The sequence below is a fragment of the Empidonax traillii genome, unplaced genomic scaffold (assembly GCF_003031625.1).
Source record: "Empidonax traillii isolate 1590-97213 ecotype Southwest subspecies unplaced genomic scaffold, ASM303162v1 scaffold335:size599443, whole genome shotgun sequence".
Classification (NCBI taxonomy): domain Eukaryota; kingdom Metazoa; phylum Chordata; class Aves; order Passeriformes; family Tyrannidae; genus Empidonax; species Empidonax traillii.
This window is the reverse complement of record NW_020955528.1, coordinates 222,575-293,487: the sequence shown is the minus strand read 5'-3', so window position 1 is coordinate 293,487 and position 70,913 is coordinate 222,575. Positions and strand designations below refer to the sequence as shown.

The 70,913-nt window shown below is 52.1% G+C and overlaps 1 protein-coding gene and 1 long non-coding RNA gene across 2 annotated transcripts; one reads left to right on the top strand and one right to left on the bottom strand.

Moving 5' to 3' along the window:
• Positions 1 to 11,885: 11,885 nt before the first annotated feature.
• Positions 11,886 to 66,056, bottom strand: HS3ST4 (heparan sulfate-glucosamine 3-sulfotransferase 4). Its single transcript, XM_027891956.1, has 2 exons — positions 65,196 to 66,056; positions 11,886 to 13,875 (listed from the first exon to the last, which is right to left on the bottom strand). Exons 1-2 carry the CDS (start codon positions 65,906 to 65,908, stop codon positions 13,239 to 13,241), a joined length of 1,350 nt encoding a protein of 449 aa, XP_027747757.1. The 5' UTR covers positions 65,909 to 66,056; the 3' UTR covers positions 11,886 to 13,238.
• Positions 19,355 to 21,678, top strand: LOC114061453. Its single transcript, XR_003572124.1, has 4 exons — positions 19,355 to 19,500; positions 20,578 to 20,667; positions 21,160 to 21,268; positions 21,369 to 21,678. It is a non-coding gene; the product is annotated as an uncharacterized LOC114061453 (long non-coding RNA).
• Positions 66,057 to 70,913: the final 4,857 nt, after the last annotated feature.

Below are 70,913 nucleotides of genomic sequence, written 5' to 3'. Positions count from 1 at the left end.
TGGGAGCATGCTGGCAAACCCTGACAGTGGAGCATAATGTCACATCATCATGCTGAAGTTTGGGAAGTAATTGAAATCTATGTTAAAGCACAGTATATCCCTGTGCAGATTTGCAGGCACAGAACCCAATTCCAGCTCTAATGTCTGAGCAATTCATTTGGTTTAAGCAGATCCAGGCTCGGGGGGTTCTCATTAGGTGCCAGTGGAGAGCTCTGTGTAGGGTCTGTGCTGCTGCCCATGGTGCCCCCGCACTGTGCCCTCTCTCCTGGGAACCTGCAGGAAGCCAAAGCCCTTCACCAAGGGAGTGGGGGGGTTGGGGGACAGGATGATTGCCTTTAATACAAATGAACCATCTTGGCATTTCTGTTTGTGTGGGTCTGGTAGGAAGATGTTTTCAGCTCTGCAGCTGTGCCCATGGGCAGCACCGGGGCAGGTGCTGGGATCAGTGGTGCTGCTGATCCCGCAGCCGGTGGAGTGCCTTGCTCTGGGTAGTGCCCTATGCCGGGGGTCGTGCCCTGCCCTGGGATGGTGTCCTGCCCTGGCAGAGGATCTGCTGCCTCAAGAGTTTGAGTTGACTGAGGAGCAGCAGGAGGCACTAAGGGTGCTGGGTCCTGACTGCTGGCCCTGTCTGGGAGTGTGGATGTCACTGCTGCACTGGAGTTGTCCGTTTGTCCCATGGGATGCTGTGCCCTGTGGGACACTGTGCACGGGGGACTCCTTCATCACGAGCACCCTTCCTGGTGCCCCAGCTGCCTGCAGAGCCCTGGCAGATCCTCTCCAGGCAGCTGCAGCTCCAGTGTGTTTGCGGTTTCCATTGTCATTCTGGAGGCAGCAGCCAGCTGATTTTTCTTCTCTGTAATATATTGCCACTATAATACCAAGTCTAGCAGAACAATGAACTCTAGAGGATGGAGATACCTTCCTCCTGTTTTGCAAACTAAACATAATTTTTATTTGTGCTCAAGTTTCTGGCTGGTGCAAGGGGAGAGAGGAGGAGGATGATGCTGAGTGGGGGGAACTCTGTTCCTGGGACTCAGTGCTCCCGCTGTCCCTGCAGTCCCTGCAGCATTGGGATGCAAGGGAGGAAACCTCCTTTTGTCAAGTATCGTGCGGTTTCAGAAAAAAACTCTTCAACCCAGATTAATTACTGTTATCTGGCCTCACCGGGGCTGGTCCACCTGCTGCAGCCAGAATGGGCTGAAATTCTCATTCCCTTTCTGCCTTCCTCTCTCTCTCTCTCTCTCTCTCTTTTTTTTTCCTATTTACTTCTGCTTTAATCTGCATATTATCATCAGTGCAAAGACCTCTGAAATAACATCTGACAAATGATGCCTATTAAAAAAAACTCTGCACTGTCCTCTTTCACCGCCTTCCAATTTGGACTAGCACTATAACTATGCATCAATAGACAAGCAATATTATGTTAAGAACATGATAAAATACCAGCAGCTTCATAATGGCAGCAGCCAAATGGTAATTTCTGCTTCAGAAATTGGTCATTTATTTTGCTGGTCTGTTCTTACGTTCAAATTAGATGAAGTTTAATATACTGTAAAATTGAATGTATTCTATCCTTTTCAACAAATATGGCATGTATGAAATGATTTATGGGTCTTACAAACCTTAAAATGTTAAATAATCTCCTTTTTCCTGTGCCTTAAGTCAGTGATGCCAAATAGTTTAAATACAGAGAAGCAAAACTTTATTAGCTCCTATCCCAATCATCACTTTATTTTGCTGCATTTACAGAGATAGAAACAGTATTTAACATATTAGACCGAGTTTAAAAGCAGCCATATTAATTGGTACATTAATTTTACCCTATTAACTGTAATTGGTAGGAAAGTGATTCTTCCCCAGTAAATGTTGTAATTTGTGTTTTAAATTTTTAATAAGTCATGATGCCACTGCACATGCCTAAATGAGGGAGCTCCTCTCGTCTCAAACCTCTGGCCCTGCTGGGCTCCCTGTGGCCAGTGGGTTGTAGGACTGCCCCGCAGCTGCCAGGAATGCCAGCCTGTGGCTTTGCCTCTGCCAGCTCCCTCCCTGCCTCTGGCTCTGCCCACGGTGCCCCCAGCACACCCCTCGTATCAGCTCAGCCATGTCTGAATCAAACGTGTCTCCTCTGTCCTTCCCCCAGGTCCCAGCGCTGGTGAGAGGGGCTGGGTGTGCCTGAGGGGGCTGCAGGTGCTGCTCGTGGGTGCTCCGAGTGGGACACTGGGGGTGCTGAGGCCGTGATGACTGCCAGGCAAAGCTGGCTCAGAGCTGGCACTGCAGGGTCCCTCTGTCCCCCTGGGGCCAAAACACCCCGGGCTGTCACCCTTCCACTGCTGTGGGAGCTGCTCTGCTGGGGAGAGGCAGAGCCAGGATCAGTGTTTGGGGTGCTTAAGATTCCTGAAAATGTGCAAACCTCCCCCTGATTTGAAAATAGGTATTTTACCGTGGTCAAAAGTTTTTGAGTGTCTGGCAGCTGTAGCTTGGGCTATATTCAGCTCCCCACAAGGCTGGTGAGAGCAGCTCCTCTAAGCAGGGAGAGGGAAATTTGATGGGGCCTGCCCTGCCCCCCAGGATGCCCCCCTTCCCCAGCCTGATGGCACATTAAACCCTCTGCAGAGGTCTGGCCCCAGATCCAGGGGAATCCCTGGGGTGACTGCCCTGGCTGTGGGGTGGGGTGACACGCAATCAGCCAAGGAGCACAACGGGGGTGACTCCGTCCTAGCTTGCAGTTATTTAAAAACAAATTGTCTCCTTGCCCCTTGCCTTTCCTCTGTCTCCTGATCAGCAGCTTGTCCCTGAGGATAAGCCTCAGAGCAGCACAATCTCCTGCATCCCCTGGAGCCACAACCCTCTGCGCCAGGAGAAGTGAGAAGCCTTTTATTCTGTTTATTTGCTCTATATAATTTTTCCTGCTCTTGCTGACCCTTCTGGGAAGTGTTCCACCCTTCAGGCTCTCTGCTGGGTGCCAGAATTACTGAGCTTAGGCTATATTTGCATTTCACATCCTAGTTAAATCAACATCATCAAGGTCAGGACGCACTGTTGAGTTGGAGTAGGCTACAAGACAGCAGCCCCCGCTCAGCAGAGGGGCAGCACAGAATCCAGCCCCCTGTGCTCATCCCAGCCCTCCCCCAGCCAAAAGAAGGGGCTTCTACTGTAGGCTCTGCCCTCCATTCCCCCAAAGGAGGGGCAGAGCAGGGGCTGCTTCCCTGGGGAGATTATTCTGTGTCTGAGTGTTCTCATTGTGAACAATTTTCCTCTTGTGTCCAAAGGGACCCACCCTGTGAGGAATTGGTACCCATTTCTCCTTGGCTTTTCCGTGTGACTTCTTGTACAAAGGGATTCTTATGGTTACACCCCTCTTGAGGGGCACAACCTCCCTACCCCCAGTGCAGGGGTGCTGATGTGTGTCTGTGTGTGTGTGTGTGTCCCCTACAAACAGGCTGTAACGAGCAGCAGCTGCAGAGAACACAGAGCTGTGCTGTAATGATTTTTACATCCATGACCACTGTCTGTTTTTCCTTTCATTAAGGAACATTTCTTATGGGAAAGTAGCTGGATTTCTGATGTGAAAAAATAGTTCTGCTCAAGACTGAGAGCTGTTTAGAATAAACGCCAGACACTGTGTGATGGAGACATTGCATGGAGACTTAATGCTGGTCACATCCCTTCTCTGCCAGTAAGTCAAGGATGTGTCTTTGCTATTGTATTTGGTGACTCATCTTTCAAATAATCATCTCTGGAAGAATTCTGTGCCAAGATGAAAAAATGCCTGGATCCCAGAAGCGTGTGTGTGCCTTTCTGTGAGCACAGCCCAGGAGGGAGCTGCAGAACAGCTGTGCTTGTCCTTGCCACGGGGGTCCGGGGCAGTGGGGCATGGGCTGGCACAGTTCCTTTGCCCAGGCAGCACCTGCCCTGGGCGCAGGACAGGGAAGGGGTGAGTGCTAGTGCTGGCAGGAGGTAGCACTGTCTTGTGCAGATCCCACTGTGGTTTGGCTGGAGAACAGGGTCAGGCAGGGACCCCTCGGCCAGAGCAGATCCGTGGCATGGGACAGCCACAGAACTCTGCCCCACACCTGTCTGTCCCCACCTGCCTCGGGGCTGGAGCCATGGCCACCTGAGCTTTGGGCACCTGAAGGTTTCCGTCATCCAGAGCACAATATGCAGATTATGTGAGTAAGTGAAGTGCTGTATGCTAATGTGTTCAACAGAGCCACTGTTCCATAACATCCAACCTACATAGGGAGGATGTGCCGGAATTGGCTTCCCTGGAAAACATTTACTCACTGCTTAACAAAAAAGTTACAGGGACTCATTAAACACGTAACAAGATGGTGAAGAGCAGAGAAGCTGTAGCTGCTGTGTGGGCTGAGTCCCAGCAGCTGTGCCCACGGAGAGAGCTGGATTCCTTGTGGCACTGAGAAGGCTCTGGAAGCAGACGTGTGCCTGGTGATGGTGAAATGTGGCAACAGGGTTTTATTTGCAGCCAAAGGAGTAAATGGCCTCTAGCCAGGCTGCCAAGCTGTGAGCACCATCTCTGACCAGGCTGCACCACACTGGCCTGGCAGCAATGTGGCCGGTGCCATCAGCAGTCTGCATCTCTACGAGTAGCCTCCCCCATGAAGGAGCAGGTCAGCTCCATGCAGGTGCTCCAGGGACAGGTTTCACTCCGTGCTGCAGGAGAAGAGTCTGCTCTGGTGCAGGGTTTGGGGCACCACGGTTCCCTCTCCGTCGTGGAGTGCTGCTGTGTGCCAGCCCCCTCGAGAGTGCCCAAGCAAGGTGTGCAAGGTCAGGGCTCCAGCTCACGTTGCTGTGAGCTCTTGTGTTCTGTGTTTAAAATAAAATACAGTGAATGCTGCAGTTTTGACAGGACCGAGGGCTGACTGGCTGCTCTGAGAGCTCTGCTGCTGAGAACAGAGCAAGACAGATGGACATGCCAGTAGCATATGCCATTCCCTTTGAGTTACATGGAAAGACATTTTCCCTAATAGAATGGGGTTCAAACTCATAGTTCTCAGGACATTAGAGGATTTCTAGCATATGTCTCTGGGAGCACTGGCTTGGGTTTGTTTGGTTTTTTTACTTTCTGAGAGTAATTCTCATACCATAAATCTTAGACATCAACTTTGTCACATAAGTATTCATATCTGAAAGGAAAACATCAGACTTACAATTTTATTATTAACTCCTACTAAAAGAAGATGTTTTAGTTAAACCGTTTTTCTGTCTTACAGAGACACAGAGTGGCCCCAGACCAAATGGATAAGCCTTTCTTGCTGCTATGCCTGCTCTCCAGCTTGGGAGCTGCGGCTCTCCAGCACCTGTGAAGCCCCTCTCAGCAGGACCCTCCTCTGCTGTGAACTCTGGCAGATTGTGAGAACCAGAAAGTGGTCAAATCACAGCCTCTTAGCACAGTCACTAATGAAGTGTCTGTGCAGCCTGGCCTCATGCCAGGCAGGGCTGTGCTGGTGCCAGCGCTTGGGACTAAGACATGGCACAGTTGCCTCGAGGGTTGCAGTGGGCTTTCAAGAAAAAACAAATTTCTAAGCAGTAAACCTTTGCTAGGCAGTAAATGTCTGCTGGACAAACAGGTCAGCCCATGGGGCAGCCCAAACTGTCGGTGCTTGGACAAAACATGATAAATCATTCACCCTGCTCCGAGGAGATCATCTGCTGTAAGCAGCTCGTGTCACTGGCCAGGTCTGGAGTCGTGTTGCTCCAGCGTCTGAAACCATGGGACAGGGAGGAGCAGTCTGTCATAGTGTTGAGAAAATAGATTAAATTAGTAGGAATTAACTGTGATGAGACACTTCTCCCAGGTAAATTGGGAACACTGAGGAAATGGAGCACTTCTCCATCCTCCACGACAGCACTGGAAGGGAGAGGTTTCTGAGGCAGGCACACCATCCAGTCCTTCAGCTTCACATGTCATGTGAATGTTATGATTACCTGGAAAAAGCTGAATTTGTTAGAGGACTTGCTTTCAGCTTATTCTTCTCAGACAAAATCCTTCAAGAGGTGAGTGAGGCCACCGCCATGACTTGCTTATTCCTCACTCCTTTCATTAACTGCAACTTACCCTGCAGTAGCTTTCTTAGATCCAGGCAAAACCCAGCCATTATCTTTCCCTCATTGAACTAGGGCTGAATCCCAGCTGAGAACAGCTGGGTGCTGCACAGGGTCCCTGGGGAGGGGACAGATGGCAGTCCCTGGAGTGGGAACACTGGAGCACCTGCTTGCCAGGTCCAAGCTGGCACTGTGGCTGGGGGAGTGTGGCTGGGCCAGCACGAGACAGGGTGATGCTGCTGCATTACAGCTTCCCAACCCCTTCTCTTTTGCTGGGAAGTGTCTCCCTCTGCCACTGCCCCATTTGGTTTTAGCCCTGCTAGTGAGGGCCTGCAGGCCTGGTGGCTCTGCCATACCTGGTGGCTCTGCCTTACCTGGTGGCTCTGCCATACCTGGTGGCTCTGCCTTACCTGGTGGCTCTGCCATACCTGGTGGCTCTGCCATACCTGGTGGCTCTGCCATACCTGGTAGCTCTGCCTTACCTGGTGGCTCTGCCTTACCTGGTGGCTCTGCTTTACCTGGTGGCTCTGCTTTACCTGTGGCTCTGCTGAGCGTGCCGCTCAGGTGCCTGGCTGCAGCACCAGCCCTTGCTGCACACTGGCCCTGCAGCCTCCCCAAACAAGCTTTGAAGGATGCTTACACTATTAACGGGGTACATTTATAACTGTTCATCTCTGTCAGTTGGGTGGAAAATTGCCAGATGTGCGGTTTGCCTGCATTACACAGACATCTCCTGCATCATCTGGATCAGTGCACTGAGCAGCGACACTGCCAGGGAAAACCTCATTGCTGGTGCGTGGTGTGGATGTTTGTGGGATCTGGATGCCCTGGAGGCAAGTTTCCTGCTTACAGATCTCTGGATTTATCCTCGTGGGAGGCAAAGCGGGGAGCTCCTCACTGGGGTCAGAGCAGCCAGGGCTGCCAGGGTCAGGCACTGCAGTCCTGGAGACCTGAGCACTGCCCCTCGGCTGGCTCACACTCCTGGAGCTGACACCACCCACCACCGCTTTGGAGGCAGCAGGAAACCCCTGGACAGGGTTGTTCCCCTGCTGTCAGGGGTGCTCAGCAGCAGTGAGAGGTCCCTGCTGGCCAGGGGTTCCTGAGTAGCACAGATGCCCCACAAGCAGGAGAGGTGACTCAGAGACAGCAAATATCCCTTCTTCTGACAGAGAATGAGGCAAAAAGATAAGAATGGCTAAAATAGAAAGAAATTGCTTCCAAATAAAATGTTTTTCCTCGTTTCCCATGAGAGAGTGAAATTTTTTCATGGGCAGATAGTCAGAGTCGAGTCCATTACACTCCATGCTTTTTGCCTTGAAATATAAATAGCTGCATCTCATATAAGTGTTTGTTATGAGGAAATGTGTGTGCCAGGAAAAGTTAGACATTAAACCATTATTTCATGCAGAAAGATATTGCTAAAGGGAGAGGATTACTTACTATATTAGTTCTGTCCTTCAGCTACCAGTATGTCTCTCTGCACATAATGACTTTAGTCACAAATGTGGTGTTGCAACAATCCCAGTGAGAGCAGAAATTCCTGTTAACGTAGGTAAATCTGGCAGCCTCTCTCCTTCCACAGGGTGTATATGGGCAACTGCTGATACCCAGTATTAGACCTTGCCTTACAACTAAAAATTTCAAAATATCCCTGTTGGTGGCATAAAGTAATAGTGATGTGACCCTCAAATTATTTCTTCTGATTTCCAGTCTTGTACCTGAAGTCAGAAGAGCACCTTAAAAGGCATCGGGAATTTTCTAATCAGATTTGTTTCCCAGCAAATGACTCATAGAGGGAAAGTTTCTGAGGTCAGCAAAACCAAAAAGCCCCAAGCCCAGTGTCGCAGGAAAGCTGGGAGGTGACAGCATCAGTTTGTTTAGATGTTTCTGCCTAGAACAAGTAGGGTGTCACAGGCTGTTGGCACAGGGTGCCAAAGCCACTGTGCTGCAGAGTGTGAGGTGGTGGGCAGCAGTGCAACAACAGGGAGGCAGCACCAAGGGCAGGGTTATTCCTGCTGACAGAGCTGGAACAGGTCACTGTGGTGCTGCAACCTGCCCAGCTGACTAATCCCCACACTGCCATCCTCCTGGGCTCGAGTGTCAGAGACAAACCCCGGTTCCAGGGTACAAAAGGTGATGGTGGAGCTCTTGGCTGACACTCTGGGTCCTGTGTTTGCCGATGCAGGTGCAGAATGCTCCCTGCTGCAGAGGAATGGGAACAGCAGTGAGCAGCAGTTCTGATATCACCATGTGATCAGAACCCATCTGGGGCACAGCAAACCCAAAATGATAGCATTTGGGTTCTCGGAGGAGTAAGAGTGGTCAGTAGAACTTCCTCCTTGGACAGCTGAGGGCAGACTGCCCTGTTGAGGAGCCTGGATGACAGAGTTCCTTGGGAGGCAGTCCTGAAGGGCAGAGGATGCCTTCAGGGATCTACAAGCCTGTCAGTCCAACCTTGGTGTCAGGGAGGCTTGTGGAACAGATCCTCCTGAGTGTCAACACACAGTATGTAAAGACAACCAGGGGATCAGGCCTAGTTTAGACTGGATATTAGGAAATAATTTCACCATGGAAAAGGGTGTCCAGCCTGGCATGGGCTGCTCAGTGCAGTGATGAAGTCACCATCCCTGGAAGCATTTAGAAGCCATGTAGATGTGGCAGCTGTGGCCATGGCAGTGCTGGGGGAGCAGCTGGACTCAGTGGTCTTAGAGGGCTGTTCCAACCTAAACCATTCAAAGATTCTATGATGCTGTGTAGTAAGTTATCCTTATTCAAAGGGCTCTGTTTGAAACCTGGCATTGGCATATACAGAACATGTTGCATCTTTGCTGGTACCTCTTCAATCTGGCTTGCAAGACATCCTGGAGGACATGACCTTGGAGGCAGGCAGAATATCAAACCTGCATAATCTGAGCGTCTCCGCATTGGTGGCAGCCTGTTGGGTACAGGGCAGTTAATAAATAATGAGGATGTCAAAGATGACAGCAGGAGAAGTGTGAGCAGGTAGCAACTTTGCAGCCAGCTCTCTGACAGCCGCCTGGCAACCTCCAATTAGGAGGTGTGTGCTGGTATTCATCGCAGTGCAGAGCAGCCAGCGCCCGCTCCTGGGAGCCAGGATGCAGCACTGGGGCAGCCTTGGGCACTGCACTGGCTGAACACGCTCCCAGGGGCACTGGAAACTGGTGAACACTCTGAAGAGCAATGGGGTGTTCAGGGGGCAAGTCCTGGGAGGCAGCAGGAGGCTCCCAGCGACAGCGCTGGAGAGACACGGGGCAGCAGCTGCCACAAGAGCTGCGCTCACTGCCCTGTGACAGGCTGGGCCAAGAGGGGGTAGAACCCTGCTCGGAGCAGAGACTGAGGCATTGCAAGAGAGAGCTGGAGCAGCTGAATATGGGATTCATTTCTCGGGGCTTGGGGGAGAGGAGTACATTGGCCTCGGTGCCATGTCGAGGCACAGGAGCTGTTGGGGCACCTCCTCAGGACACCAGTCCCTGCTCACAGCTGTATCCTTCAAGGGCTGAATTACACCACACCACAACTCAAAGATTAGGAACCTGAGGTGTAATTGATCTTCTGATGGCTTTTTAAACATCTGGTGAGAAGGGGTTGCTTTCCAAACAGCAAAATCTACACCAAAATTATCTTGATTTGAATAAGTATTCCATCCCTGTTTGGTAAATATACCCAGTGTTAATGGTGCTTAATGGTGCCTGTAATTGGTGCCTAAAGTTATTTAAAAGTAAATTTACCAGAAAATAATTAGCAATTTTATAGTTCACTACTTCCTAATCTTGTTGATAAAAGTTTTTCTGTGGTTTTCATCAGATGACACAATAGGGCTGTGCTACAAAATAACCTTTTTCAAATGAGCAGGAAATTGTGCACACAAAATACGATTAAAAAAATTTCCTCCTAATTTCTTTGCCTGGCAGCCAGCCCTCTCTCTCCTTTTATTATCCACTGATTTATCCTTAATCAGCAACTGAAACTTCCCAGGCATTGCTTGGGGATTTGCTCTGTGACTTTAGGAGGTGCACCCCAAGCTGTGAGGTCAGTGAGGAAAGCTGTCCCCCACTGCAGGGACAAACCTCACCCAGGACATACAGGCTGGTCCTGCTCCTCCTCCTGGCCCTGGCTGCAGGGTGGCCCTTTTGGCAGTGCTGGGGCTGTGGCTCACGAGGCAGGAAGGGGCAGCCAGCTGGGCTGGCAGGAGGCAGATCACGGCCAGCGCTGCCCTGTCGTGGCTCCCACTCATGGCGTGTTGGTGCTGCTGGGGGGGGCAAGAGAAACAGAATCGAGAAATGCAGCTGCTACAACGATTTATTGTTTAGTGCTGTGGGTTCCAGGGTTCAGTTCCAGACGGTCATGTCATTCAGGTACAGAGACAACGACCGACAGAGACGCATTTGGGAAAAGGCGACAGCACAGCAGGTTGGGTTCAGAACAGATCAACTCTCCATTTTCAGTCTCTGAACCAGAAAGTACCAGCTTTTCCAGAACAATGAATCACCCAGTCTGTATATAAAATTAAATATAATTTATGCTTTGCTAATTGAAACCAAATACAAAATTCAATTTCCTGTGTATTCTAATGCTGACATTTGAATAGTTTAAAAAAAAGTGTTACTAACCTGACTCTGGTTTGGCACACCACTCTCCAGCCATGTAGAAAATAATTCCCCCTCCAGCCTTGGTGCCAGCATGGCAGCCACGGGGTGCATTTCAGAACAGAACAGAATAACGTCCCCCAGTCTCTGTGCCTCCAGCCTGCCCCAGAGTACGTGGTGTGTACCTTGGGAAAGGGCTGGGGGCGAGGGCGTCCTACTCCACCACGCTGAAGTGGTTGGTGTCCATGGGGCAGCCGCTCAGGGCAGGGGAGCGGGGTCTCCTCTCCCACTGGGCACCCATCAACTCCTGCCAAGCTGGAGATGACATCTGGTATAAAAAATAAAACCTCTGAATATATGGCAGAAATAATGGGAGTGGATGTGGGGTGGCAGGCAGCAGAGGTGCAGTGGGCACAGCATCTCCCTGACCCACCCAAGAACCATCATCCCCCTGAGCTGAGCCCCTCTGACGGGCAGCCAGGACCACCGGTCCACCACCTCCACTGGCCACCAGGGCCAGCCCAACACTGTGCCAGGACTGCAGCATGCTGGACACAGGCAGAGATTCTTGGATATCCCTCTGGTGACGGGAACATTGGGCCTGGAGCCCCTCATCTTCCAATTAAGTATTTTGCACCAAATCCAAATTATGCAACAACAGGTTTTAGTTCAGGACCTGTTCTGACGTTTTAATAATATGTGAAGCACTGTAAAATTATTCCTATTACATACTTCCAATTTTCCTGTAATAATTTGGAAGTTAGTGGGTTTGTGAAAACTTTGCTATGTCAGGAGCTGTTTTTAAATCTGACCAGGATGATGGGAACTGACGTGACATCAGCAGGGACCTTGCAGTGCCCCCCCAGCATGGCCCATGCGGTAAATTGTCCAAATGGCTTCAGCTTTTATCATCCAATACAAGGCACCAGCACCACTTCACGGTGTAATGAACCACATGACAAGCCCTGGAACCCCAAGTAGGTTCAGCTTGTCACCCAGTGCAACGCTGATTTCATCTGGTTAGCTGGAGCCTTAGGGAGTTCTACCTTAATCGGAGCTGATTCCTGGTCCTCCCGCAGCAATCCCGCTCTGCATGCTGTCCAACAGCATGGGACTTGCACGTCGTTACATCCCGCCCTGGAGGCATCTGCAGCCCTCGTCAGAGCAACAGAGCAGCCAGCAGCATCCCAGTGCGCTCAGAAATCACCATGTGAGGTACCATTTCAGCAGCTCTGTGTTTCTTCCCCATTGTTCTCTCTCTGCCTGTTGTCTCTCGGCATTTCCCTCAGCGATGGAGGTGGAACTGTGTAGCTGTGTCGAAGCACTGCTCCTGCTCTCTGCTGGGCCCAGCAAGCAGCTCTCACGGCGGTGGAGGATCCAGTTGGGCTGTAGGTTTAATCTACAATTTCTACCAGGATTTGCAAATTTGGCTGACTTGGCCGTTTCCATCAGAAAGCACAGATTTTGTGTGCTGAGCAGTGCTTGCCCTGGGAATTAATTGCTGTTCTGTGATTCTGAAGTATGATGAAGGCTGCTTCCCTGTTCTGCAACCCCAGCCATCCACAGCAAACAGCAGGGATTGCATTTTCAAGGTGCAAATGAACGGCAGTGCCAGGGGTCCCAGTGGTCAGACCCTGTGCTGGGGCTGTCCTCAGACCTCTGCCCTGCAGCCACCCCCTCAGTCCCCACTGGAAATGCCTGGTTCCAAACCACGGAGCAGGGCGTGGCACGGCCTCGCCAGGAGGTGCTGCACAGACGATGTGTGGCTTCACACTGTGCCTTGGCTGGGCAGGGAGAGCCTGACTTGCTCCTGCAGAACCTGGGAATGTTCTTTCAGCTTCCAGGAGGGTGAGAGTCTGGAGGGGATCCCAGTTCTGACCTCACTGAGCATCCCAGCAAAGCAGGAACAACTCTCTTCCAACAGTGGAGATGTATCAGTCGGAGGAGAATTGGGCCCAGGTGTTTGTGGCACTTGATAAATTCTAGTTTTAGTGCAACAAGTAATTGAAACATCTGGTGCAAATGAAGTTCCTGTACATAGTTCCATTGCAGCATAACTGGCTTTATTCCTTCCACACACTAAGACCAGTGTGCATATGAGTGCACACGGCCTGAATTTACCAGACCTGATGCTGCTGTTTGGGAAAAACTAAAATCCAGGGCAGGAGAAATCAAATATATGGACTTATCCCAGTGCTGGGTTTTGGGAGCCGCCCTCCCACCCAGCTCACAGGGGCAGGAAGTCTGGTCCTGCCTGCCTGGCTGCGAGGGGGACACCAGCAGCAAAATGTCAACACAAAGTACCCCATCACCCCAAGGAGCCCTGCTCCCTCTGCCTCCTCCTCCCACCTGCCCCTGACCCCCAGGGTTGTGGTGGGGAAAGCCCGAGAGCTGCCCGAGGTGACAGCCACTACAGTTTCAGAACCAGACACACGGAGCAACTCGGGCTGCAGCCAAGAGCTGGGTACGCACAGGGCTGAGCCTCTGGCCCCGAGTGAGTTTTGGGTCTCAAATGATGACTCGCATCTCAAAAAAAGAAAAAAAAGGTTTTTTCCTGATCTTGTGTTTCTACTTATCACTTTCTTCCTGCTCCCACTGGAAATCTTGGCCCGTCATTTGGTAAAACATGACATTGAAAGGTTTGTAAAATTTCCGCAGTCTGTGGATGACGTCTGGGTCTATTTTGGGGTGAGTTCGACCCTTGGACTTGCCCAAGCACCGGGGAGCACTGCTGTCCTCTGGCTTCTTTAGACAGGGAAACCCCTTGGTTTTATTAAAATAAAAATGCTTCTCTGTCACAATCCTCTTGAGGCCTAGGAAGTCCTGGACCTTGGCCATTTCCCCTGCCGGGTCAGTGATGAGCCTCTCGCCACTGACAAACAGGATCTGGGAGAGGGGGAAGTACTGGAGCCAGTTCTCCAAGTGCAGGGCATAAATCCCAATGCGGATTGCACTCCAAGAGGCATCAATCAGCCCCAGAGTCCTGTTCTTGAAGGCCAGCACCTCGAAGGTGGGGATCTCCGGCTTCTTGGAGAGTGTCTGCGTGTAGTCCGAGATGGCCCTGGTGACCGGGTTCCGCACCACCACGATCAGCTTCGTGTCCTTGGCCATGGAGTGAATGCGCCTGGGGGCCTCATTGGTCACGAAGTAGCTGGGGGTCTTCTCCATGGTGATCTGGCCATCCAGCGTCTTGGGCATCACGTTCCTGTGCAGAAGCAGAGGAGGGGGTTAATGAGGAGCCGGGCAGGGGTGGGCATCCCAGTGTCCCTCCTGCCCTGTGCAAGTGTTGGCAGGATGTTCAGGAGGAGGAATGCTGCCACTCCCACAGGTCCCACGGACCCAAACGCTTCTGGCTTTGTTTCTTCTCAGCCCCTGGCCATGGTGGGCACCTAAAATGTTAAGTCAGCCTTAGTGACACATTATACAGGCAATTTGCCATAGGCATATGTAGACCAAAGCTAATTGACACTAAACCTGCACAATACCTGCCTGTTCAGAAGCCATCTGCTCCCATTTGCTCAATTAAGCCTATTCATTCCAGAGCCGTTGTACAGAGCAGCGCAGTTCGGATTACACAGGACCTTTTTGTTATGATGACATGCTTTTAAATGTCTCAGCTAATAAAACTTAATATAGAATAAGATCCCTTGCTTCTAGTACAATAATTAAATTTATTTACTATCTTGTGTGTGAGAAAGAATGACTTTTCTTTTATCTCTAATTCACATGCTCTGTCAATAATTAATTGCTGCTGGGTTTTGAGCTTCCCATGCAAGCACTTTTATTAGCCAAAAGGAATTTGCCTACTGGATAAATTAGCATGTAGCAAGATTTTCCTGGATAGCATATTACCATATCATGAAATGAAACTGCAGTGAAATAGCAGTTATGTCTAAGAAAACGAAGAGGTAAATGCTTGCCCCAGTGCCCCCAGTTAAGGATTAGAGTAGTGAGCCAGAGGGTACTCAGTGATGTCCCTTGCAAGAGCGCCACTGCCTTGTTCACACCTCCCGTGCCGCCCAGGGCTGGAGGCTGTGCCACCAGCCAGGCCCCTGCTCACTGCCCGTGCCCACCCGTGCCGTGGCCCCAGCCGGGGGCAGCCCCAGCCCTGCCACGGTGCCAAGGAGTCACTGCTCGCAGCACCAGGCAGGTCTCCCAGGGCACCTGCAGGATTGCCATGCCCAGGATCTTGCAGGATTATCCCTTCGTAGCGCAGCTATTTTTTAGTACAAACATATGGTGAGGAAACAATGTGAATAGGCTGGAAATGGCTCTGTGAGAGCACCTGGGGCAGCAGCACCCGCAGTAATGCTGACGTCAAACTGCCGGGTGTCAGGAAGACCCATTTCAGGAATCACATGGCTGAAGCCTGGAGCAGAAGCAGTTGACAGGCACAGCCCAGCTACACGTGCCTGTCAGTGTAACCTCGTATTTGTGGCTGCTAAAGGCACTAACCTCCCCTGTAATTTGTGCATCCACTGCTGGTCGTGCCATGCTTGTTCTGCTGAGGGGCTGCTTGGGGCAGATGAAGGGCTGCCACAGGGCTCCCAGTGCCCTCAGTGTTTTGGCTGAAGAGGCCAGTAGTTCCTGTGGCTGCCCCTCTCCTGCTGCAGAACCTTTCCAGAACAGTCTCTGTCTGAGTCCCAGCAATGGGGTCTGCAGGGACACAGGGCTGCAGGGTTCCAACTCCCTGTCTCAGAGCCAGCGTGCTGGTGGCCAAGCTCTCCAGGAAGCTGCAGCATCAGACCCCACTGGAGCTGCCTTCCTGATGGCAAGGTGCCTGCAGTCCTATCCTCTGCCCAGAGCACTCTTGTGCTTCATCCCCGCCTCACATCAGCCACTTAAGTAGCAGTGACATGCAGGGAACAAGGATTAGTCAGAACAATACATCTTGAGGTATTTTTTCCTTTAAGAAAAGCCTGAACAAATTAAGAGGGATGTGAGCATTTGCAGAATTACACACCAGCTTCTGTGGGGGGATCCAGCAACTGGATTTAACAGCCCTGTGGGAAGGAAGCAGCTTTTATGGCTATGCACATCATAGCAAGCCCCACGATACAATCAGAGATGAGCCCTCAAGTGCCCACAGGGTGTCCTTGGCCAAGCACGAGGTGGTGGAAGGGACTGGTGTGACGAAAGTGAATAGAAAATGAGGCCAGGAGGCTGAGCACGTGGGCAGCAGTGCTTGCCCAGAGGACAACAGGAGCAGAGGTGCTCCCTGCTGCTCACCACAAGCCTCTGACAGATGGGGTAGAAATTAGGTCTCATTCTTGGGACACAGCAGTGACAGGAGGGAGGAGAAATGGGGGCTGAGTAGGAGGAGGCCTGTTGGCTGCCAGGGCTGCCACCAGCAGCATCGCTCCGTGCCCATTCTTGTATCCCAGGCCATTGGCCGGCAGTGGAGGATGGGGAGTGACTCACCTCCAGAAAGGACAAGGACCATGATCCCAGGGTGTTTGTTCATGATCAGGGGGTGTCTGTTCCCCACAGCAGCAGGGTGTTCGCTTTGGTTTGTATAAAAAACACACTGGGGGTTTATAAAAGAGGCACGAACAAACTATTAATTACAATGGCCCCTTCAGATGAGGCCTTCACAATAAACATGAGCCAAGAAATTGCGGAGTTAATAATCTGGAAGTGTTGCCACATTTAAAGACCACGTTTAACTCCATGCACAATACAGACAAACGGATGGATGGGCTGGTGCTGAAGAGAGAGCAGGGAAGCAGAGATCAAGGAAAAGAGAAGGGGAAGCAGAATCAGCTTTTGCTGTGCAGTTTTAAGGATAAAGCTGGGAGCCACAGTGTGTCCTCGAGACACCTTGGCCCTGCAGAGCCTGGAACAACTCCGGCTCTGGGATGTACACACAGAAAGGCTTTTCCCCAAACTCTGCCACGTTTCAGAGTCCCTTCCCAGGTGCTGCCCTGTTGGGGCAGGTGCAGGGGCAGGGGGGGCTCGGGCCCGCAGCCTCGGAGCCAGGGGCCCTGCACGCAGCCTGTGGCACTCCAAATCTGCTGCCAAACACAGAGTGGCACACGGCACCGCCGGTTCCTGCTGCTGGGAATAACAAGGGTGTTAAAGCTGGAGCAGCCCAGCCACCGGCACGGCAGGAATGCTCCTCAGAGCAGTTAACCTTCAGAGAGCTGCTGCCATGTGCTCTGCCCTAATTGCATGTGTGCTGATGGAATGCTAACCAGCTCCGTGTGCCCGGGCAGAGCGATGCTGCATCGCTCTCCTGCGGTGGCTGCTGCAGAGTAGTTTTGCAGCATGAGGCTGTGCCTTTGCTCCTGGAGGGGACACATAGCCTTTGGCACGCACTTTGGCTTTCCCTGCAGCGTTTCTGTCCCTTCTGAGGCCAGGCTGGTTGGTGAAGAGGCACAGCCATGCTGTGACCACACCCTACATGCCTCCACAGAGCAACCCAGAAAGTGAAGCGGTGGAATGGGACACGTCTGCTCATAGCCCTGTCACTGGTGTCTCCCCACCTGCCCCTCCTGTCTCTATTGCTGCCCACCCAAGAAAGGGGAGAAATAACAACAAGCCCCTGGCAGGAGCTCCACTGCCATGGACAAGCCATGGTTTTTAAGATGAGATTGGACGTGGCACTTAGTGCCATGGGCTAGTAACCACGGGGGTAGTGGACTAGATGATCCCCGAGGTCTTTTCCAACCTGGCTGATTCTATGATTCTGTGAAGCCCTCTGCTCCCTTTTGGGACAGGTGTCCCTTGTGCTTGTTGGTGCAGCACTGCTGAGCTGTGCAATGCCAAAATGAAACTCTCATATGGAATTTGGACCCAGGAATTACCTGGTCCTCCAAGCAGATGATCCAGTATGTATTATTGGGTGCTCGCTTGGGCTTTTGATGTTCCTCTCCTCTCCTGTTCGTTCCCCAGTGCCCAGAAGCTGAGGAGGGCCAGGCTGCACGGGAACTTGCTGCCACCACTCCTTCATGCTCCTGCTCTGTGCATGGAAGAGCCCCAGCCCCCGTGGGCAGCAGGCAGCACCGCTGGCTGCCACGTGCCTTAGCTTGGGGCAGAGGCCAGCTCTAAGCTCTCATTGGGAAAATGTGCTGTAGTAATTGTTCTTAACTGCTGGCTTCAGACGAGCTCTTTATTTTCAAAGGATACATTTTATAAATTTGTGAATTTGCATGTTGCCAAAATCCCCTTGTGGTTTATTTAAAACCAGATTATCTTGTTTATTCCTTCAGTCACAGCTGTCATTTATCTCTGTGTAGGCAGCTTGTTCACGACGTTGCAGGTTTCCTGCAATCGCACTCAAAAGGAGTCTTTGTTAACTGTATTTCATGTTTTCAACAAGAGAAAAAAAGTTTATAGCAACTCCTAGGGCTTGGGAAACCACAGAGGAGGACATGGATTTGCATGACTGCCATGGAAAGAGGTGATGGCCAGTTACTGCAAGTGTCACCTGCCCACAGAGCTCCTTTCTGCTGCTCCTCATGGTGGAATAAACATCTGCTTTTGTTTTCTGAAAAGACAAACATGAAGTCCTTTTCCTTTTTATTATTAACACATTCTGGTATAATTGCTTGAGCTGTCAGCTGTGACCTGCCAATAATTCAGCAGGCGTGGGACTTTCAAGGGGAGAGCGGCATTGCAACTGAGCCCGAAGTATGCATTAAAAGCAGAACCCATTTGCTGTAAGCCCCCGAGTCAAATCTCTTGTTGAATTTGTTCAAACATAAATTTACAGCTGAATTTACATAGGTTTAATGTTTTATAATCTTTTCGGTCTGTGAATCTATATTCAAGAGTGAGTGCATTAGCTCAGAAATATTGTGCTTAACGCTGAAAATAATTTTAATCTCTCCAAAGTCCAATCCTTTGCACATCACTAAACCTCAGAAGCCAATCCCTTCTAATAACAGACACAAAACTTGCATCTGTCGCTGCCTAATAGATTCACTCTGCTCTAATTCAAATGGCTCGCACATGTCTGTTAAAAACCATTAACCACAAATTGTAAAGCACTTTCAGAAAAGCGGGTGCCAGTTCAGAATGGGGCCAAAGAAACACAAATTGGCCACGGGAGACTCACTGGAAGAGTTTAATGGTTAGGAATCTGGTGGTTGGGAAAAGGAGTGATCCACCCTTCTCTGTGACTTGAGATCTGCTTTTTCAGGACTTAACATCCTCAAGCAGTGGCTGCCTATACCACTGGTTTCCCCTTGTCTCCAAGACAAGGAGCTTTCCCCCTTCCCAGAGCTTCCCACGTAGAACACTCTCACGAGGGGCAGTTTGAGACTGCAAGGACACTTCCTTGCTCCATGCCAGCCCCATTCCTGCTGAGCTTCTCCCCAGTGTCCCCAAGGCTGTGCAGGATGTGGGAACCCAGGACCCCACAGCCAGAGTGGGGGAAGCCACAGATCCCACTGCAGCCAGGCAATAAGAAGCAGTCAGGGCTTGGGAGTGTCTCAGTGCCCCTGAACAGGACCAGTCATGCCCTCATTGCTGCCGGGGGCTGCCTGGAGCCCTCTATCCATCCACAGCATCAGCTGGGACGGAGCATGGTCCTGGGTTGCCATACCAACGCAGGTGCTAACGGGTGTTGACTAACTGTGAGCTGATCAGATGAGAGAATGGCAGCACTGAGTTGCCATGGCAACTGAGATGCCAAATTGGAAATGGTGCCGGTTGCAAAGGTACCCGAGAGGTGGCAAGTGTGCGCAGCGGGCAGCGCCTGGCCGGAGGCTGCAAGCACCCCAGTGGGCATCTACCTGCCCAGGCCACCCACAGCCCCTCCTCTGGGGGTGGTGGGATGGTTCAGGGCACCGCAGCAGCTCAGCTGTGTCCCATGTGCCAGCCCCAGGTCCTCCATTTCACGGGGCACAGCTCCCCTGCTTCCTCCTCCTCCTTCTCCTCTGCTGTCCTGGCCAGGAGTCAGTGCTGCTCAATGCAGCAATCCCCAAAGGATTCGGTTCCCCAGCCCAGGAGTGCAGGGGACGTGCCTGGAGGGATGATGCCACCCACAAGCACCACTGAAGCCACCATCCCAGACACCGAGGAAAAATGCCTTTGGAGCACAGTCTATTTCTAATGTGATTTTTCATCATCTCACCCAGTCTGCAGTCCAAAAATCACAATGAAAGGGCTTCTGTGTCTCCACAAAATGCAAAATCTTTAACGGCTCATTGGCATGTGCTTAAGTTGGCCTGGATAAGAAGTTACTCCTGAGAACCTGCTATTGATTCTGTCAGGGATTCAAAGGTTTTATAGGCATCGCTCAGGATCTCTTTAGTACTTGTACCTTCTTAATGGCTCTCATCACCGCTAGAACTGGAAACATCCCCCAGCGCCCTGGGAAGCAGCTGACTCCATGCCAGGAGTTCATGCTGTGCTGCTGCCTAGGAATGTGTCTGCCTTCCAGGTCAGCCAGGTGAGCCTCCTGGGCACCCTGGGGGCACCTGGCTCCTCCAGGGTCTTTTAGGAGGTGGGGCAGACACTGGGGCTGAGGAAAGGGGTGGGCAAACTGCACCCGGGAAGGCTCCTCTCCTCCTACCACTATGCAACAAAATCAGTGGGCAGGTGGCTGAGTAGCAGACAAAAATATAAATATGCTCTGATTTCACTGGGACCATCTGGCTCAGGCATGATAGGCGGGTAGGGATGCTATAATCATGGAGCACAGAACTAAGCTGATCCATTAAAGTCTTTTAGCAGAAGCAACTATGGAACCTGTATTAATCCAGCAATGCTTTGTGAACAGGCATCACAAGGTTAGATCCCTTCAGCTGCAATTAAAACCAACCCTCACTGATCAGGCTGGTTGGGAGAGCTGTTGTGTTCCCCAAGGTTCTCATGAGTATAGACTGTTGATGCTCACACAATGCAATCTGAAATTATGATCTAAACGCTAAATCTTGCTTTCTTCTATTCTTTCCCCAAGCAGATCTCCTCTGGGACGTGGCTGTTGCCTCGTGCCAAAATCCCCTGACTATCTGACTGCACGGCTCTCACACAAATTGGACAGGCTCAGGTTAGTGCTGTGAGGTTCCACTGCCTTCCTGATGAGGAATGCCCCTTCCCCTGCCCTCCTCATCAGCAGCTGTGGGATGCACGGGGGCATCTTGGCTTCTGCACTTGAAGAGCTCCTGGCATGGCTGGGAAGCACTCAGTGTATCTGTGCCAGCACACACGGCCTTGGGTGTCATAAACAGCCCTCAGCACCACTCAGCTTTGCCTGTGCAAAGCAACCTTGGCTCTGTGGATGGTGTGCTCAGTGTGACATTGTTTGACCAGGGATAAATTTGGCCCCATCTCTCCAGTTTTAGTGCAGGATTTATTGGTGGTCAGTATTCAGACATGAAATGGGTTGTGAAAAAGGCAGAAAATGCCTATTTCTAACCCCTGTGCCGTCAAAATTGTTTTGACTAAGCCTCACTACTGTTCTCTGCAGAAGCACTGCAATCCTATTCAGTGGGAATCTCTTAGTGTCATCTACCAGATTTAATTACTACATTTGTCACAGTTAGAGCAAAGCAGCCCTAGTCTGAGCTTCTCACACAGTGCTGGAATGAGGACTCCTGGGCAGGCAGTGATGAGTCCTGCCTCCTCTCACTGAGGATGTTCAAGTCAAGGTAGTCTGCTCCCAGTCCAGCTTTCCCTTCCACACAGGGGTTCAATCCCTTCACTGACAGCTCACTCACCTTCTACTGTTTTTTGCCTTCCCTGTGCCAGTCCCCAGGCCCCTGCAGCTACAATGGGCATGAGTTACATGAAATGCCCACGCACATGCAACCTCTGCTTGCAGGACAGAAATCCTCTCTGAAACACGCAATCCAGTACACCTTGTTGGCAGCAGTCATTGCAGACCTTCCCCTCTCCCTCCCTTGGGATTTCGGATCTGAAAACTCTGCCAACACACAGCAAGATGAGCCCCTCATCGCCAGCTGTGCCCTCCTGCCCCAAGCACAGTGGCAGGAACGCCCGTGGGACAGCCGTGCAGGAGTGCTCCATCCAGCTTGGCCTCGCCCGTTGCTAAGTGATGCTGTGGTTCCTGGAACAGTCAGATGGATTTGGGAAAGCTACAGGTGAGCAGGAGAGCTGTGTGCTCAGCGTGTAGCTGATGTTAAACACTGATCAGGCTCATCTGGGCATTTCATACCACTCCAGTTTCCCAAAGATGGGCCCTTCCTGCGAGAGAAGGCCATGAAAATAGAATATTAAAATGTAGTGGTTCGGAGCTGCACATCATCAGGAGTCCTTTTTCATCTCCTGGAAAATTTACTTCTACCAGGAAAAACACCCTTACAATAATGGTTGCCTAAGTGAAAGCACTGTGGCTGTATCATGCTAAAAGCTTCTCAGGGAAAACAGTAAATAAATTCCACTCTTCAGATGTATCTGGATGTTATTCTAACACAGTGCCAGAGTAATAGGTGAGCCATCAACAGCTAAAAGGCGGAGAATTGTTATGGAGGAGTGATACTGCCGAGCAGGCTGAAAACACAGCCCATGCAGAGTTCCAGAGCTGCTGGCAGACGGGCTTCTACCCCACTGGCATGCAAAGGCTGGACACAAAACCATCAAGGCTATCACAGGAGCCCCTGGCTGGTCAGAGGTGGTGTCCAGAAGCATGACCCTCTGCAGCTTCCCACCTGCAGTTACATGTTTTTTTCTGGTTATAAACAAGGCTGGTCCATGCAGGCCACCAGTGCTGCAGGCTGAGCAGGTGAAGGGGCAGGTGGTGAGGTGACAGGCTCTCAGGGGACAGCAGATGCTGGAGGTAGCACAGCCAGTCCCAAATCCCTCCACATCATAGACACTGGGTGGCGAGATCTTCCCAACTGCATTAACCTCTCAACTGTCCAAAGCACAATACCCCACTGTTAACCCACAGCTGGCCAGAGTTTGCATCGAGCCCCTGGAGCCCAGCAGACACCCTGAGCAGAGCCCTGGTGCTCCCCTTGCCATTCCAGGCAGCAATGCACACCCCCTGCCATGCTGGCCCCCTCTCCGCCTCCTCCCCGTGCACGTGGGAACCACCTCAGTTCCAGCATCAGACAACTTCTGTGGTGACCAAGGCACATCCCACAGGGACCACAAGGACCACACAGATCCAAGACTCCTCCATTCCCTTCCTGGAGCTGCTCCTCTGCCCCTGGAGGGAGCAATGCCAGCCAAGCAGCTGCAGAGGGCACAGCTATTAATTATTTGCTTCTGTCAATTATTTTGGGGTTTAAGTTCATTTATTATGTATGCAAAAATGGTAATACATTGGCATCTGAATGTCTTTTAGGCATACAATATCCTTATTATTCAAAGTGTTTTTTCCTCCATAATTGAATGGTTTACCTTATTATCACACTATGTTAATGACCCAGCATTTCCATTTTTCTATAGGATGCTTAATTGTAAGCAAAGTGCAATCAGAATCAGAGATGCCATCTCTAATTGACAGCATCATAATAACAGCTAGCATTGCAGGAACAAAGTACCAAGATAAATGGCAGCAGGGAGAAAGTCACTCTGAAAGCCCCCAGGAAGCTGCTCTGGGCTGGGACGGAGCCCTTCCACATGGGATCCTCTCCCCAAGTGCTGACAGTTTGGGCATTAACACAGATGGAGTGCTATTGATATCAGTTTGTACATTTAATCAGGTTTTTTGCAGTTTTCAGCGAGATGTGAACTATATCCCCATCCAAGGCATTTGGTTCAAATCAGCTGAGACAGAGAATAATCAAGATTTATGATTCTCATTCTGACTCCGATCACACAGTCAGTGCAAACGGTACAAGAGAGCTTCCTCCCCGAGCCCCAGTAACATCCCTGTGCTCACATCCCTGCGCTCACATCCCTGCGCTCACCCTCACGCAGTGATTTAGCGTCGATCTCAGGAGCTGTCCCGACACTGCTGCAGCTCCTCATGACGGTGACTCTGGGCTCCCCCGCTACCCCCGAGCACTGGAGGGGCACCGCAACCCAGCTGGTGGTTGGTTGGCAGAAATCAATAAAACAGCACTTTGCAAAATAAAAGGGAATTCATCTTGCTGTGCCTCCCAGCACAGCTTACAGCAGCCTGAAGCGGGAGCAGCCTGTGGTGTGTCTGAGCTCCCTTACCCAGAACATCCTTGCTGGGGAACCACAGCACAGGTTCTCCCAGGTGATTCACACCTGTCCCCACAAGAGCAGGGGCTCAGGAGCAGAGTGAGCACTGGGACTGCAGAGGGGAGGGCTAGGGATGGCTCAGGAGGCAGCTCCCAGCAGCAGTAAGGGCTGTCAGCACATCCTGGAGGCAGTTCCATTTCCAGGGGCTCATCACCAGTCCGGGGAGCCAGAGCTCTCCAAGACCTCAGCTGGGAAGTGAATGTTTGAATAAAAACTAAATGATCCAAGACCGACTCTAATAAAAGCAGCCAGGTGATGGGAACAGAGCAGTGGCAAGGCTGTTTCCAAGCCATTTTGAAGGCAGCCGTGCTGTGTGCTCTCCCTGGCTCCCGGGATGCTCTGGTGGGCTCCTGCCCAGACATCTGCTCCCACCAGTACGAGACAGATGCAAGCCCAGGCCAGGCAGCCCAGCCACAACTGCAGGATGTTCTTGTAGATCCACAGGCCACATCCACACTGCCCGGCAGACCTGGGAAGATCCTTCCAGCAGACCTGGGAAGATCCTTCCAGCAGACCTGGGAAGATCCTTCCAGCAGACCTGGGAAGATCCTTCCCTGGGCAGCACAGCCGCAGCATCTCAGCCCATAAACCCCATCTCGCATATGTGGTTCACTGCAAGAGAGTGCTGTGACGCTGGCATCAGCAGTGGATCCGTTCAGGAATGGGGTGATGGGAGCTCCACCTTGATTGTCAAAGGCAGAGGGCTGGGACAGGGAATGTGGCCTCCTCTTTGCTCCTGCACCGCTCGGAACGAAGCTGGAGACACATGTCAGCCACGGAGGGAAAATAAACTCTGTTATTTATAGTGCTGAAGCGACACTGCCCGTGCAGGGGCCTGGTCATGTTCAATTTTGTCAGGGTTTGCTGAGCCACCTTTTCCCACACACACTGTGTGTGGCACCACTCAGGGTCAGCCAGGGCTCTCCATTAATCCACACATGCAGTGTAACATCCAAGTGAGCGAAAAAACAGCCCAATGCCACTCCAGTCAATAGAGTAAACAATTCATGGTTTGGATAAACAGAATTGCTAGTGCTGAAGAGCCCTGAGCAGCACTGCACACTCTGATTAGTGTAAATGCTAAACACAAACCAATTAACACCCTCTAAGTCTGCTTATCTCATGTCACTTAGTGCTAAAATAAAGCCTAACACTAAATACACACATTGATTTAGCCATTAACTCTAACATCACTCAAAACAGTTCATTATATCACCAAAAGAACAAATAAAGTTACCTGATTTCTCAGAACCTGCTGTATTATGAGCAATGACTCAATTGCTCCACCCAGCACCAGGGAGTCACTGTTGATACTGAGAACACACTGGTACAGCTTTGCCCAAAAATCAAACCTGGGGCCACAGGCAGAGGTGATATCCCTGCATGACCTCAGGCAGCGCTCCTGTGGGAACACCTGGGGCTCACCTGATGCTGTGCCAGCAGCTATAGCACCCAGGTACAAACATCACCACTGTGAAGAACACATTTGCTCAGCTGGTGCCAGCACGAGCCCCGGGCATCCATTAGCCCTGCTAAGGGAGAGGAAAGACTCACCAGACAGTCCCAGCAAACCCTACCAGCTGCTGGTGCCCCTTTCCAAGCATCCAACCAGCACTGACCAAACACACTCCCCTTAATCCCTGAAGAACCAAAACTACTTTGGGTTTGATTTGGGCTTTCTATGACTCTTCATCTAGAAATGACTGGTGTGTAAGAAGCAGATGATGGGAAAAGCCCATCCTGCCCTAATGAGAACCAGGAGCAGTTGGGGAATTATGGGTGGATGTTAGTAGGCAGTGTGGGATGTTTACATTCCTAATTACAAGGGCTAATTCTTCGCCTTGGCCAGGTGTCCCTTCTGCAGACAAGGTTAATGGGATGTGAGAGGCCACAGCTGCCACAGCACCAAGTGAGGAGGACAGGCAAGAGACAGCAGCATTAATCAGCCAGGAGCCATGCAAAAATGGTTATCTCAAGCTGTTTGGAGGCACGGAGTAAAAATAAATCTCCCTGAGTTTAATATTCTGCCAGTCAGCTCCTTTTTGTAGGTGGAATCTATTAAAAAATTATCTTTCTGCTAAAATGCTAAAGTATTTCTGACATTTAACAGCTTGCTTCGAGCAAAAAGGTGCAATAAATACATGGGAGAGCTAATTGGCACCAGAACACCCAACATCCAGCCCAGCATGAGCAAGCATTACTGTGCCAGCTCCTGACAGGCCTGGCAGGCCTTCCACTGAGCACAGTGCCCTGGCTCCCACTGTCCTGCTCCTCTGGGGGAACTGGGAGGTTCCCTCTGTCATCCAGCAGTTGCCAACAGAGCAGTTGGAATAGAGGGTCCAGGGAACACGTGCTGCAATCTTGTCCTACCCAAGTCTCCACTTGGAGGTACTTGGTTGCTGCAAGATGCAGAAGGAACTGCTTGGCAATGTGGTCTCAATAAAAATTAATGCTTTAACAAGAAGCCAAATAGCTACAGCTAATGCTCTTCTGAATGAGATCTAAATTTTATTCATAAGCATCAGTGTCAGGACTAAAATAACAGTTTTATAGACCCTATGAGCATAAACAGCTCCACTGATTCAAAAACAGAAACTGCACTTCTGAATGAATCAACTCATTCATTTGGAACAGAAGCACCATTCTAAATACATGCCTCAAATAAAAGAGGGAGCCAGAGACAGTGTTCTGGTAAGCCTGCTTCCAAGGAATGCACTGTGGAGAGGATGGGAGATGAGGGGACGGTGACTGCGAACACGCTGGGAAGAAGGAGCAAAGATCACTCAGGGACTGCCTGCGACGTGGCTGGAGGTGGGGTGGGATGGTGCTCCCATCTCATTTGCACGTGGAAAAGAATCCCAGATGGGAAAGAAGAGTGCTATGCTGCTACGGAAATCCCTGCTGAGCTCCAGTATTCAGCACGGGCTGGCTCTGCGCCTGTTGAAATGGTCTTCATTCATTTGGGGTCAATGCCTTGGAAAAGGGGGTGAGCTGTATGGCTAACTAACTGATAAGAGATTTTTAGACAAATAGCTCTTGGAGAGTGCCCTCAGGCAGACAGACAGAAGTCAGGTAGCCCACGGAGCGGTATGTGTGTGCGGATCATGGCGAGGCCACGCTGGCCAGAGAGGCTCCAGAGCACGGCTGAAATGGGCTTGGAAAACACACCATTATTCAGTGAGGAGTTTGTTATGCTGCTAATGGAGCCCTAACAGCCTCTGTACTGTTTGTTCACTTTACAAGGCCAATTAAGGGCTGTGCAAGAGGGCAGTGTAAGCTCCAGCACCCCTACTCTCATACCCTTTCCGCAAGCGGGAATGGCACCAAGCAGTTCCAGTCGAAAACAAAACAACCCAGATACCACAATCCTCATCCAACCCTGACAGCCCAGAATTCTGGTCAGGACGAGCCAGGCAAGCCCCTGCCCCAGGCGGCCCCAGCCTCCTAACAGCCCTGTGAGCTCAGCTGATGCACAGCCACTCTCCCTGGGAGAGCCCGACTTTGCCACTGCTGCGCTTCCCGTAACTGGGGCAATATATCTGTGGCCACAAATGAAAGATCAATATTTATTTAACAGACACACTACCCTTTAGAGCCCCTTAATTGTCAATTAATCATCATTAACTGACAGTAATTGAACGCGCTGAAAGCTGCGATCACAGCTTTCCCCCACAGCAGGGCCCTGGTGCAGGCACCAGCAGAGGTGAACAGGATGGAGGTGGGAAATGGAAGCAGGACCACAGTGGCACTGCCAGCCCTGCAGGGATGGTCAGGGACTGCCACAACCCAAGCTGTGCTCAGCCCATAGCAAGCTGGCACTGGTGGAACAGAGCTCTGTGGGCTGGGGATCCTCACAAAACAAAGGGTCAGACCCAAACAGGCAGGTGCCTCTCTCCCTGCAGCAGCCCCACAGCCCTGACATGCTGGTGGGTGCTTTGGCCTGTCAGCTCCCATGGGAAAGGCTGAGTGGAAATGAGAGGAGTGAAGGGCCCATCAAGAAGGAGGACATGGCTCTGCTCTGCCTGCCCAGGGGCTGCAGTGGGTCCTGATCAGGGTGAGCACCCGTCCGGAATCCTGATGCCACTCACCTGCTCACCACATGCTGCCTGCTGGAGGCACAGCTGGTGGCAGACTAAACCCAAGGGGTGCCTTTCCCTTGGGAGAGAAAAGCTGCAGTTTGTTTCTTTCCAGATTTTACAGGAATACCTACCAGCAGTGCAAGCACCAGCTCTTCCTCCCCTGGCTTCGGGGCTGTGGGGTGTGAGCCTGCCCACAGGGTGCTGCTGGAGGGACCCAGGGGGATCCAGGGAGGTGCACAGCCACCCACACGAGCTCTGGAGAGCACTGTTTTTCAGACACCCTTGCACATTGGATGGCTTTAGAGATAGTGGTGTGCTCTCTAGTCTGGGGCTTTGAACAGCTCTGCCCTGTGTTTCTGGTGTCACAGGGATTAAGCAACAAAATCTAATGTCGCTCTTGGTGGGAACACGGGACAGTGTGTGGGTCTCAGTGCCAGCGGGCTGTGTGGGGCGAGGTGGAAGAAGGGAATGCAAATTTCCTTCCTGTAAGGATGAGAGTGGCACAAACACTGACTTTATTAAAATGCAGAATTATTTCAGGGCCCTTTGTTTAGCTCAGAGCCTGGAGGTAATTTATGCGCAAGGATGGAGCAGCGAGGGCTGTGTTCAGCTGCCTGGCACTGCCAGCAGTTCTTGGCTTGTGCTCCTGGTGTGAAAGCTTTCCAGCTCTGGAGGGAAGGTCTGGAAACCCACCGTCTCACTGCTTGTTCTTGCTGAAGAAGTCTTCCTGTCCCCACAGCTCCTGTGTGCAGTTGCTGGGGTCGGGGCCTTCGACACAGAGGCTAATTAAGTGTTCACTGATCAAGTCAGCTGGTCTTCTGCTCCTCAGGGCCAGAGCCATTCCCTCTCTGCCCACCCTTCTCCTGCTGCCAGGGAACCTTCCTTCTCACTGTGCTGGGGCCTGGGGTCTGCTGCACTGAGATGCCATCCCTGAGTCCTGCTGATGTGCTTCCCCACAGCTTCCTGGGGAACACGGCAGGAGCACCGACACCCTGCTACCTGGCCAAGGAGCCTTCTGAGCTGCAGACCATGGAGGGGGGACCTGCTCCCTGCCCCCCCATGGCTGAGAACTGCTCTAGGGAAGTGCAGCCACCAGACATGCCATTGCCACTGTTCCACCCCAAGCACCCTCAGGCCAGGCAGTTCATGGACTTCGCAGCCCATGAATTCTCTTTGGATTTGGAGACTCAGAGCTGGCAATCCAAGCCTCTGCAGGTTCTGATCAAAACTTGGGCTTTGGTTGGCACTTCTGCAGCTTTGGCCTCTGTATTGCAGGGAAGCAGGCAGGATTTGGCAGAAGAAATCCCAGAACCTGGCACAGAGATGACAGTTTCTTATGAAGAAACATCAGAACTCAGTGGGATGAGTTTCAGGAGTCCAGGACTCAGAGTACCTGTCCTGGTCTGCACAGACAGCTGGAGGGTTCCTGCAAAGGGACGGGGAGACCACGAAATAGGGGTTTGCCACAAGCAACAGAAGGCAGACAGAAGAGAGGTTCTACTTAAGAGGCCGAAGAGCAAAAGCAAGCAAATTTGCCTAACACCACAGTCCTGGGAGAGGGTCCAGCCACCACTGGTGGGCTGGGGGAGCTGGTGGAAGGCTTGGACCATTGTATTCTGGAGGAGAAGGTTCAGCCACGTGCTGGGGTGAAGTGGCACAGCCCAGGGGCATGGAAGGGGGCCAGCATCTGTCCTGGCAGTGGCTGGGGGCTGCAGCAGCAACACAGATGCTCTTGGGTGTGGGGAGCAATGCCAGGCACTTCACCCGAGCATCACTGCGAAGGCAAACAGAGGCTCCTGGAGCTTGTTGACAAGGAGGTTCATTGAAATGAAACCTTTGCAGCAGGTTATGTGTTCCTGTTCTAGGAGCTTAAACCACGTCCAAGATCAGGCTAGATTAAATCCTTGACTTCCACTGCTGCCCAGGAAGCCCCATCTAGGCCGATTTGCATTTTCATCTGCATACTAATGCTGGGCTTTAATCAACAAGGAAACCTTCCAGCACACTGCTCCGAAGGTAAATGTCTGCAGTGGAAAGCAAACGAGGGAACAGCCCCTGTCACTGCGCTTCTCCTCCACTACTGCACCTACTGGATTTGCCATACCCCAACTGACAGGACACGGGGGCTCTGCTGCCTGATCCCGGGAGCTGCACAGCTGGCATTACGTGTTGCACTGCTGGGGCTGTGCTTGGGGAAGATTATAGTGTTTGACACAAAGTCTGGCTTCACTAGCCAGCTTTATCACCTGGTAAAGCTGCTGTGCCCAGACATCAGGGGCAGAGCAGAGGGCCTGTTATTAACAGGAGAAGGAACTGGGAAATAAATCCAGGACTTCTGCTTTTGTGGAGGTGGGATGCAGATTTAGGTTGCAGAAGATCTGTGCTCTCTGTGTGACTCTGAAATCCCACCCCACCCCTGCACACATCGATCCTAGCAGCTGGTCACAGCCCGCAGGTTGGCAGGAGGAGGGATGGGGTGCTGGGAGTGTGTGGAGCCGAGAGCCTGGAGCCAGCCACCCCTCTGAAGGGAGTGCCTATTCTTAGGCGAGTATTTGGATGCAGTTCAGAGGAACTTGCCTTGTCACACATTTAAATTCCTCTCCCCGCAGTGGCACAGTGACAGAAGCCTTCCCGTATGGCACCGTGGGAGGGAAAGCTTCCGCCCGCCATTGTCTGCAGCGGATACCAACCGGTGTGCTGGACAACTGCCATTGGCACGGGCTGGCACCCCCAAACCGTGCTGGCTGCTCGGGGCAGCGAGAACCCACAGCCAGGGCAGCACTGGAAGCAGGTGCCCCACACCTTGTGGGGCCCTGGCCAGAGAGCATCGACTCGTGGCATCTGAACACCCTGTCTCACCCACCAAGCACCCCACTTCCCTACACCTCTTCACCTCTCATTCCTCACAGGTGATCTCACCACAGAGGCTGCCAATTACTATGCAAAATAATCACGTTAATCCAGCAGTGGGGCCCCGGCACTGAGACCACGAGTGCAGTGCTGCCTGTGGGAAGGCTGGGCCAGCAGCACTGGGAGAGCATGGCTGGGAAGGAGCTGCAGAAGTCTCACCTTACGTGGAAGGAAAACGGCCACGGTCTCAGCAGTAAATGGTTCTGTAATGCAAACGGCTTTGCTCCAGCTGGCAGGGGCACGATGTGCCACCAGCCTGCTGGCCTGTGCCCTGTCCTGCCCCGGGCAGCTGTTCTGGTGCACTGCATGCCACCACCGCCCTTGCACTGCCATTACAGGGCAGCACCGCATCACCCCTGCCCCAGCCCAAGCTCCTGCCTGCCCTGGCTCCTGGCTGCCAGGGAAAATGCTGACAGATCTGGTTTCACAAGGAAGCACTGCGTTCCACAGACTTTCCTAGAGGAAATGTCTCTTCTCTGTACTTGAAAGTTTCCTGAAAGTTTCCAGCAAATGGGGGTTGCAGGGAAGCAGAGCCGGGCTCAGCCCATTCTGTGTGAGAGGCAGCCATACGGCCCTGCTGTAGCACACAGAGGTGTGAGGACATTAATCACCATGGCTGAGCTCCTTTCCTGCCACTGTGTCACAGCCCTAATTATGCTCGTTTAGTGGAATGTCTTCCTGGCACTTGCTCCGGGCCATGGCTCATTCAGATAAGAAAGAGCCGGATCAATGCAGTTTGACAGGAGATGCACTCCTAGTTCCCCCTGTCCTCAGTGCCTCGGGGCACCATCATCTTCACAGTGCCCGACCCCTGAGCAGGGAACACTGCATGGCCTGTGCCCCTCAGAGTGCTCCTGTCCAGTGAGGAGGGCATCTTCCCAGAGCCAGTGACACCCCTGTCCTGGATGCACTGCAGGGAGGGACGTCTCCAGTGTGGCTCTGTGCTGCCGTGCTGACACGATGTACCTGCACCGCTCCCCACGCAGCTCCTACCAGGAGGCACCAGCCCCCTTGGGAAGCCTTTACATTAAACCTTCACACTACCAAGAACGATAACCCCAACCCAGCCCCAGCTCTGCGGAAAAGCTGCTGTTCCTGTGTGACCCCTTGCCTTTGAGGGGCTCAGCCCCTTGGTGGCTCTGCCTTTCACAGTTGAGCACAGGACAAAGTTTCCTGCGCACTCAACACTCCTGGCATCACAGATAATCCCATTAGATGTTTTGTGTTATCTGACCGGTCACAAATGCCTCACTCCAGGGCAGAGCTGGCTCCTGCTGGTGATGCTCATTCTGAACCTGTCACCGCTGCTCACACTGCATCCCAGCAGCACGGGCTCAGAGCAGGGAGAGGATCGGGAGCCACAGCCAGTCTGGGTGCACCTGCTGGCTGGGGCCAAGTGGCCTTTCCCACTGCCACCTGGGCCTTTTCCAGACTCCCTCCCTGTATTTGCTGTTCCTTTTGCAGCTCAAAGGGACAGGCCGTGCTTGTTGGAGGCAGCAGGACAACTTCCCTGCCTGAGACAGAGCTTCGGGCAGTGCAGTGTATGTCAGCTCTCATCACCTCAACAGCCTCAGTCCACGTGCATGCATTTCAGACCAAATGCATCTCTGGCTGAGGAGTGCTTGGGGACCAGCAGTGATGGATGGAGGTGGTGGCTGCCCTGGGCAACCTCAGGCTCCTATGGAGAAACGTCTCCTTCCTGTCAGAGGAGGAAAAAGCTATAATCTGCTCTAACTGCTGCTGTGATTTTCTTATCCATCACAGTGGCAGCTTGTTTATACCTAGGACCCACTGCTGCATGGGCAGCAAAGGAGAAATGGGGCAGTTGCAGGAAAACAGCAGGAGCACCTGACGGGCTGGAGCAGCAGGACCAGTGGGATGAGTCCTGCTGACCAAAGCCAAAGGCAGGTGCCCAGGAGAAGGGGGTGCAGCACCAGCCCTGTGTACCCCCAGAGCAGTGGAAGACCCAGGTGGGTTCTGAAAGCAGGAGATGAGATTTGGGGAGTTGTCACGGCAACAGCATCACTGACTGTCAGGGCATGGCAGGGCAACACATCTCTGAATCCAAAGCCTTCCTCCAGACCAGCTCCAGAGAATCCTGTACTGCCTTTGTGAACATGCAACATTTTCCTTGTAAATCTACAAAGCCTTGTTTGTCAGCTGGCTGGTGGGTCTTCCGTGCCTGGATGCCATCACCCAGTGCAGCCCCTGGGAAGTGTCCCAGAGCTGCTCCATGCCAAGCCCCCTGTCTGGGCAGCAGCATCCATCCCCGCAATGGCAGCGCAGCTGCTGCGAGAAGCAAACCTTTCCTCTACAGAGGGTCTGCCCTGCGTAGTCCTGTTACCAGTCACGCCTCCTACACATCCCCTCACTATTTACAGACACATATCCTCAACATATCACAAGGAAAGGTTCAGCTCTGCCAGTTAGACTTGTACACCACTTTGCAGTAGCCCACGACTCTAAGACAGACATTTTAATGTGACGCTGTCATGCACCGCAGCTCTGCCTGAGTCAGCAGTTGCCAGGTGAACCCCAGTTCCAGGGTTGCAGCACGGCCACCAGCCCTGCAGCGAGGGTGTAGCTCCCAGCTCCTCACCCCACCAGCTGGACCCCTGATGAACTGGGGGCTTTCAGCCAGCCAGGCTTGGGACTCCTGGCTAAGCCTTGGCTCAGGCAGTGACAGCAGGAGCAGGTGACAGAAGTTGCAGGGGCTTTTGCCTAGCCTAGAAAGAGGAAACAGCAACTTTTTCACAAGCTCTATGATGATTAGTTTATGCTGAAGTAAGGTCATTACATTGCCACCTACAGAACTCTCACTCTCCTGGACAAGGCACACCTTCCTCCTCCCTGCCTGGCACCAACAATCCCTGCACTCATCGCCAGCCTCATGGCCTGGTGCCTGCAGGGGTGGTGGCCGTTGCTGCTGATTCCACTGCCCTGGATGCTGGCTGCCCTAGCACAGCACCAGCACTGGACAGGCTGGGCACAGGCTGTGCTGAGCCCTGGCTCCTGCACCCAGCTCTGCCCTGTGCCCGTGCTCCCTTCTCTCCTTCTTCTCTCCAGGTGCTTCTCCGGGCCCTCCCCAAAGGCTGATGGGTCAGGAGAGGGAGAGATGCACTGGGTACTCCCAGGTCCCAGCCAGATACAGATCCTTATCCTAGTCAGCAGTGCCTGATGAGCTCTCCTTTGGTGTTTGGTGAATGCCACTGTTTCCCTGGCCGTTCCCTGCAGCCACGTCTTGGCAGAGCCACCACGGTAACAGTCCCAAGTTCAGGAGCTCGACCTCCAGAGGCAGACGCTCTCCTCATGGTATGATGCCTTGCTTTGCCTTGTCTTGCCGTGTCTGCAGCCAAGCAGCAACTTGCAGGTGTGTGAGGAGAGGAAATCTCCACAAAAAAAGTCTCCATAAAAAATAAAGCAAAATAAAAAGGTTCCATTGTAATCCTATTAATGCATCTCCACACACGTTGGTATCTCCTGAAGAACACTTCCCATTAAAGAAATCAATTTAGTATTCGGCTTTCTTCCTGTGGTGCATATTGAAGTGGGATTTGACAATGATGGAAAACAGATTTGTGTTAAATACTGCCAATAATGTCTCATAGCTCAAGGTTACAGCTTCTGGTGAGCGACAGACGCTCGTAATCCAACGCGTGGAAAATACTGCACTCCACTATCAATTATCTGGAGTTATTAGGTTTTAAAATAAACTGCACATCCGGACTTCACGTTTATTTTACTTTTCTCTTGCAGCTGCTTCAGCCTGTTTGGGGCTTTCTGGTCTGTCTGAGGGCTCTGTGCTCAGCTGGCTCTGGCTCCAGCTCCAGCCTCAGCTCATCCTGGGACCCCAAATCCCCACAGGGTGCAGAGCCTGTATCCTCGGTGCTCAGGACTGCAGATGAAGTTCCAGGCTCCAGAGAGGCTTACAGCAGACAGGGAATTTCTTGAGCCTCTTCTGTTCAGCTAAATAGAAGCTGGGGGTTTCAGATTCACCAGTTTAGTTGGGAATTTCAAACAACTGTTTTCCTTCCTCAGGTTCCTCAGGAGCCCACAGCAAAGCAGTTTCTTTGTGTCCTGAATCCCCGCTTTGATGCTTGACAAAAGCTTTCTTCTCTTTGATAAACAGAAACGAAGCCAAACATTAATGGATCCTTTCCTTTAGCTCGAGAAGGCTCAGGAGCCTTGCAGGGGGGTCAGAAGACCTTATAGAGACTCTTTTTACTTTGAGGCTACAGAAGTCTCAGACAAGAGGAGCTGAGCCCCCGCCAGCTGCTCCTTGGAGGAGATGCCTGGGCAGCAGCAGGGAACCACACCAATGTCAGGGTGCCCAGCTGGTACCCTGGGCTGTGCACGGAGCTCAGTTTCAGCAGTGCCACAGGAAAACTGGGATAGACTGGGAAGTGCACATCGGGCTGGATTTCAGCTCTTGCTTGGGGTTGCACAGCATTACGTGTCTGCGGAGGAGGAACTGCCACGTGCCAGGGAGCACAATCAACAGACAGAGTCAGGGAAACAGAGAGAGAACTGGCGGATTCAGCGACAGGTGGGAAGTGCCAAGTGCACACATACCTGGGCAGTGAGTGGGGCCAAGGAACCCAGACCCCTAGCTCCAGATGCCACTGCTGGGCATCTGCCCTGTGGGTTTGTACCCTAATTTGCAAGTCAGTAAAGCCATACAGAAACCCTGTCCCATTTTTGGATTGCATTTTTGAAGCAGCATTCTCTGGGATGAGGAGTTTGCAGAAGAGGACACGAGGTCGAGCAGAAAGCTGGAGCCAGCCCAGGGGGTCATCAACTGGGACACAGCCCAGACAACAGAGACCTTTGCTGGTCCTACAGGACCCAGCAGAACAGAGCATATTCTTCATCCCTGCCTATCAGCACTTCATTAAGCAATTACAGATCTACGGACATTTCTCTTCTATAAAGTGTCCCTGCATCAATGGCAACAGCCTGCAAGTATTCTAGTGGCATAAACAGAGTAATTAATCAGGTGCTGTAATGGCAAGAAATTAACATAAGGAAAACACGGACTGAATACTGGACAAAGTTTTCTGGAAGCAAACCGTGTTATTTAGAGAATTGCCATCCCAGGGAAAGGGAAAACTCCATGGCATGAGACGGGTCACAGACTCCTGGCAAATATCCCAGAGGGAATGCACAAATGCTGGGTCGTGAGAGGGGCAGGATAATCCAATATGTGACTTGCTTTACCTGACACTCAGAAATCAGAGTGATTTCTAATGATGGTTCACTACTCTGGGTCAAGGTGCCTTCAGTCACACAGTCTCCTGCCCTGACACAGGCTGGGCTTTGCACCAGGGGAGTTATTTCTTTGCAGCAGGACGACCATGGAGGCTCTGCTGTCTTGCACCATGGTGCCCGTACAGCAGAGAGCCAGAGGTCCCCACTCCCAGCTGTGCTCTGCAATTGTGGCCACAAGAAAAGCTCTCTCTAGCTGTGGCAGAGAAATTAATCCAAAGGGCTGGGACATGTTTAGCTACTGCCGGCTGCTCCCCCCGAGCCTCCGGAAGGCTGTGCCCTGCCTGTCATCAGCAAGGAGTTCGAACACAGCAAAGACACTGGCTGCTTTCACAGCACATGCCAGGAACTGGGTGTAGTAACAAGTGTCATGAGTGTGACTTGTGCAGCTGCACAGCTGGCAAGGTTACCTGTATCTGCCATCAAGGGGAGCAGTGGCCTCGTAGGACATGTCCCCTGAACACTGACAGATCATTTGCTCTGCGTGTCCTGCTGCAAACAGATGTCTCTGTGCAGCAGAGCAGCCACCCGAATGCTAAAGCAGCTTGCTCTGGCTCTCCATAAAGATGTTCTATTTGTTCCCAGAAGTTAATCTTTAAAGATTGTTAGAGTGTTCAATAACCAGTGCCTGTGTGCAGAGCAGGCTGGAACAGTGGCTGGGGGCAGCCTCAGTGCAACAAGCACCCACGCTGAGCCCCATGCCTGAGAGGGGTGACCGTCCCCTGCAGCTCAGGACTGGGGGCACCACAGTGCTGGAGGGCTCAAGGGACTGGAACTCTGAGCCCCATGGCCCTGGGGGCTGTTGGCACCGAGGGGGCCATCAGGGAACCTGCACAGCACTAAGCCAGGTCAGCAGTGGTGGGGGTTCTCAGGGCACACTAAGTCCTGCTTGTACAGACTGCGGCTGGGGACACACCGAGCCCCACTGGCACCAGGACTCCTGCACACCTGTCCTGAGCCACAGGTAGGACAGCTGCAGGGAACAAGGGGAAGTTTAGCTTCGAACTGGCAGGCAGATTAGCAGGCAGAGGAGTGCTCAATGTCAAGAAACTGGCAAACCGTTTCATTTGTGCTGGGCAATCAGCATGATGCTGGGCTGTGCTGCTAGTGGGGATGGCTCATGCTGAATGGCACAAACCTGCTTCTGCAGAGCACAGGGTGCACCCCTGTCCCAGAGAGGCTGCTGGAAAACTGGGTGTCTGTGCACAGGCACAGGTAATATCTTGTTATGCTCACAGGGCTCCCTCAGGCCCTTCCCTGGAGCCCTCGTTCTGCACTGTGCTGGCTCCCAGAGCCAGGGCTGGTGTGAGCCCTAGGAGCTGCTTTGGACCTGAGCTGCCCATCAGCCTTGGAGAACATGGTGCTCCAAGAAAGGCAGGATAGGAGCACTTCAGGAAAGCACCCCAGGTCCCAGCAAAACCCCCTTCCTCCATCTGAGAAGAATTTCCATATTTATGAGCCTTATCTCTCCCCTCAAGCTGCTGTGTGAACGTAGCAATTCAAAAAGCAGCACCACACAAAGACAGATTTTTAGCCCTTGGGGAATCAGCAGTAGAGTTCCTCAGGCTCCCTTGCCCTGCACCTGTCCTGACAGATTTGAGCTGTGTTCCAGCACCACTGGTCCCCAGGCAGTGACTCAGTCCCAGCAAGGCCGGCGCAGGGCAGATGTCCCTCATGGCACTGTCCATCCCATGGCAGCAGCAGGGTCAGTCCTAGTCCTGCCCACGATGTGGGGTGCCCGGATATCCCCCAGGCACCACGTGTGCGAGGGCTGCTCCCACCAGTGGGAGGGTGGGAGTGGGACACGGAGTGTCAGAGTCAGCAGCTGCTGCTGGTTGAGGTGGAGCTGGGCAAGCCTCCAGGCTGCCATATCACCAGCTACAAGCCACTGCCACCAGCTGGCCTGTGGCTGGGGTGGCCATGCTCAAGGTGGCCATGAAGCCTCTGCTGCCACCTGCTCTCAGCCCTGCTGCTCTCAGACCTGCTGAGTTTGGCATTTTATTAAGGAGAGCCATTATCATTTGAAAAAACATTCAGACTTTGTCAGTGCTTATCCTTGTCTGACTCCACAAAGCTTTCTGAGCTTTTATCTCCTGCAGACTAGATTACAGTAATGCCTCAAAGCTTGGTCCCCCTTGCCAGGAGGGCTGATTACCAGCCCTCAGCCCCATGGGCAGCACAGAGCATGCCCACTGTGCCCACTGTCAGCCCAGCACCTGGCCCAGGGCTGCTCCCGTTGGGTCTTCCTCTTGGAAAGATCTGGAAAGCTGAGTGCTCTGCGTCCCCAGCACTGATGAGTGCTTGGCACAGTCAGTGCTCCACCTGCCCCCAACACCCCAGCTGCGAGGCACTGCCCCACAGGGCTGGGCAGCCATTTCTGCTTCCACACGGAGTTTGCCCCTGGTAGAGGAGCCCTGGGAGTCCCATCCCTGCCTTCACGTGGCTCCAAGGAGGGCAGCTGCTCTAATGGCATCAGTCCCTGCTCGTCCCTTGCTGCAGGTGCCATCACACCCGGGTGGAACCACTCTGGCATTGGTGGGGCCAAACACGCTCCCTGCACGGGGCAAAGCTGCCCAGACAGTGACTGCCAGAAATGTCAGTCATTGACAGGCAGTGACCCCAGCCTGGAGCAATACCCTCAGACCATCCCATGGGACTGAGCCACGGCTGGGCAGCAGCAGGGGAGCAGGGGAGTGGAGCTGTTGACGAGACTGGCACTCCCAGCAATTCAGCATGCTGTGCCATCAGCTCCCCTTTCCACCACGTGCCAGCTCCTGCTGCTCTCCCTGCACCGTTCTGCTGCAGGCTAAATTAATTATTTCTAATAAATCCACATTTAAATTACCAACCCAGGCAGGGGCCAGCTGATTTGAGGGCTTCTCTCTGCATTAGCTTTACTGCAGTCAGCACTGGGCCATGCAAAGCCCTCACCTGCACCCCATGATCAGCTGGAATGGGGTCCTGCAGCCCCCCTTTCTCTGCCAGGGGGGGACCTCAGTCATGTCCCTGGGCCTAGGGACTTGCCACACGTCCAACCACTCCTCAGCCTTGGGAAAGCAAGAGCAAATGCCTTGCCTGGTCTGTGCCAATGATGGAGAAGATGTTCCAGGCAACAGGGAGATGGGGACAAGCCAGTAGCCCCTGCTGAGGACTTGCAGATCCCATTTTGGGGTAAGAGGAATGACAATATGCACCAAGGACAGCAAATGAATTTACAGCTAGTGCTGCTTCATGAGCAGATGTCTGCAACAGGCAGGTGCAGCCAGCAGAATCTGCAGAGGCAGCTGCAGGGACAGGGAACACACCACGGGGAAGAGGTTGAAGCACCCAGGTAGGACTTACCCTGGCCCCCAGGGTGTCCCAGCTTCACTGGCTGAGCCCAGAGAGGTGAAGCACAAACCCTCACAGACAGCAGGTTCATTACAGCACTGCAGTCAGTCTGAGCTCAGCTGGCTCCCCCCACAACCTGACTCTTCCCAGATGGCTTTTATCTTTAAACTACTGTACAGCAATACAAAAAGACAACAATAATTTAAGATCCTCTTTGACTGCAGGCTAATACCAATTCACTCTGCTTGCTGAGGGATGGCACTTTCCCTTTTTTATACAGCCTGATTTTTCTAGCGTATGCAGATAATCTCAAACTCCTCATAAATGCAGCCATAAACCTTCCTCCCTCTGCCCCCTCAGAAGTGCATAAAACCAGTGGGATAACCAGCATCATCCCAGGAGGCCTCTGACGAGGCAACAGCTAAAACAGGGCAGAGCAGCCAGACAGGTCTCAGGGGGAGCTCCCAGAGCTGGCACCATTGCTCACCCCTCGCCAGCCTGGGCAGAGAGGGGAGGGCAAGCACAGAGCGAGGGAGCCTGGATCTCTGCACATTGCACATCTCTCCACATCTCTGCCTGGGAAGGTCTCACCAGGAAATGCTCCTGGCCAGGGTATGCTGGGGAGCTGGACCTCTGGGCACAAGGCATGAAATCAGCTCCTGGTGCCCCTCAAAGCCTGCCTGGCTCACACAGACACCTCTTGGGTGGAAGGCTGGAAGGAATTCCTCCTTACAGACCTGCCAGGAATGGTTTTCTTTTCCTTTTGAAAGAGGTTTTGAAATATAAAATGCTCTTCCTGTACAGATGAAAGAGCAACATCTTGGAAAACATTATACTCTCTCAGTAAGTTATTTGGAGTCTATGCAAAGGCAGCCTTCCCAGATTTCAGCCCTATTAGTTTTGGTTTTTCTTCATGCTAGGCCTGAATTAAGCCTTCATGTTCTGACTCATTTTCCAGCCTGTTCACCAGCACAGCTGAGAGAAGGTGTTCTGTCAACAATGGAACTTTTCCCCCAAAACACTTTAAAATCTGAAGGTTCATCAAAATCAACTTTAGTTTGCAAACTGTTTATGTTTTGACTTAGCAGCTTTTCTTGTGGCAAAAAGAACGGTTAAGAGAAATGCTCCCAGGCATCTCTGCTTGCAGATTCTGGGAGAGCAAAGGGGGCTGGCACACAGCTCTGATTCTCAGCCAATTTCTCCAGCACCGGATTATAAGCATCCTTCCTCCTCTTGCTGGAGTGCAGACAAAAACTGCGTGTTCCTGTGAAAGCCTCCAGCCATAAAGACGACAAGATGGTGTGATGTTGAACAGAGCACGGTCTCCTGGCCGTGGCTTTGTGTCCCTGGGGTTACACATTGTCAGCTCGGGCCCTTGCTGGGTGCCATCACGCTTGGATACCCGTGGGGTGGGGTACGTCTCTGACTGAGAAGGTGCCACCGTGGACATCAGGGTGTGTCATCCCCAGAGAGGAGGGAAACTTTCCAGGGGGGAAAATTACCAAAAGGCCCTTTGCCTGGCAGCAGAAACCTCCAGCGGCCACTGGCTGCTCCTTCTCAGCTCTTCGCTGAGAGTGAGAAGGAGAATGAGCAGTTGCATTTCCCTTTGGCCTCTGGTGGTGAAACCCTTGGAGGAACATTTCATACTGTTGCAAAGGTGCTGACACGTGCAGGGCCTGGGCTCAGTGCCCACCTGGATCCAAGATGCCTGGTCAAGTCTGATAGGGAGACTTCAGGCTCTGTAGGTTCCTTGGCCACAGCTTCCCCTCCCTGCTCTGGGGCCACCTGGAGCTGTAGGTGCAGTACTGTGTGTGCACCTCCTCCACCAAACCCTTCCCAGTCTGCTCCCCACCAAGCAGCAGCACTGAGTTTTTCTAGGAGTCATCTCATTCCAGGTGCCTCCATCCTGCAGATGACAAATCACTGCCTGAACGGACGGGTTGCACAGCGTGTCCCTGGTTGCGCTGAGATTTCACCCAGAACCACATCCCCAAGAGTTATTATCAGTTTCATTAGATTAATGATTGTGGAACCACCAGCAGCATCACAGATGAAGCCTTTGCCTTTGCATTCCTGTACAGTAGCACCAGTTGCATGGTTTTGCTTAAATCAGGACAAGAGACCGACTGGAGACTGACACAGTGAGCCGTGACTTCTTGCTGGCTCCAGCAGCAGGGAGACAGATTTATGATGCCTAAAAAACTCCAACTGGACTGGGAAATGGACAGAAATCTTCTTGGTCTGTGCATAATGACACACAGGACTTTAACCCCCTGCATCCTGTAAAGTTTTCAGTTTATTCTCAGATTAGGTTGGTGGTAGAACCCCCACTCATACAGTGGGGTGAGGAAAGCAAACTAAAAAACATCCGCTCACTGCCTAGTCTGTCATCTGTGCTGCTAATAGTCATGAGCAGAGCACATGGTGGGCCTGCTGAGATAAAAGGAAGCTAAGAGATTGTTTGTACCACTAATACATCTCATGATAAATGATGTGTAAAGTTTTACTGCAAGGTCTTAAGGAGGCTGTGAGCATGGAACACCAGCTGAGGGAATGCCAACATGGGGAAAGGATTGAGAGGCAAATCCAGGGAGGCTGGGGAAGGGCTGGGAGCAGCCTGAGCCCAGAGAACATGAGAGAAGGTTTTTTCCATCTCCTCCAGGTCTGTGTGCTATCCCAAAGGCAGATGCAAGGCACTGAGATCTTATGGATGCTGGATGAGGGGGGCTGGGGCATCCCATCCACACTGGGGAGGTGGAATTGAAGACACCTGTGACAGCTGAAATCCTGGTGGCTAAATATGCTCCTAGGGGGCTTTCTTGCTCTACCTTTCTTAATATTTCTCCTATACTATGACCCAGTGCTACACCGAATAAAGCAATTTTTCATCCTGAAAATGGTGCTTTGTCCTCAGCCCAAGGCTGCTGAGAAGCAAATGGCAGGTCACCATGACCTGGTGTCCGGTAAGCTGGAGTGAGCCAGGCTCTGTGCCTCTGGCCACAGTCCGTGTTTGAGCCTCAGCACTACTCCTGGAACAAATCCCCAGGTCCCTGAGAAGCTGCTGCCCACCCACATCTGTTCTCTGTGCTGCATCCACCAGTATCAGACCGTGCCACACAAATCCTGATGCTGAGGGCAGACCCATGACTGGGGGCACTGCAAGCCCCTCTTCCCTGCCAGGGCTTTGAGATTCCCAAAGCAGAGGATTGATGCCATGACTATCTCAGAAATATCATGTAGACATGAAAATTGGGCAAATGATAAAATGGAGATGACTTTTCAGGAGCAGAGAGATTGAATAAAAAAAACAAGGCATCAAACTACGCAGTTTATGCACAGGAAAGAAGTATCTTGACAGGAACTAATATTTTATGTGGAGCAAATAACTCAGTAGTAACAGATTTGCACATTTAAAGATGTACTATTAGGAAGAAAGTCCTGGTTTTCCCTGACATAAACAACCTCCTCACCCTGCTCTCAGTGCCACCTTGTATTCCAACACCCTCCTCTTCCTTGACCTTCTCCTTCCTCCATGTGGGAGCTGCCAGACTGGGATGGGCCTGTGGCTCCAGCTCTCTAATGTGGAGGAAAGAAGATCTTCTCCCAATATCCAGCAGACAATGCTGTGCGTGGATTTGGGTGCAGAAGAGCCCACCCTGCATGCCCCGATCCCCCTGTCACACCCTGAGCCCCACTCCCTGCACCAGGGGCTGTTCTTGGCACAGGGGGTGCCCCTCAGCATTAGTGATTGGTGTGGTTACTGTGCATAGAGACAGTTTGGAGCCCTCCCCAGGGGAAGACAACGTGTTGAGGGAGTGTGACAACAGTGATGGCAGGACCAGCTGCAGAGGGACGCGGAGTTGGGACCTCCAGGTCATCCTGGACTCTGTCACAAGGCCACCAGGACGCCTTTTACCCAGCGTGCCTCAGCAGCTCCCAGCACTGCCTGTGCCAGACCATCTGTCTGTACTCCCTGTCTCTCTCTGCCACAGCCAGAGATTTGCACAATCGAGCCCATTTAACTGGCACTGGAATCTTCCTACCTGGCGTGAGGCTCTAAGCCTTATCTGCATTTAGGAATTGCGCTAAGCCAGCAGATCTCCTGCGTATTTGCTCTTTGAAAGCCTGCTCTGAGGAGCTCTGGCAGGAGGGCCACATAAAGGGAAAGCCCCACAGCTCTAGCCCACAGATAAAGCTCTGCACCACACAAGACATTTTGATATTTTATGCCAGCATTTGGCATTGCTCCAGAAGAGCTCCGAGTTATCTTAAGCTTTACAAATGCAAAGCTAAAGCATTAGCAGGGGAATTGCTCCTAAGTCAAGGGTTAGAGACGCACAGCAAAAAGGGTTCTTAGGGGGTGGTCTCCTGCTGGCTTTGGGGGATAAATGCGTATTTACCCCCCCACCCTGGGCAAACAGCAACGCTCCCCAGCACTAAGCTGAAGGGCTTTACTGAAACACTCCAGCAAACCTCCTGGCTCCTAAGAACATAAAAGCCTCAAAAAGTAAAAATGTATTTTAAACTACGGTGATTAATTATGATGATGGATGGGGACAAAAATCTGGTTCTGTTCCCTCCTTTGCACAGATGCAGAAGCAGTTCTGAGCAGAGGAACTGGAGGGGGTCAGAACACGATGTCACTCTGGGGGGTTGCTTTGTGCAGCGCAGACAACAGCAGGACACAACTGCAGCCACCAAAAACACGCCAGAGGCTCCTGCCCACACTGGCACTGCTAGAAAGGGGCAAGGAAATCAGCTCTGCATCTGTGCCCACCCTGGGCTACCCGTTTTGCCAGAGTGGATAGTGGGAGCTGAGGAGCTAAAATAGATAGTCTTGAAATAATCTTGAATGAGAGAAGCGAGGCAGCTGCTCAAAGCCTTGTGCCAGCCTGGAGCCGAATCTCACTCCAGGAAAGGTGCTGCAGCAAAGGAGACCCCGCGTCTGATCAGGGAGCTCAGTCAAGAGCTGGAGCATTGAAACAGCGACAGCAAAGGAACTGGGAAACAGAAAACAGGAAAGAGCAAATGGCTTCTAAACAGTGGAAATGTTCCGCTATGGAGGAGGAGGAGGGCTGGAAAGGGAGGATTAGCCAGCTATAAATACAAGCAGTGCTGAGTTAAAAGGCTAATTAGAATAGCAAAAAGAAATACAGCAGTACATTTCAGAGACGGTTTAGACTAACAAAGAGTTTTTCAAATCTGTTTGCAGGAGTGAATATGAAAGAGGAAATTGGATTCCTATGAAATGATTTCAAGAATTGGAGGAGGAAAAAGGTAATGGCAGATCTCTTCAACAACTAGTCAGGCTGCCTGACATCTTCATCTGCTGCAAAGGCAGAGAGAAAGCCGACAGGTCTCAGTCTTCATCTCTTAGGAGAAAGAAAAGAGCCAGTGACAAAGGATGGTTTGTGCAGAGATGGGGCACAAAGGGAGAGAGGCCAGATATTCTTCCCCAGGCAACCTGGAGAGAATTGACCAGCCTAATTGCTCCAGGCTGAACTGGGGGGCTGGAGCTCTGTCCTCCCCTAGGGCTGTGGGCTTCGTGCCCCGTGACGTGATGCACGGAGGGGACACTGCCACCCAACACAGCCCTGGCTGCCCGCACCTGGGGAGGATGGCAGGGCCCAGGTCACCCCAGCTCCTGCTCACAGGACGGTGAAACCAGCGGGGAGCAAATCCCCTCTGTGGCAGTGAACCAGTGAGCTCTGGTGATTTAGCACCCACAGCCTCAGCGTACGCCAGAAATGGCTTTACCTTCCCCAAAAGCTGGAACAGATGGTCCTGAAGTTCTTAACCCATTAAATGTATACAGACACAGACAGACACATGTACATACATATAGATATATAAATACATCCCCCAGTTTGACACCTTGTACCTGCCTCATCCTACAGATAGTGAGGCTGGGCTGAGCCATACGCTCCCCTGCCATGCTCACCCTATCCTCCTCCTGCGACAGACGGCTTTAATGCTGCAGTTCTCACAACTCTTTGGGACACAGGAACATTCCAGCACTAAAAGACCTTGGACCTAGCCTGAGAGAGAGCTTGCCCCACATATCTGTGGGCCAGAGGCAGCATGGAAAAAGGAAGCTGTCACCAGAGCAGAGGCTAGTTTGGATTCACATCCTTTGTCTGGGCCTCCAGTACTTTGGGCTGCAGTGTGGGGGTGTCATCAGACCTCTCTGCAGCTGGAGTAGAGGGACTGGCATCCCCAGAGCTCACATCGAAGTAAACAGCTGAGGATAAATGGGATGACTTCTATTCTTCATCTGTTCATGATATCACTAATGGCTGCTGTGACTAGAGCCACAGGTCACAATGACATCAGGCCATTAATGGGACAAAAGGGTGACAACTGGGATGATTCAAAAAGCAGGAAAAGGGCAGAGGGGAAGAGGTGCTCAGGAGGAGCAGACACAGAGCGCTGCTGGCTCCTCCCTGGCAGACAGTGCGAGCTGGCTCTCTGTGAACCTGCCCGTGTCAGTGGGCAGACGGACAGCGTGGTGGATGGGGAAAGGGCTGGCTGGCTGGGAACTCTCTGAAATTTAACTAATTGCACTGCCTAGTAAATCACAACAGCAGCTACGATACTGTGCTCTTCTCCAAGCATGCAGAGTGGCTTTCTGAGCATTAATTAACTCCGACTCACACAACCTGCCTGCAAGGCAGGTACGATCAGATCCATGGAGAGGGCAGTCCATAGTCCCAGGTCCCACAGCCTGGCAGAGCAAGGGCGACACACACAACCTGGGAGATCCTGCAGTCTGCACAGGACCAGCTCCCTCCCTGGGGTGCAATTACAGCCCAGGAGATCCCACCCCCAGGACTCCACTCTAATTAACCATCCCATCTCCCTGTGCACTCACATCCATATTCATCATGACTTCCTAGAACAGACAAAAGGCAAAACCATGAGGAGTTTTGCTAATAACCAGCCACCAGCGGCAGCCCTCCAACCTGGCCAGGCCCAGCAGAGTATGTCTGTCCTCGTCCCATGACCCTCTGTTCCTCTGCTCCCAGCTGGCACACCCACCTCACACAGCCCATGGGGCCCTGCAGCTCCATGGCAGTCTGCTCCCACACCTGGGTGTGCTGGGCATGAGACAGGGCATGCAGGTCCCGGATACTCTGAGCACTTGGCTCTGTGTCCCTGTCCTCTCCCCTGTGAGATCCATGGGACACCATCCAGCACAGTGCCTGTGCTCCAGGCAGTGCTCCTTGTGCTGTGGAACAGGCAGAGGAGAAGCAGAAAAATCCACAGACATGCACCTAAATAAAATATTTTAAAGTGAATTTCCCATGAGGTGTCAGCAGCTCTTTAATATTGTGCTGCCTTTCCTGGCTGATCATGTTGTCACTCCAGCTGGTGGGAGAGCGGCTGCCAGCTGCCTACGGGAAAAAGAAGACAGGAACATCTCATCTCGCTTGGGAGACCTGCACTGGCTCATCCTCCTGAACTGTTCTTAACTCTACAAACAAATGGCTTCTTGCAGCAGGAGCATGAAAGCAGCAAGAGGGTCAGCAGCACATGGATGCTGCATGGATCTCCGCGCTGTCCACAATGGAGAGTGGAGTGGAAGGTCCCAGCCATGAGGTACACAGGGTCTTGCTCAGGAATGAAGAGCTTTGCTGGTCCCACAGAGGTAGAACAGGATGGAGCCTTTTACATCCCTTCAGCTGTGCCCCACTGGCTTGCCAGGACACTACCCTGTGCACAGAGATCTCACCCCCCCCTTCAGCAGCAACAGGGATGCAAAGAGTAAAGCCACATATCCTTTGGCAGCCCCTGCTGGGTGCCTGACTGGCCTCTGTCCTGGCCCTGAGGGCATCTGAGATTGGAGAAATACCAGAGGCACTGGGGAGCAATACTGCGTGCACGCAGGGACACCCTGGCCTGCATCCCTGATCCCTGTGGGATGGCAGGACCGTGGGCTCGCTGACCTGCCTCACAGTGACCACTCATGAGCTGCCATGCCCTCCCCACTGCTCCAGTCAGTACCACCACTGCAGAGGGGGAGGCTGTGGCACAGAGCAGGGACAGCTGCTGTGAATGTTCCTGTAACAGCAGGTGTCACCTCCGCTGGACAGAAGAGCTCTGTGCCCTTTGGCAAAGCCAATGCGGCTGAGCTGCACAAACTCACCAGGTCAAAGCTGGCCAGCTGCAATTTGCACTTTCTGTGCACTGGGAAGAAATAGTTATTTCCCCCGATTACATCTTAAATGCCAAATAAATGCCCTATCCTCTGTGGTAATTGCAATGTCACTGGTGACTAATGCCCACTCTGCACACCGAGAATCTGCACCACATCTGCAACTACAATAACCTGCACTCCGAGTGCCCCAGCTCCATACAGCCCTTCTGTCCCCAGCTCGTGCTGGGCCAGAGCATGGCTGCAGCTGGCACCGGCTGGCAGAGCTGCTCTGCCCCCGTATCAGGAGCCACGGCTATGCCAAACTCACAGTCCAGCCCAGAGGCAGCTCTGTGCCCCTGGGGGTGCAGCGCCCAGGCCCATCTGTCCCAGAGGCTCCTTGAAGCTGCTCGTGCCCCAGCCAAGAGACCCATCACAGCACTGATCAATGCCAGGCTGAACATCAACATCGATCCTACAGCCAGTCTCATGTCCCAGGGGCAGCACCATCCTCCTCCCAGGACTTGCCACTGTTACCTGTACCCACCCACACAGTCTGGGTGTTGCCACTGTTACCTGTGCCCACCCACACAGTCTGGGTGTTGCCACTGTTACCTGTACCCACCCACACAGCGTGGGTGTTGCCACTGTTACCTGTGCCCACCCACACAGTGTGGGTGTTGCCACTGTTACCTGTACCCATTGACACAGCGTGGGTGTTGCCACTGTTACCTGTTCCCACTGACACAGTGTGGGTGTTGCCACTGTTACCTGTGCCCACTGACACAGTGTGGGTGTTGCCACTGTTACCTGTGCCCACCCACCACAGGGGTGGCCAGGGCTGAGCCGCACTCCCTCAGCTGCTGCTGCTCCTGAGGGGCAGCCACCAGGGAGAGGGAAAGGCTTTCAGGTTTAGCTTTATATGTATATGAGGGTCTCAAATGGTGACACTTGCTAATTACGGTTTAGAAAACAACAAAAGGAAGTTCTAGAGAAAAACTCAGCATTTACTCTTCCCCCCCCTTTTTCCCTTATTTAAAAGAAATCATCTTTTAAGCATTAAAAAACTCCCCAGTGCTGCTGATACAAATGCATTGTAACCTTGAATTATATGGAGCAGGGCTGGCTTTCATTATTTATTAGCAAGATCAATTAGAATATTCTGTTTGCAGAAGAATATAATCCAATATGTACTTCAAGCACTAACAGCTAAATATATGCTTATTTAAAAATCAATCTAAAAGTCAAGGTTTCCTTTGTAAATCCTTACTACAGATTAAAAAGAAAAGCTTTGAGTGTTACCACCTGCTGAATGCTGTAGTCTCAAGGAGACAGTTAGACATTTTTAAACATTTCAGATGGGAACTGATTGTAACAGGCAAACAATTGGTGAACCCCCAGCATGGAGGGCTCACGGCATGCAGGAGGGCTGTGCAGATCCCACGGGTGGGCACCCCGGGATCGCAGCCCGGCCCCACCACGGGAGAGTGGGAACATGCCCCCCCAATCCAGGCAGTGACAGCCACCACCACCCTGCCTGCTGGGGAGGGCACTGGGAGCATGCCAGCCGTGCCAAGTGATTCACAGCATCCCGGCACAGGCTTGTTTTTCTTTGACTTGCCTGGGCTGACATGGAGCCAAGGCATCTGCCTGCCAACCTGGCCCGAGATCCGCAGTGTCCTCGTCTTTCTCCCCTGAATCACAGGTTTCTAAGATTAATTGTCATGTATAATTTATTGACCTCAGCCATGACCTTGGCCCGGCACGGTTTCTTTCCTCTACATTGTGGTGATGGCAGCAGCAGCCTCTGGCAGGGCAAGGGAACACCAGCGGTGCAGGATGGTCAGTACTCGGGGCCCCAGCCATGCCATGGGGCTGCCCCATGGCCCTGGAGACACCCTGGCCACTCTGTCCCTACCCCTCAGAGCCCCTTTCCCAGCCGTGCCAGTGCCCACTTTAATCTCCCTCCTGCTGCCAGCCAGGCACAGTCTGCTCAGCCAGCTTCCCGTTTCTCCTTTTTCCTTAAGCCCTTCTCTTTCGTCTTTCATTTTTAAATCTTATCTCCAGGTAAAGAGGGTATTTGATGGGATCAAAAGGTGACCTTTAACAAGGGTAGCAGAGCTTCAAACAATATCCCTGTGAGTTCACACACACTCGAGTGTTAAAGGGAACAGTTCTCTGATCTCCTGTTCCTCAGTGGAAAAGTTGTTTCACAAAGATTTCTGCCAAAAGTCGATGCAGCAGACTGAGTAAACTTCCTTAAAACCCAGCTCCTAGAACTTGGCACAGGCTGTCCTCAGCTTCTGAGAAACCGATCCTTCAAAATTTTTCGGTTTCAGTCTTCACCAGCAAGTGCTCCAGCCACACCACCCTGCACCGAGGTGGCAGGAGGGTTGGAACTGGATGATCTTCCAACCAAAACCATTCTGTGATTCTGTGAAGCTCTGAAGTGTTTCCTTCTCTGCTCAAGTTCCCCATCTCTTCCCAGTTCCCTGGGTCTAACAGATTCCTGATGATCCCCAATCTTTCACTTAGATGAACAAAATCCTGGAACGCCACTTAGGCAAAGCATTCCAGCGGTGGAGGGAGGTCAGACAGAAGCAGTCAGGGGTATCAGAGAGTGATCAGTGGGCTGGAGAAGCCAAACAGAGAGGGAAGGTCAGATACCCTACGGCTGCAGGCGGGGCCAGAGGGAGTAAATGACCTGTCACCACGAGCCTCCCCAAGGCCTCCTCAGCAGCGCAGTGTCCTGTTCCAGCCTGAGGTGCTCCTAGCCATGCCAGGAGAGATGCAGGCAGGGACCAGCAGCATGAGCAGGTGGGTGCAAATCTCTTCCTGAGGAAATGGGGCTATCTGACCTATGAGCTGGGGGGCACTCCAGCTCAGGTTGAGACTAAGACCCACTAAGACCTCTCCTAAGCACCTTTTGGATAAATTCCAGGTAGGAAAAGAACAGGCTGGGCTAAGGGATGATGTGGGCACATGGCAGCACGGGTCCTGAGCTTCCACCCTGCTGTGTCCCCCCAGGGCCCTGGCAGACAAGAAGGGAGAAGGGAGGGCCAGAGACTGTGCTGTGCCAGATCAGGGCAGTCCCACGCTCTCCAAGGGCAGCCCAGAGCCAACACTGGCAGTGACACGACCCCCGTGCCACCAGCAAGGCAAAGGACACATGCAGGGTGTCCCATCCATAATGGAGCTCGCTGGTGCCTCCACACGTGGCAGGGTGCCAGGAGTGAAGTGGGCAGACGGGAGCAGTGGGTGGGCAGGAATGACAGCAGCGTTAATCACTTCCGTGGCACCGCACACCAAGGAGGAGAGCACAGCCTGCACCGCCCCGCTGCCAGCGCAGCACACGAGGGATGAGGGCACAGACAACCCACTCCTGCCTGCTCAGCACAGCCAACCTGCCACGGCTCTGCAGGCCAAGAGCAGGTCCCCTCCCTGGCCCCACTGTTCCACATGCCTCTGCACCAGCTCTCGGGGCTGCCGGTGGGGTACACGGAGCTACGCTCCCACATATCCCTACACCACTTTGTTGCATGGATGCAGACCCACCCCTGCATGCCAGCAGCCAAGGGGTTAAAGTGTCTTGTTATTCCTTCCATACTTGGGCTCCACTTATTTGCAGCTGGAATTCCCCAGGAGCCAGGGCTTTTACTAGTGGCTTTGCTGTAGAACCATGTTGTTATAGATTGCAAGTTCGTTAAAGGTCAGATAACACAACACAATTGAATCATATTAGTGAGCATAGTGAGCTGGTATTTTCCTAGGAAAACCCATAAAGCAGATTGTTTGCTGCAGAGAAACACACGTTGTATAGCAAAGCCGGTGTAATTGTCTGCGCAAACAAACAAGCAGTTTCTGACAAAATCCTCCTGCGCTACAGGTCTTCGGGGCAGGCGCCAGCAGGGCTGGGCACTGGGCACCTCAGACAGGCTGGATTTCAGCTTGGGTTACAGCACCAAAATACACTGCAGAAGATGAGTAGGGAAATAAACAATTTCCAAGCATATTGTTGAGAGACAAATACTCAATACTTCATTTAATGTCTGGCTTGCAAGTAGCAGTTAATTCGAGGTGGTGCCCAGCTCCACACTGCTATTAAGGAAATGCAGAATTGATTGTGAGGATGATTGAAGATTTCCGAAGAGCATAATTCCCAAGGCCGTGATGACCCTTCCTTTTTTTTTTTTTTTTCTAATTTGCCTGTAATCTATTCAGACAAATCCTTTTATCGTGTTTATTTCCCTTTCAAGTTCCAATAGTGTGATTAATTATGGAACTTTATAGTCCTACTTACCCTGTGTATGGTCTAATTTTGCTTCCTTTTAAAATGGTTTTCCATCCCAAATAGACACCTTTCCTTTTTCAGCACCTTTACTTTGTCCAACTGAAACCTGCTGTCACTAACTCATCCCACTGGCAAAGGATATCTCAGCAGGTGCCCACCCCATCCAACTCTGCAGTTCTATCTGGAGGCAGGTGGCACCAGTGGTCATTTACTTCCCACTGCAGAGGGGCTCAGCTGTGGGAGATAAAATGCTCAAACCTCTTTCTCCAAAAATCCAGGCACTTTTCAGACCCCAGGGGGCTGCAGCTCCTCTACCAGCCTGGAAATTTTCATTTTGTTCTACATTTAACCTCAGAATGAGAAAGGAAATGGAACCAGTACAACTGTTTTAACCTGTCCCACTCATAGAAAGAGAGAGAAAAGTAATTAAAAAATAATAATTTTGAATACACAAAGCCATGTTTCCTCTCATTGACCTTCAACACCAGTGTTGGCTGTCTGGGGCAGTGAAACTTCACTGCAGCCTCCACTTCCACCTGTGCCAGCTCCCCTCCACTGCACGGCATCGTGTCCCAGCCCAGCAGCAGCGAAACGCAGGTGGAAAAGCAATTAGATTTGAATCTTGTTTCCTCTTTCTACCTCACCTTTCTCTTTTCTCTACTTAGATGCTCCTCAGTGTTGTAACTAATACGATTTGTGTTTAGCATGGTGTGAAACAAGAATGATTTATGGGTCTGTCTGCACTACACGCTCCCAATGCCATCGCAGCCCCCCGAAAGGGCACTGCCAGAGCAGCCTGACGATAGCATGCTGGCACTACATGTAATTCTTTGTACACCCTGGCCACATGATCACTGCTACTCCCAGCTCTCACAGAGCCCGTGTGCTTTCCTTACATTGCACCGGGCTCTGCTTAGGGAGGAAATGGGAGCAGGACCCCTGACCAGCTGCAGCCCCCGCTGCCACGCACCACCCATGCCACTTCCACAAACCAATCTGCAGATTTCATTGACGTTTCCACTCAGAATGACTTATGCCTTATCTAAACCAAACAGGGGCTCAACCCCTGGCTTTCATTACCAACACCTAATGCACGGGTTCTGGCCGTGGGGCCACTGACCAGACCGAGGACTCGGATACGGTCAGGAGCCCAGCACACAGAAGGCTGCAGGTGACTTGGGTGCCAAAGTCCTGCTGAAAGTCTGTGGGCTCAGTCAGGTTCTCCTGGTGGCTCTGAGTGCAGCTCTGTCAGCGCAGCTCCTGCGGCTCTGCGCCAGCAGTGCCCTTCATTAATTCCTAATGCTGCCCCAAGTACATCCCATGTCCTCCCTGGCTTGGCAGCCCCTGCCAGCCAGGGCACAGAGCACAGCTCCCTCCCTTCCTTCCACATATAACAAGAAGCCAAATGAAATAATGAAAGAAACTCATTTTAATGCCACAGAGGGAATTGTTTTATTGCTAAAGCAGCAAATAGAACTAATTGAATCCACTGGAAGAAAAAAAAAGGAGTGAAGGAATGGAAAGGGTAGGCGTGGAGCACAGACAGAAAGGGCGAGCTGGAGCCTGAATATTCATGGACCTAGAAACTGCAAATCCTTGAATGCAAAATATCTTCATAACTGATTGTACTGCCAATGGCGATGCACATGCAGCTCAGAGAGAGGCTCGGAATGTTTGCATTTATAAGAATTTTTTTTAAGTAATATTACGGAAAAAATTTTCTGGTTCATAAAGCTGCTTTGCACCTCCCTGGTAAAACAGAAAAACCCCCAGTAAAACACTGGGCACGAGGACCAATGCAGGTTTCCACTGGCACTGAGTGCAGGACAGGCAGCAGTGGACACTCCTGGGGCATTCTGGTGCCCCCAGGGTAGGCAGGCAGCTACCTGCTGCAGGGGGGCTGGCAAGGAGACTGTGACCTCCCATCCCTGCCGCAGGCTGGGCACAGTCCTGCTTGGCCAGGTTGCTGAGCTGGGGCATTTCACCCCAAATCACCTCCCATTTCACACACCACCAGTTACACCTGCCACAAGCTTTTAAACTCACTGTTTTCAGTGAACCTTAATTTTCAGTGGCAACATATATATTAATGGGGGGGGTGCATTTTAATTAAGGCAGCACTCATGTTCTTCATTATAATACAAAGTCATCCAGCAAGGAACACCAAGGATATAAATCCCATTAATGAAGGAGGAGATGCGTATCCTGCACTGTATGCTCCAGCACAAAGGCACCAGTACAAGATGACTCTCACATGAAGTGTAAGGGGAGAAAGCTGGATTTGAAATGCTTTTTATACTCCCAAGGGCCACACAACCTTCATCCAGCACCACTGCACCGCAGGCCCCCAGTCTGTGTCCTGGAGACACCCAATTCCCCTGCCCTACCCTACTTTTCATCCCCCTCAGAGAGAGCTGAAGGCACAACACAGCTGCCTGGATGTGCCAGCGGGGGCACATCCAGTGCCCAGCTCCCTCCTGGTCCCCAACACCCACACCTGGAAGACGGAGCCACAGGTCAAAGCCCTGAAATCCACCTTTCCACAGAGCCCTCCCTATGCCAGCATCCCAAATCCCCACCCTCTGGGCACAGCAAAGAGCTTCAGGCTCCCCTCTACCTGCAACACGCTCTAAGCATCACAAAACGTTAATACAGGTCATGGCAGGGGCGGTGGGGGGAAAGCTGTTGTGGGAAGCACCAAACTAGGGCCCCCCGGGGAAGGGACCCCAGACTCAGCAGCAGGACCCTCGGCAGCCAGAGCCCTGCTCCTGCATCCCTGCTCCGCTGCAGCCAGCAGCTCTGAGCTCACACAATAACAAACAAGCTCCTGGCCATGGGAAAGCACTCCAACACTGCCTGCTGCAAAAAATGGCTGAGGAGTTTGTGACCGGGTTTTCCAAAGGAACCAGTCTGCAGCAGAGACACGGATTGTTTCCCATAGAGACAACCAGATCCCAAGACAAGAGTGCTTTGGAATCTTATGTGAGAACAGAGTAATAATAAAACACCTTTTTGTAACTTTAGCAGCAGTGGCTCTAGCAGAAAAACCTGTAATGATCTAATAACACATTTCCCCTGCTGCTGCTCCAGCCTCATGGAATCCAGGAGAGTTTGAGCCATAAATCCATCCCAGCTCTTCCTTTGTCGTTAATTGTTAGGTTATTTGTGTTACACATTTCACATACCAAATCAACTTCAATTTCATGGTGGGCTAGACTTCAGAAACGCTTCTTTTAATCTTTTTTAATTCTAAAGTAGTACAAACTTTAATATTTTCTAATGGAGTGTATATTTTACTCACATCTAACAACATCACTACAATTTAGGAGCAATAAGTCAAGCTCCCGTCTATACAATAAGCTTGCAGCTCTATTTCCAAAGTTCAATCAGTTAACCTAGGAGAGCAATAACTTCCCTACAATGAATAACGATGCAGAATAATATTTAGATAGAGATAAACCCTTTTTTGCATAGGAAATTGCATTATGATTTGCTAGGTCTACGAAATTCTCAGCGAGATGCTTTAGTTTACCAATGAAGTTGTTGCCTCAGGCATTTTTCCACAGTGCTTTGATTTTTTGGGGAGTTTCTAGAGGATTTGGAGCTGAGTAAGGAGCTCTGTTCGTAACACAGAGTGTGCAGTAGATCCAGCAGCACAGCTCCTGCACTCTTCTCCCTACAGTGGCAGCACAGGATGAGCAGCCTGAGCAACAGCTGCCCCAGCTCAGGGAGGCTGTGCAGCCCCAGAGCCTGTGCCTCTCCACACTGTGCCTGGGGGCTGCCAGACCCATCTCCTGGGGGGTCATGCACACAGTTACAACAGCAACTGCAGCAGATGCCTGGGCTGCCCTGGATTTTGCTCATTTCACCAGATACCAAATTTTTCAGAGGGAGCCATTAACGAGAGCGGGAGCAGGAATGCTGCTGAGTGCCATCCCTTTGCTGCTGGGCCCCAGGCAGGTGTAATGCCCTCCTGCCTCCAGTGCAGCTCAGCACCAGCACCGCCCACAGTGCTGACATCCTCCCTCACACCACGAAAGTGCCATCCCCACTGCACTGCCCAGCACCCCAGACCCCCTCCAGTTCACACCTGACTGTGGATTTGCCTTGCTGTGCGATGTGAACAGCTCATGTAGAGGAGGCAGAGCCCTTTCCTAGGGTACCCAGAGCCTTTTCCTGAAGTACCACTGTCTTTCCAGGCAGCTCCCGGCTCTGCAGGCACCCCGTGCCATGGAGCACGGCTGGTGGTTGGTAATTTGGGATGAACAGGGTTCAAATAAAGAGCCCTGAAATGAGTGCAGAGGTGCAAGCGCTGACAATGCAGGGAATCAGCAGCTGGATCAATGCTGGTGCTCCCTTGGGAGAAAGACCAAGGAGGGATGAACCAAAGGCCACTTAAAAATCTTCCAGCAGCAACGACTTCATGATCCATGGTCTGCCACTGGCATTTCTTGAGTCAGCACTTTGGAAGGAAAAGGGTCAGTTTGTTCCTGAACAAGCAGGACCAGAGCCAAGTTATTGTCACCTGCACACGTGACACGGTCCCTTTCCCCCAGGGCTGAGCCAGGAGGTGACCTCTTCCCACTCGTCTGGGGCTCAGGGGTGGGCTGTGGACAGGCGACAGCAGCTGAGCCTCCCAGGGCGCAGGGGCACCTGGAGGAGGCCCAGAGCCCCTGGGACTGGTCCATTGCCATGTTGGCATCACACAGGTTGGGTTGGTTAGTCTCCTCCCTGGCTGGGTATGGCAGCTCCAGCTGCTGGCTGGTGAATCCAACCACAGTTCATCACCTCACCCTGATGTCAGCTTCCTGCGAGCATCCTCACAGCTCAGCTCTGTGAATATCCATCAAGAACAAATGCAGAAAGGGCAGAGCTGAGGCTGAAATAAAGTTATTTGCAGATGTGGATGAGCACTAACAGAAAGTATAGAATATCACTGAATCCATCTCAATGAAAGATGAAAGGAAATACACTCTAAAACAAAGGAGAGCTGCAGATTTAGGCTGCCCCAGCAGCCCTGTTCTGCTCAGATCCAAAATGACTCCTGTTCATAAAGGAGGGGGCAAACTCCAGTCCAGCCCAGCTCTGGAGGGAATGGAAATCAGATTTTGGCTTGAAATGTGTTACAGCAATCTCTATAATACAAAATAAAGTCTGGCAGATGGATTTATTTTTATCCAAAGCCAGTTCTCTTCAGTAGGTCGGTGGCTATAACCAATGTCCCTTTACTATTTCCTATTCCCCCAGGTCCCTCTGCCTCAGTTTCTCCAGGCACTGATGAGATTGGAGCAGACAACTGCCAGTATATTTTGGGAGGATCTTATTCAACTATAGAAATCAATTGTGAATTTTGCATCCACCCTCAGCATTTGGCCTGTTTATATTACCAAATATATTCTTTAAAGAAGTACTGTACTTCACAGGAGAGCTTGTCAAGGTAAATACCTTCATTTACATAAAATGTGACTAGCAAATGAAATGTTAAAGCTATAAAGAGCAAGTTTATTATCCATCGTTGATGCCTGGATGTATAATATGACAAGGGGGGAAATACTGTGCCTTGCAACACTTACTAAATTGGTGTGTTGACTCTGGGGCCGGAAATGGGAGATTTGAAAAAACAAGTTGGAGGGGTTTTAGAGGGGCTTTTTTTGGCTTTTTCTTCTTCTTTTTCATAAGTATGAATCCTTTCCCCAGCCTTCAATACTTGGCTTTTAAACACTCTCCTTCAGCTTGGAGACAGCAGCTACGTAAATAACAAAGGGGGGAAGCGGTGCCCACGTGCCATCACACGTGCAGCAGGGTCTGGGGAGCAGCTTGGCTGTGTCCAGGGATGGGAGCTGCTCCTGGTGGGATCAAGGCCCAGTCCTGCCTGGCCAATCCCTTCCCCATGCACCCTTGATCTAAACAGGAATTCTTCACTGTGACTGAAAAGACTCTTATAATTTAAGTGTTTCTTTTAAACTTCTTCAAACACAGGGGAAGCCAATTTAAAGCGTCTCCAACTCTAAACAATACTTTTTAATAAGTGGATAAAAAGGCTAAAATGAAATGCTGCCCACATGCACACAACAGGGAAATTACAATATCCACACTGGATGCTCTGGAAAGCTTGATCATGCAGGTTCCTCACCTGGACTCCGTACAAACATTTTAACCATTCATTCATGCTCATGCCCTTGTACCCTTTGCAATTCACTGAAACCACTTCAAGGAAAAATCATTTGAAAGAAATTACCTCTGGGTATCACACCCCGAGCAGTGAGAAATGTCCCACATGAGCCGCTCCAGCCCCCAAAGCAATAAAATTTCTGCTGAAGTGCATGAAATAACGACTCAGGGAAAAGGAGTCCCCATGACAACAAGAGGTAAGAGAAACCCATGAAAAGCAAAAGGCTCTGACCTTTGTCGATACGAGGTGTCACCAATTTGTGTTGGGATTTTGACTTGGAAAATCGAAAGCCTTCACCCATAACTCTCTCTGAGAACCTGTTGTTCCTTCCTTGCTAGCCTGGGCTCCACATGGGGCAGAGTGAGCCTCACTGAAGCAAGGAGCATATGCAGGGGTCAGGCGCATCATTCAAAGCCGTGAATGCAGCCACCTGCCTCTTCCCCTTTTGCTTCTCCAAGGGACTGTTTTTACTCAGGTCTATTTTCAGGTTTTCTGTAACTCTACACATGTGAACAGTACTGCACTCAAAGTGCAAAGCTCACAAACTTTGACATCACAAATAACACTTCAGCCGTTATCAGCAAAGCACCGGAGTGTTTACTCAGTGGGTTATTGAACAAAATCCTACAGAAAGGGTGTTCCTGAGACTACAGTGCAACAGTTAGATGATTTCAGGGCTGGTGACATGTGCCAGTTCCCTACATGCTCCAAAGGATGCTCCAGCAGGTATTGGAAGAGGCATCCCCCCCGTGCATGGCTGTTGTGATCAGCGCTGCGTCTGTAACCTTCCCAAGGGAGCAGTGGGGCTGCTCCTGTTCACAGGCTCCCTGCACAGCCTGGGGTCAGAGTGTAAGCAGGGCAGGGCCCAGCTGTGCAGGGTGGTGGGACATGGCCCTGGTCACCACCCCTGCAGTCTGCTGAGGGAGCGGGGCTGGACACCTCCCCGCCAGGCCTGAGTGGAGCCGGTGCCCAGGGGCTGCCAAGGGGCATGGCATGTGCCACGCTGCCTCCCCTTCCTGCTCCCACCCTTCTTTTGCACTTTGTGCCCACAGTCACCTGCAAACACATTTCAGACAGAGGCAGTAGCGGTGACCAGCCCTGCAGGAGCAGGCGTTCCAGAACCCTCCTGCCAGCGCGCTGGCCCTGGCACTTCCCTTGATCTCTTTGCAGGAAAAGCCAGTGCAGTGCACAGGGGCTGCAGGTGCTGAGAGCAGTTGCCCTTCCCACAGCTACAACTGAGCAGCCTGTGAATAACCAGCATCAGGTGATAAAACACTGCAAAGGGACCCAATTCATTCCTGCAACCCATTCCTTTAGCTGAAACAGAACAGAAAGAAAGGAGACAACTGTTGCCCAGGAAGGGTGCTGGGTGGGTTCCTCTGGTTTAGAACACAGGGCAGGGGCAGAGCTAGGAGACTAAAGCTCTGGCATGCAAAGGATTCATTCCAATAGCTCTGGGTGCAGAAAAAAAATCCATGCCTGATGCTGGAGTGGCCTCTCTCCAGTCCCCAGATGGTGAAACGTGGAGCCAACCAGCAAAGTGCCTGAGCCCTGCTTGCAGTCCCTTGCCCAGAGCTGACCCAGGCATGCATGGGGAGGTCAGTGCTGCAGGTATGTACTTGCTCTGCAGGGAAGCCCTGAGCTAGAGAAAGCAGTGCACATGCAGGATTGAACCCAGACTAAAGGCAGAGGAAAGGTGAAGGAGACAAGGTGTTAAAAGAGGTGTTACATGGAAATACTCGTACAGCCCTCAGCCCAGGATAAATCCAATGCACTGGATCCACAGAGGAGAGAGGCAGCTGAGTCACCACATTTCAGCAAAAGCCAACTCACAGCAGGGCCCAGAAACAAAATCAATACACTTTCCCTAAGTTACCCGAAGTGTGGCAGGTACAACACTCTGGGAAGGCCTTTTGCTGAGAAACACAGCGGTTCCCAGGCTCTGCAGCAGTGCCCGTGGGAAGCAGCAGACCCCATTCCATCCACCCGCTGTCGGTGTTCCTGCTGAGCTGCCAGCACAGGCTCACAGCACTGATGGAAGGGGTTTGATTTCCTGAACGCCCTGAGCCGATCAGAATGGCACAGGCAACACAGCAACACAATTACAGCTCACAGCAAGGTGACGCTGTGTGGGACCAGGCTGAAACAGCCCCAAGCTGTTGTGGCCAACAGCTGTTAGGGGATGCTGCAGGGGGGTCCCAGCACACATCCACAGACAGCCAGCACCATTACTGTCAGCAGCCATGGAGGAAAGAGCCTGGTGCTCCAAGGTTGGATCGTCCCTGCGCATGCAGCAACAGACCTACTGGCCCAGACTCCAGGTCAGCAGAGGAAGGGAAGTGAGATGGCCCTGTGGGGAACAGGGCCCATGGCAGTGATAACCACGCACATGCTGCTTCCCCCATATGGACAAGACAAGATGTGACTGGGAGCACCATCTCTGTGGACACAGTCAACAGCTCCTCGGAACCGAAGAGCTCCCTGTCATGGCATTATTCATTATTCGTAATGGCAACAGCTCACCAAATAACACAAGGGCCTAACTGCTTGGGAGAATGCTCTGAAAAACCCAGACAGACAGTGCAAATAGTATGAGACATGCAAACCATTCCACTGCCTATCACGATGATTTCTGCTGCAGCAGAGCCACTCCATGCACACAGCTAATGCAAGTGCACAGCACCAGAGCCCCAGGACAAAGAGGGGAACATGATCTAATCACAGACAAGGCTGCAGCCTCGCTGTGAGGATTCCATCAAGGAGAAAGCAAGAAGTAAAGCAATGTGTGTGTATACAAACAATTCAACCCTTCCAATCAGTGAACTTAAACTCCTCAATTTCAGCTCTCCACCATCAAGTGTTCTCTTTGCGTCACGGAGATCACACTTGTCTTAAAACTGCAAGTTTGTTTTCAAAACACTGATACAAATCCCCAGTTTTTCTGCTAAAGGCAGGATGTGGAGTTAGCCTTGAAAGCATGAAGGGACAGAACCAAACCTCCTCACTGTGCTGAGCCCTCAGGCAGCTGGGGATGGTAGACCAGGAACTCTTGGGATGTTCCACTCAGCTCAGAGGGTCTCTGGGGTGCAGAAGTGCTGAGCTCTCCTGTGCTGGTGATTTGCACCAGCAGAAGGACCCAGCTAAAGCCCCACCGTGACGGTGCTTGAAGTCCCCACTCCCTTCACACAGCCACCCGCAGCGTTTCTATCCCAACACCCCCAGACCAGTCACCAGCAGCATCTGAGCATCCTGAGGTGTCAGCATCTGCACAGGTGACCCCATCCCACCACTGACAGTGCTGGCACAGGGCAGCGTGGCCACCGAGCAGTGCCTCAGGATCACCTCCCCTTCTTCTCCAGTCACACAAAGCCACTGGGACCACACTGACACCAGGGCTCCTCCACAGACCCCTGCCCAGTCCCCTGGTACTCAGTCTCCACGACACCAAACCAAGACCTCCAGCACCACAAGGGGACAACCTGTCCAGGTGTCAGACACTGCAAGCAGTTTGTAGTTCCCATGATCCACACCATCCTTTCATGCTTGTGCACCCTTGATCCACACCCAGGCAGGGAACTCGGTCACGTCCCAGATGCTGCATCTGTCTATGCTGGTAACAAGCATTTGTGGATGCAACCTCAATTCCCTGGGCTCAGAGGCTTCCCTGTCATTCTACCATCCTTGCTGTGCTCTCAGAAAGGCTCCCAGTGCTTTTCCAAATGCAGGATGGCTTGGGGCAGAGCTCACGGCATGGGATATGCCCACTGAGGCATGAGCACCATGCTGGACAGAGCAAACTCCTGAAGTCCAGCCTGGTCACTGGGGCCATGCAGGGGGTCACCCTGTGCTTGGGCACATGAGGGAGCAGGGGAACACTCAGACACTGGCTAAAAATCAGCAGCAGCTCCTGCAGGGAAGGACAGCACATCCTGCAGGTTAGAAGGAAGGAGCAGGTGAAAGAGAATGATTTCCAAGGGAACAGCAGAGCCCTGCTCCTTGCCACAGCAAGGCTGAGCTCTGGCATATATAAGGGATGAAGTCGAAGTTCATCACCAAAGGTAATATTTACTGCCAGGAATCAGTGTCCCGTGCTTAAGAAAGAGAGATGAAGATATGCAAGTGGCACACACACCACAGGGAGGTGTGATCACACTGCTAACAAAGGGAAAGGTTTAAAGTCTCTTCCTACTCCCCTTTGGCACTGTTTGAGGGCAGTCAGGTACATTCTGCATTAGGGGGAAAAAGGCAAGTGAAGAAATTTATCAACAAAAGTTAAAGTACAAGGGGGGATTGGGTGCCATGAAGGAAAGCTGTACCATGGAACTTGTCCTTCAGACAGCCCACCATCAGGATGGACAAAATCACAAATTGCAACCAATTCTGGCAAACAATTCTGGCAGCATAACAATAACTAACCAAGTCTCAGTTCAGTTCACACCAGTATGTGTGTGGGAAGACCTACGTTTGCGATTGCCACGTGAACTTTGGCTGCTGAGCTACAGCCCCTGCAGACAGCAGCCAAACCTGCAACTTTCCCTACAGGTTACCAGGCAGTGTGGAGCTGCCATCCTGACAAGCTGCCCTGCCCCAGCAGCACGAAGCCAGCATCCCCACCATGCCACCCTGTCCCACAGTGTTTGCAGCAACTCCAGCTTCTGACACTGTCCTGACTGAGATCCTGGACCAGAGACCCACAGAGCTTAGGGATGACCAATCTCAAGGCAGCAAAGACATAACGTGGCATGGGGCAAGCACAGAGAAATGGCAGTGTCCTGGTGCCAACTCCATTTTATAGGTGGAGAAAGTGCTTCCCTTCCCTCCTGCTCTGCCAGGCTAGGAGATGCTCTTGGGACTGAACCACAAAGCAAGGAACCCCAAGGGTCTGCCATTCCCCTATTTCACTACATAAGAAAAAGCCTTACAGTACTAAAAGCTCAGAGTTTATAATGCATCAAAAGAAGTCCTATCTGCAAAATATAAACAAGTGATAGAAGTCACTGTGAGGAGATGCTGGTATAAACACTTCAATAGTTGCTTCTTTGCTTAAAGAACATTGACATCTCTGTGCGCAGGAAAAATCTCCAATTACTGTACCTGGGGCACAGCTGCAAGCCGTCAGCCTCCCTGGTGCACTCAATCAGGGAATCTCAGAGAAGGTCAGGAAGAAACAGCTGCTGGCTTGGACGGCGATCTTCCCCTGTTCTTTGTTTTGTGTTTGTGTGGCACCACGCTGGTCCGTGACAACAGCCCAGCACTGGCACAGCACCAGGGAAGCTGTGGGTGCCGCTGAAGTGGGAACCCCCAGCACTGCCCTGCCCCTGCAAGGCTGAACACTCTTGGAAGGAGGGGGTAGAAGTGCATGTTTGGGTTGGGCAGCTGTAAAGATGGCTGTAGATCAGGCAGCCAGGGCATATCCTCAGGGCCACAATGGCAATGGAGCAGAAGTGTCATTTCTTTATCCCATGCCCAGAGCACCCCACCAGCCTCCTCTGTCCAGACCCACTCACACAGCTCTGACACAACGTGCTCTTCTCCCACCTCTTTCCCAGTGCACCACAGCTCCAGAGCTAGGAATGAGCTGCACAAACCAGAGGGCTGATGCACAAGTAGAAAACACTAAACTACATTTTGCAAGTGAAAACCTGTGTGCCTCTTACTCCACGAGGGAAGTTACACACACTCACTAGCCCTTTTCTTATAGCAAGACTTTAAAGATGAAAAAGCAGCTGCTCACCATATTCAGTGCTTGATTGTCGTGGTTTTTTTCTCCCTGTTCTGAATAAAACCAAACCTTTTTATCCTTTCTATCTTCTTCTACCAAGTTTCTAAACTTATATTTCAAGATAAGCCTTTCCTGCAAGAAAATTCAGTACAATAAAATACTGTGTCTGAAACTATATTTATAAACACATATTTAGAAACTATATTTATAAACATATATTTACATATACAAACTATATTTATAAACACATATTTAAAACTATATTTATAAACAAGCACAGCCAGCCCTTTATTCCTTCCCCCCATTGGTGCAGCACACTGAAAACACTCTCATGGACAACTACACTTTCTCAGCGCTGATGTCCACTTTCTCAGAATCCCTACAGAAAATCACACAGAACCAAGTGGATGCCATACCAAGCATTATGATGACTTTGCTTCCACAATTGCCACAGAAAACTGCTTGGAGCTCCTCACATTTAAATGCCCCTGACATGAGGACCGTGTACTCTATTGCAATAAAGCGTGACCAGATAATCCAGGCAGTAACTAACTTGCCGTCTCTCATTATTTTTTCCTTCATTTTCAGAGCAGCGAGGCAGCTGCTGTACCAAACACAACAAAAAGTTCAGCAGCTCAGCCACAGACTACTTCTAGTCAAGAACCAGTATGGGTTGCTTGGAACGGTGAACTACAGAGCTACTGGGAATTTGCAAGTTCCACTGATGTGCTGCATTCTTCTCAGAGATTTTTAGGAACACTGAGCCATCGCAATCCATTGATTTGCTAAACCTGCCGAGGCACTTCAAGGCTTCCTTACCGCAATCCAGTGTTTTCTAACAACCAGGACTTCCAGCATAAAATTCCCTTAAAACGTTACCCAACATCAGACAACAATATTTAGACTTCTTCCCGAACAGAATTAGATATTGTCAATGGAAAAAACTTCCCGACGTAGAACTTGTTGAATAAAGAGTAAATCTGATTTGCCAAGCGAAGCCTGCACTCGCATGAAAACAGCATCCTTCTTCCCTCCATCCCAGCAGCACCTGGAGCAACTTGCAATCTTGTTTATTTCAGTAATTATTAATTACCGACCTATTTAGACATGTTTTACACCAAGCGCAGCTGAACCGCTACAGTCTGCTCAAGCATTCTGAGTAACCGAGCGGGATGTTTTTACACGTTTTCTGCCTTCCCACCAGAACAATGCATTTTCAGTCACCACCGCTGCCAGGTGCGGCCCCCCCGCCTGCCCCAGAACCGGGCTGGGCTCCGGGGCTCCGCACCCGCCGGGTCCCGGCGCTCACGCGGGGGTCCCGGGACTTGCGCTTCGCCCCGGGTCCCAACGCCCAGCCACGTCCAGGGGCCGTTCGGGTCGGAAACGAGGACACCCCCCCGGCCCTCGGAGACCCCCGGGACCCCCCAGGAGGCTCCCCCCGCCCCGCACGGACGCACATTCCTCCCCCCAGCCGCGGGTCGCGCCCGCCCTCACCTGTACCACTCCAGCCCCTTCTCGTAGTTCCTGTCGAAGAAGTGGGGCTCGGTGCCCACGGCCCGCACGTCGGGGTGTGCCCGGATGGCCTCCAGCAGCGCCCGCGTCCCCCCCTTCTTCACCCCGATGATGAGGGCTTGCGGCAGCCGCTTCTCCCCGTAGTCCGGCGTGGTGCTGCTGCTGCCGCCGCGGCTGCCCGGGCTGCCGGCCCGGCTCAGCTCCTCGTCCGTGGTGCTCGACTCCTGCGGGTCCCTCTCGAAGGCTCCGCTCTGCGCCGTGATCACCTCCCCGGGGGCCAGCGGCGATCGCAGCCAGGCGCCCGCCGCCCCTTCCCCGCTGCCGTTGGAGGCCCGCGGCGGAGCGGCGGAGGGGGCCGGGTCGCCGGGGCTGCCCGGCAGGTTTGCGGGGGAGCGCGGGGCCGCCGTGCCGGGAAGGGCGGTGGGAGAACGCGGGGCCCCGGGGGCCGCCGTGCCGGGAAGGGCGGCGGGGGAACGCGGGGCTGCCGTACCGGGAAGAGCAGCGGGAGAACGCGGGGCCGCCGTGCCGGGAAGGGCGGCGGGGGAGCGCAGGGCGGCCGGACCGGTGCCCCCCATCAGGCTGTAGCACAGGTAGGTGAGGCAGAGGGAGAGGCTGCACATGCAGAGAAGCTTCCGCGCCGGCGGCCCCTTAGAGCCGCGCCCGCCCGGCACCCCCGGCTGGGCGGGGGGGGACATAGCTGCTCCCCGCTCCTCGCCCCGGGCACCGGGCGCACATGGTGTCAGCCGCCGCCCGGCCGCCCCAGCCGCATGGGGCGCCGCTGCCCGCCCGCCCCGCCGCCGCCGGTGGGGGGGGGGCCCGCATGGCACGGTCGCCGCCGGCCCCCGCCGGGCACCGGGGCACCTGGGCTGGCGCTCCCGCGCTCCGATGCTGCCGGCTCCGCACTGTTGCCGCCCGAGTTCCTGCCGCGAAACTTTGAGCCGGGTGGGAGGCGGGAGCGCGTTCCCGGCGCGGGGAGGGCCCGGCCCGCCCCCGCCCCGCCGCCGAGAGCGCGGGGAGCGCGCCGGCCCGGAGCGGGCCCCGCCCGGGGCAGCGGCCGGTCAGCACCGCGGCCAGTGCCGGGGCAGCCCGGAGCACCCCGGGCCGGGCTGGCAGCGCTGCCTCAGGCCCGCTGGCCCACCCGGTTTGCTGAGAACAGCCCCCAGCAGCCCCACACCCCGCCCGCCCCATCTGCTCCCCAGACCCACCCGCCGTGCCGCATCCACCCGTGTCAGCACTCACGGCACAGGGAGGGCGCGGACACCAGCAGCTGGGGCAGTGCCACACCTCCTTGGCACCTTGTCCTGGCCTGGTCCCCTCTGCCTCCCCCAAAGTCCATTCAGTTCCCAGCCCATGGCTCCTGCCCAGAGCCTCCAGCTCCCCAGAGAGGAACATCCCGACAAGTCCTCTGGGGCAACCCCATGCAGTAGGGCCCAGGTCTTTTGGCTCTGGCCTTATGGGGATCTTGGGCAGAGGGGACAGTTTCTTAGGGCAGCTGGCTGTCTCCTGGGAGCCTGAGGAGAAGTGGCAGACCATAGGCAGGGGCAGGCAGGAACTTCATTTGGAGCATGGAGGGTTCATAGTTTAGGTGCCAAGACCTGCATTAGTAGATGAGGCCAATGACACCCTCGCACACTGCTCTTCCAGGAATGCTGTCCCCAGCCTCGGTGGAGCAGGCTGGGGCTGACAGGCTCACTCCTCACAGTTTTTCTGGAACAGCCACCATTGTTCCCAGCTCCATGTTTTGTCACTTTCCACCTCCAATTCTCAGCTTTGGCTTTAGAAAGGATTTTGTGAGGGAAAGAAACGTGTTAGCGTCTCTCAGCTTTCTCCTATCCCTCATATGGGTAAGGACATCTTCCGCTATCCCCGCGTGCTCCAAGCCCTGTCTAACCAGGCCTTGAACACTTCCAGGGATGGGGCAGCTACAGCTTCTCTGGCAATGTGTGCCCCACCACCCTCACAGGGAAGAATTTCTTCCCAATATCTAATCTAACCCTGTCCTCTGTCAGTGTGAAGCCATTCTCCTTTGTCCTGTCACTTCTTTCTTTGACCTCCTTTTTTCAGCTGATACCCCTGTATAAGCGCTTCTTTTTATTCTCAGTGTCCCTTGCCAAGCTCAGCTCCAGCTGTGCCTGGGCCTTCCTGCCTCTATCTCTACACAACTGAACGGTGTCCCTCTACTTTTCCCAGGATACCTGTCCCTGCTTCCACTGCCTGTCCATTTCCTTCCTGCCCTTCAGTTTGACCAGCAGGTCCCACCTCAGATCTGCCAGGTCTGCTTTGCTCCTTGTCCCCTGGGGACAGTTTCCCAGGGGTCACATCAACTAACTCCTTGAAGAGCTGGCAGTTTGCTTGCCTAAAATTCAAGGCCCTGACTTTACTCTTCACCTGACCCAAATCCTCAGGACTGCCAGCTCCACCAGAGCAACATGCCTTTGGAGTGTCAACTACACTTGGTCTCATGGCAAAAGCAACATTTGGAAACAAAAATGAAGTGCCAATATTAAGTAGCTACCCAGAGCCGAGAAATGTATTCATGGAAAAAGAGGAAGAGCACCAACGTTTCCCATAATGAACAGAAGCTCAATGCTGCTCTCAGCTGGACATGTGTTCTCTCTGTGCAGCTTCAGTTCTGATGGAGATTATTCCTTCATAATATATTTTTTATGGCACACATGAGACCTCTGAAATGCAGTGTCTTGTGTCCTGTAAGTCATTTTCTATAACTTGTGGTTTCCTTTTCAGCTGCATTACTGTAATGTGAATGTTTGGGGACTAACTCGAACTGACAGATGCAAAGCCTCACGTCCCCACTTGGAGTGTCCCACTCGCAGTGTCCCACCCTGGTGCTGGAGGAGCCGCACAGCCTGTGCCTGGGTGGCAGTGCTTGGCCTGGGGGATCCCCTCAGGCACTGCAGAGCCCATCAGGAGGGACACACAGCCCCTGCCCTGGGCAGCCTGAGCCCACAGGAAGGCTATTGCAAATACAGAAATCCGACCTGAACCTTAAATGAGAACCCCAGTAGGTGCAGAGTGGGTCACACTGCAGGATGGGGGACAGACTACGCTCTCAGGAAGCCCTGGGCAGAGCGGGTTTGTTTGGCTGCTCTGCTTAACTCATACACGTGGCCTCTCACATAACTTTTCTAGTATGTACAGATCTACCTTGAGAGAGAGGAATCCTTCTCGTACATGGAGATACATTTATTCCAAATTGGAGAACCCACAGAGAACCTGCTGGCAGCCACAAGCCACCTCTTGAGCTTCTCAATATCAGACCAAAAAACCCCAACCCAAACTGAAACAGTTTTCAGTTCCAAAAATATAAGACAAACCTCAAACCAGGCCCCATTTAATGAAGTCACAGTGTTTTGGTCTTTCAGACACTGAGCACACACCCAAACTGCAGTGCTTAGCAGAATGCCCTGGCTTGACATCCCTGTGGCTCTTCTCCTGTGATGTGCTGCACAGGAGACTAATGGGATTTGCAGCAAACCACACAGAACAGAGAGACAATTTCTTCTTGGGCACCAGCTTCCAGCCCAGAGGAAATTTTATAACCAGAATGTAAAGCCATCTAAAACAAATGGTTCAGCCTTAAATGCCTGCTGCTAGGCTCCGGCTCCTGATTCATCAAGGAGCGTGTATTTCTGCTGCACAGATGTCAAACGCATCCATGAGCAGATCCGAGTGTTATCCAAGCGGCTGGTGCTGTTCCGCCAGCGGATGCAATAGGAGCTGATGGAGTGTAACACTTTATTTGACAGTTCTGCTCTTAAAGGCTTCTGTATTTACCCTGCATACCTGCCCCCCCAGGCACATCAATTAGCAGTGGAAGTGCTTCCCAAGCAAGCAGCAAGTGGGCAGTCTAGCAAGGCTGACTGGCAATTGCCAGGGCAGGCAGGTTGTTTGACTGGATCACCTACTTCATGCCCCACATTTTGGCAGAGATCAAGAGCTGTTGATTTTGAGAACGTGGGATGAACTCTGTCATGGGTGGCCATGGAGCAGCCTCCCCTTGTGTGCAGTTTCTTCGAAGTTCCCATCATTTGGAGGGACCTGTGGCTGTTCCAGGCTGGAGGACATGCCTGTGATGGTCTTGTCTCCACAGGGACAGCCGTGCTGAGATTTCTCCCAGAATCTTGGTTATGGGGACATGTGACAGTAAGTCATGGGAGGCAGCTGGCAGGGTCTGACTGCACATCCTGAAGACTGGTCTCCAGTTAGAGCCTTGTTTCACGTGTAATAGACTGGGAAGCCCTTTTGGAGGTGTTGCTGCACCTCCAGGCAGCACAAGGCTCTTGCCCTGGCTGGTGCTGTGCAAGGGCTGGTGACCCCACTAAAGAGAGGAAGCAGAACTCCAAGGCCAAGATGATTGAGGGTCGGCTCATTCACTGCTTAGACATGGACTCATCCACTCCAGCATTCTCAGCACCTTTGCTCCAGGAACAGAAACTGGGAGAGGACCAGGGGCAGAGTCAGACTCTGAGGCCACCTGAGGAGCCTGTCTGAGGGGACCTGGATATATTTGGCCAAGTGACAGATGGGCTGTGGTGTGTGTCCCTGCTCTCTAAATGCACAGACAGATGAGCACCAAAGGAGGAGGAACATGGCCTTGGATAACAGGCAGTGCTGGCACAAAAACTAAGAGGTATGAGTTGGCACAAACACATTTTGGCTGGAAATCAGATGGTTTCTAACAATGGGAGGAATGTTGTTCTGGAACAGATTCCTGAAAGGAGTGTTGGGGGCAAGGCATGCAATTTGTTTTAAGATTGAATTTGAAATGAACTTTATAACATGGTTGCCAGCAATTGCAGGGAAATGGGTTTTGATGTCGCAAGATGTCCCTTCCAGTTCCAAGCTCCTGTTGTCATTCATGAGCACCGATCAGAGCAGGAGCCCTCTAACAGGAAAGGGCTCTCTAATCTATTCAAGACTTAACAGGACCCATCAAGGGGAAGCTGGAGTTAGACTCATTTGAGTGCAGTGAAAAGGGTGTACTTCAACAAGGACAGGAATGTCCTTTTGTAATAATTTGTAAAGGAATATGGTGGAACATCTCTCTTGGAAGGCTTTACACTGGGACTGGAAGTCTTTATAAAGAACAGGTCTCACTGGGCCCAGCTGTGAGCTGGGATATGGTCCCTGCAGGAGAGTCTCTGGCCTGAGAATCTCTACATGTCAATATTCCCATTATTGTTTCTGCTAAGGAGTAAATTCCAGAGATTATCACCTCGATTTCCTGACTTTTACAAACACTAGGAATATATTTTTCAGGCAACTTCAGAGGTTAACCTCCCATAATTCCTCTTCATTATTTACTTGCCAACAGAAGCAATGAAACACCTTGGAAAGAGGTAGATTAATGCACACAGTGCTCTACCTCCTTCAGGGAATGAATGAAATTTGTGAATATAAATATAAATATTTATTTATATATTTATATATATATATTTAAATATATATAAATATATAATTTTTATATTTATAAATGTAAATATAAATATACTGAATAGCAAATAAACAGTAAAACTGCAATGACATTTAATCTCCAGTCCAAGAAGGCACTCAAGATGTTTTGCAGTGGCACTCCACACTGCCAAGGCATTTTCCCATTCATGGAAACAACTTCGGGTTTGGAATCGTTGGTTATTCTGATGGCTGTTAGCAGGAGCTCCTGTGATCTAAACTGCACAG

Bases quoted from the DNA above. Each gene is read 5' to 3' on its own strand.
- HS3ST4 (XM_027891956.1), bottom strand. From the start codon at position 65,908: ATGTCCCCCCCCGCCCAGCCGGGGGTGCCGGGCGGGCGCGGCTCTAAG. The intron at 13,876-65,195 runs GTGAGGGCGGGC...GCTTCTGCACAG, and splicing joins AAGGGGCTGGAGTGGTACAG to GAACGTGATGCCCAAGACGC.